This window comes from Oncorhynchus clarkii, chromosome 1, assembly GCF_045791955.1.
Source record: "Oncorhynchus clarkii lewisi isolate Uvic-CL-2024 chromosome 1, UVic_Ocla_1.0, whole genome shotgun sequence".
NCBI lineage: Eukaryota > Metazoa > Chordata > Actinopteri > Salmoniformes > Salmonidae > Oncorhynchus > Oncorhynchus clarkii.
The window spans coordinates 69,631,801-69,703,889 of record NC_092147.1 but is presented as its reverse complement, the minus strand read 5'-3'; the positions used below and the strand labels follow the sequence as shown (position 1 = coordinate 69,703,889).

The following is a 72,089-nucleotide window of genomic DNA, read 5'->3' as shown; positions in this document are numbered from 1 at the left end:
GGTTTTAGCCCATACCCAATACGCATTCCCACCACACTAGCTCAGCGTTTCCCAAACTCAGTACAAGGGACCACAAGGGGTGCATATTGTTTTTTGCCCTAGCACTATACAGCCGATTTAAATATTCAACTCATAATCAAGATTTTATTATTTGAATCAGCTGTGTAGTGCTAGGGCAAAAACCAAAACGTGCACCCCTTGTGGTATCGAGTTTGGGAAATGCTGTCCTACTGGACCCTACTGGATGATAACAGGCACTCGTGTTGCCTCTAGCGGACGGTTGGCAATTGCCTATGGAGATAAAACGCCAAGCCATCCCACAACTTCACCAGTCTTATAACGTCTGGACAGTGGTAAACTACTGCAGTGAAATGTCTGAAGGCTTTGAAACACTGACAATAAGCACACAAAGTCCTTGCAGTGATTGACACACACAGAGGCAAACACACAGACGTGCAAATGCACACACACATACACTCTTGCCTGTTCTCCTTGGCCGTGTGTGTGTTTGAGGGGTAACTCTGTTATGCATGAATTGGAGAGCAATGTGCACCTGAAGGCACACGTCAACACAGAGTCCCAAGAGCAGTCATCAGCCAAGGGCCTGAGTCACAACCAGCTGTTCTCACACAAACACACACACACAGGCAAATATATTCTCATTATGGTAAGTCTACCTACTGTCTAGGTCAAATATGCTGTTTTTAAAATAATTAAAATGTTTACTACAGATGTCGCTCTTCACTCATGAGCCTCGTGAGTGAAAAATCACCATTAGTCTGTTCAAAAAGGACTACATTTTTGAGATGACAATGCCAACCAGCGGGCGAACATATCTTGAAAGACTTTGATTGCAAGCAGGACACCGACATCATCTTTTTAGGGAGTGGTAATGAGGTGACTATTAATGGTTGCAATTCAGATCAACTATGCGGGTCAATTCATATTGATGGTTCAATGAAACATCAGCTGGCGATAACAAGGATGCCGCCTTTTGAGGAAGAATTTGTAGGCAGGAAGTCAAAATTTGCATGTCCCAACCCTGTGTATCCTTCACCTGGGAGGCTATCCCATATCAGCGGTGCAGCAAAAATGTTAATACTTTCTGAATTAATAGTGGACAGAATTCCCCACTTGGGACAATATTTTCCAAGAGAATAAGGAATAACGTTCCGAAATGTAAGTATAACTGTTATAACTTTAATGGGTTACAGGGTTAATGTTTACAGTTGATTCATTGACATGCATCTAAAGATGTTATTTACAGTGCATTCGCAATGTATTCAGACCCCTTCCCCTTTTCAAAATGTTGGTATGTTATAGCCTTATTCTAAAATGGATTAAATAAATGTGTTTCTTCATCAATCTACACACAATTACACCATAATGACAAGGTGAATACAAGGTTGAAGATCTGGGGAAGGGCACCAAAATCTTGCAACATTTAAGGAACTTGGATAAAAGAGAAGCATGGAGAGGCCAGAGATAGCCAGACTTGTAAATTTGGCTAAGGAGCACAAGTTGGCTTCTGGATAAACACTGCCAGTGTGTGCTCTGCAACCAATACAGCAGATGAAGGTATGGCAAGAGCGTGGTGAACAGATAGACGTGGTTATGGACAGTGATGAAGAAGGAGAAGAGCTGAGTGCATTGGGAAGATGAGTTGAGGAAGAATGTCGCCAAGTACAAACCGTATTCTGCTGTCTCTGATGGCTCAGAAATTGAACCTGAAGAGAGTGAGGATGAATTACCTGTGGTGGCATGTGTGGTGAAGACCCCCGAGTCCGAGCCATGTGACTTGCAGCAGTGTGTAGTAGGGAGATACCGAGATGTGAGATGTGTGCAGAAGGGCATGAGACAAAGGCATGTGTAAAGACAGGTTGAGGTTGCCAGTGTCAGAGTAGAACAGAAGGTTTCGTACGCCGAGGCAGTGGAGAGAGTAGAGGATGATGGCTCGGGTCAAGGGTGAGTAGTAGGCCCAGGCCAAAACAGTGTGATATGAATTTGTACTTCAGTAAGGTTGGCTTCTTAGCATTCATTGCCATGGTCATCAACTGTACCGCAGAAATGGAACGTAAATCACAGAAAATACATTTTGTGGTGGCAGCTGCAGAGAATTACTTGGGTGCACAAGGTTTTACTGCTGAAAAGGTACAAGATGTGTTAAACGAAATAGTAGGATCAGTTAGGGTCAAAGTAGTGGAATGGAGTTGTGGTTTTTAATTTTCATGAAAAACTGGTACAGTGCATTCGGAAAGAATTCAGACCCCTTGACCTTTTCCACATTTTGTTATCTTGCAGCTTTATTCTAAAATGGATTAAATACAAACAAAATACCACATAATGACAAAGCAAAAACAGGCTTTTAGACATTTTAGCAAATGTATTAAAAATAAAAAACAGAAATACCTTACTTAAATAAGTATTCAGACCCTTTGCTATGAGACTCGAAATTGAGCTCAGGCGCATCCTGTTTCCATGGATTATTCTTGAGATGTTTCTACAACTTGATTGAACTCCACCACAGTTAACAGTGCATGTCAGAGCAAAAACCAAGCCATGAGGTTGAAGGAATTGTCCGTAGAGCTCAGAGACAGGTTTGTGTCGAGGTATAGATCTGGGGAAGGGTACCAAAAAAGGTCTGCAGCATTGAAGGTCCCAAAGAACACAGTGAAATGAAAGAGGTTTGGAACCACCAAAACTCTTCCTAGAGCTGGTCGCCCAGCCAAACTGAGCAATCGGGGGAGAAGGGCCTAGGCCTGCACCTAAAGACTCTCAGACCATGAGAAACATTATTCTCTGGTCTGATGAAACCAAGATTGAACTCTTTGGCCGGAATGCCAAGCGTCACGTTGATGTGAGCCATTACCAACCTTTTAACAAGATTCTCTGGTCTGATGAAACCAAGATTGAATTCTTTGGCCTGAATGCCAAGCGTCACGTCTGGAGGAAACCTGGCACCATCCCGACACTGAAGCATTGTGGTGGCAGTATCATGCTGTGGGGGGTTTTCCAGCGGCAGGGACTGCGAGACTAGTCAGGATCAAGTGAAAAATGAACAGAGCATAACCTGTTTGGGAGGGGGCAGCATTTTCACGTTCGGATGAAAAGCGTGCCCAGAGTAAACCTCCTGCTACTCAGGTCCAGAAGCTAATATATGCATATTAGTAGTAGTATTGGATAGGAAACAATCTGAAGTTTCTAAAACTGTTTGAATGATGTCTGTGAGTATAACACAACTCATATGGCAGGCAAAAACCTGAGAAAAATCCAACCAGGGAGTGGGAAATCTTAGGTTTGTAGTTTTTCAACTCATTGCCTATCGAATATACAGTGTCTACGGAGTCACATTTCACTTCCTAAGGCTTCCACTAGATGTCAATAGTCTTTAGAACGTTGTTTGAGGCTTCTACAGTGAAGTGAGGGTGAATGAGAGCTGATTGAGTCAGGGGTCTGCCATAGTGGTATGAGCTGATCACGCGCGCACACGTGAGAACGACCTGCGTTCCATTGCAATTCTAAAGACAAAGGAATTCTCCGGTTGAAACATTATTGAAGATTTATGTTTAAAACATCCTAAAGATTGATTCTATACTTCGTATGACATGTTTCTAGTCCCTGCCGCTGAAAAACATCAACACAGCATGATACTGCCACCATCATGCTTCAGCGTAGGGATGGTGCCAGGTTTCCTCCAGACATGATGCTTGGCATTCAGGTCAAAGAATTCAATCAAGGTTTCATCAGACCAGAGAATCTTCTTTCTCATGGTCTGAGAGTCCTTTAGGTGCCTTTTGGCCTTTTACTGAGGAGTGGCTTCCGTCTGGCCAATCTACCATAAAGGCCTGATTGGTGGAGTACTGCAGAGATGGTTGTCCTTCTGGAAGTTTCTCCCATCTCCACAAAGGAACTCTGGAGTTCTGTCAGTGGCAAGGCCCTTCTCACTCGATTGCTCAGTTTGGCCAGGCAACCAGCTCTAGGAAGAGTTTTGTTGGTTACAAACTTCTTCCATTTATGAATGATGGAGGACACTGTGTTTTTGGGGACCTTCAATGCTGCAGACATTTTTTGGTACCCTTCCCCAGATCTGTGCCTTGACTTAATCCTGTCTTGGAGCTCTACAGACAATTTCTTCGACTTCATCGCTTGGTTTCTCCTCTGACTTGCACTGACAACTGTGGGACCTTATATAGACAGGTGTGTGCCTTTCCCTATCATGTCCAATCAATTGAATTTACTACAGGTGGACTCCAATCAAGTTGTAGAAACGTCTCAATGATGATCAATGGAAACTGGATGCACCTGAGCTCGATTTCGGGTCTCATAGCAAAGGGTCTGAATACTTATGTAAATAATGTATTTCTGTTTTCGCTGTTGTCATTACGGGGTATTGTGTGTAGATTGATGAGGAATTTATTTTACTTGGTCTATTTAAGAATAAGGCTGAAACATAACAAAATGTGGAAAAGGTCAAGGGGTCTGAATACTTTCCGAATGCCCTAGGCTGTACATAGGCTGTAGCGTTGTGCTATAACCAGTGTAATGTGTCATGCTAACGTCACTGTGACTTGATGGCCCATAGTCCACCAATAAGTAATGCAAATGAGACACTGTTTACTTGACTGGCCACGCTGGGTATTCATTCAGTTGTTCTGGTGGTAGTAATCAGTGCTGTATACAGGCAGACAATCTGCTGAACAGGCAAGCATAGCTAACTATATAGAGCAATAGTAATGGTTTCTTTTTGTAGGCTCTAACTCCACCATGGTTCGTCGGACAAAGCCTATGAGGAAAATGAATGGCGTTTTTGTAGGGTTTTTGGATAAACGGCGATGCAATAATTATTTTGCTGGTAATCGACCAAAATAGAGCTCACCAGCTTGTAGTCCTAAAACCCGGATATAAGTTACCTCTGGTTCATGCAGCCATCCTTATTGGAAAAATGAATGTGGAGAGAATAGGGTTTTGGAATAAATACTGAAAATAAGGTCTGTGGTAATCACAGGCTTGGAAGATCTTATTCGTTTGGTTCTGCTGTCACTAGCCGGCATCACCCGGTACCCTGCACCTTAAAGACTGCTGCCCTATGTACAAAGTCATTGAGCACTGGTCACTTTAATAATGTTTACATACTGTTTTACCCACTTCATATGTATATGTCTTCTATAGAACTACTGCTGTACACACCTTTTCTATTCATATCCTGTCCATACCGTCTATACACGCCATCATAAAGGTATTGTATATAGTTATATTCCGGATTCTGACTTGGCTTGTCCTGAGATTTCTTAATTCCTTTCTTTTTATTTTTGGGGATTTGTGTGTATTATTTTGTATTGTTAAGTATTACTGATCTGTTGGAGCTAGGAGCATTTCACTACACATGTGAACACCTGCAAAATATGTATTTGTCATCAATAGAGTTTGATTATGTGTTATCACGTGATGCTGCCTTCGAATCCTGTCCCGAATGGATGTAACCTAACTGGAAGAGTTCTTCTAAGGTAGGTGCCTTTGGAGGTAGGTAGGCAGCAGCCTTTGGTTTGGTTAAATAATAACAGTAGGCTACACCAACGTTCGTTTCAATTCATACAAAGTGTCAAAGCGATTGCCCAGCACGGGGTGCAAACTCTGGATGCTCAGAGCCAAAGTGTGCTGCCCAGATCACTGCACTATGGCAGTTTACAATGCTCTAGCAAGCTGTAAGAATACTTGATGATACTTGATGGTTGGTTGGCAGAGCCTTCCCCAAACTATAGCCCCCTAGGTACGGTACTGCATTGTATAGCCTACAAACAAACATCGCTTCCAGCTGCCTCTTGACAGCCATTTTAAATATTCAATATTCATTCAAATCCTCCTGCTGCAGAACTATTTTCCTCCTGCGATGAAATGGGGCATATTAAGATCTGACATCTGTGACTAGCAGGTAGCCTAGTGGTTAGAGCGTTGGGCCAGTAACCGACAGGTTGCTGGATCGAATCCCCTGAGCAAGGTAGTTAACCAACTGTTCCCCGGGCGCCGTGGATGTCGATTAAGGCCGCTCCCTGCACCTCTCTGATTCAGAGGGGTTGGGTTACATGCAGAAGACACATTTCAGTTGAAGGCATTCAGTTGTACAACTGACTAGGTATCCCCCCTTTCCCTTATTTGTCCAGTCTCCCTCATTACTCACTCTAAGTAGAGTAAAACTACATTTACTTTAGATTAACATTTATTGTTTTAATACAATTATTCTTACATTGCATTAATAAAAGCAACGCCACCAATTAAATGCATAGACTCATGTGTATGCACCAGAACAGTACATTTCATAACAGGAATAGAGCACATAAGTCTGTCCTTGTGGATGTGTACAAGCACATTCTCAATGTCAATGTGTCCCAAACCACACAGAACTCTCTCCTTTTTCCCCTGTTTTGAGTAGTGGGGTCATAGCGGGCCAGTGCTTTATGGTTTGTGTATTTTGGGATCAGAGGAAAATGGCTTCCCTGAATAAATAATCAGCATTTGCGAGCCATCACCATCGGCAGCACACACAGGGAGATGAGAACTGCATCGCCCAAGATATATTACCCACAATGCTTTTCAACAAGGCAACTAATTAGAAGAAGAAAGGTCAAGTAAAAGCAGAGTGTGATTAGAGAGAGAGAGAGAGAGAGAGAGAGTGTGGAAAAAGAGAGCGGAAAACATTTCACATACATAGTCGCTTTTGGACCGATGCCAAAAAGTATTTTTTCTGCCACTAGAACTGCTAGTAGCTTGTAAACGGTGGCTTCAATATTTAATGAAATGCTTATGTTGCAGCACCTGGACATATCCGCTCAGCCGCCCAACAGGGCGCTCCCAGGAGGGTCATTACCGCAGCCATTTTCAGAGAGGGCAGATCCTAGGCCTGGGTGCCAACCATGATGCCTGTCTTCTGGAATCTACGCTCACTAAAACAGCAGGGGAGGGGGATGCACTGCTGCTGGGACCAGCGCCTGAGAAGGTGTGTGTGTGTGAGAGAGAGGGTGAAGAGGAGAGAGTAGTAGAACACGGTGGTGTAGTGTGGGGCCAGTGTAGTGTGGGGCCAGTGTATTCCCAGTGAGTGCGGTAGGTAGTATAGCCTAGGGCTTCTCTCCTGGCATTTAAACACCACAGTGGTCCTGCAGGGGGACATTGAGCACTCGGTGAAAACAGACTGAAGTATGCTTTCCTGTCAACACAAAAACCCTTACAGTATGTGTGACGTTGCCTCGGCTGCAACCTGTCATGTAAACTGTACAAACACTAACACACACGTAAACACACTCTTTTGGGATCAGCAATGAAACATGGGAGATCATAGAGACTCTTGCACTCATGAGTCCTTCACACACAGACTCAGACACACACACACACACACGTGCCCTTTTCCCTAGGATGGACTGGCTGGGGATAATGCTGCTTTCATGCATTCTTCTACCTCCCAGCCGCCTGACTGTCCGGCACTGCCCTGGCGCACACGTGCACACACACACACACACACACACACACACACACACACACACACACACACACACACACACACACACACACACACACACACACACACACACACACACACACACACACACACACATCCCTGGGTAAGTGAAGTCCCATCCTAATGGAGTTTAATTACTCACACCACATCCATCACAGCTCCAGTAGGAGCCCACAGTATTTTATCACCACTTTTAGGGGTTATTAGTACAAATACACTGTCACACTGCATTACCAGAGGAGCGCTTTAGGTGCCATCTCTCCTGAACATTCATTAAAATCTCTATCAATATCTATCAGCGCCCGCTCTCCCTTCGCACTCTCTCTCGCTCCCATTACAGAAGGCCGGGCAACTCTTCCCCATCGCCCCGGCCGGCTGCCGACACTCTGCATACCTCTAAAAGTTTTCACTTCATCTATCTCCCCTCTCTTCCTCTGTTCCGCCCATCGCCGGGCGATTGATGGAGGCTGGCAAGGACACCGGTGGCAGGGGCTTTAAGAGACCGCGTCCTGAGAAACATGGATCAGATGACTACTTTTAGGGGAAGCAGAGGACATTATTCAATCTGCACCATTACCAACTGGACAAAGGTGAGGGGATTAAGAAAGACTAAGCTTTTGCAAAGTTTCGGAAGAAAGGGACAGTTTGCAGTTCTGGAGAATGAACTAAGTTGGGCATCCATCACATAGTATCAGACACCAATTCACAGTACATTACAGTATCAGAACTGACATTCTGACAGTCTAATGGATCATTATGGTTAAGGTCTTTGGACAATGTTGGCCGTGTAGCTACTGCCCATATCTGAATGAATGGTTGTACCCTAATAGCATTCATCAGATAGACAGAGAAGTTAAAAAAGCCTGACACCTCTAAGTGGCAGCTGTTGTGTTCGGGTGGTGGGTTGATGCCTCTAAATGTTATTTCCAGGTAAATGCACACAGCTTGGGGCCCTAAGTGGAACAATTAGCATCCTTACATGTCTGTTTAGGTATAGGACACAAACACCTGGTGCTGTTACCATGTGGATGTTCCCTTATCATTCCCCTATAGGAAATATTATCCCCCTTCCAGCTCCTATTCTCTGTTCATGTCTGTGCCACTCTCAACTCTCTGGGTCATCAGCTTGAGTGAGTTCCCTCACGTTAGAGACGAGAAAACTAAGACTCCAACTTGTCTTAAAGTTCACCCCCCCCCCCCCCCTCTGACCAGGTGCCTGTTTACTCAACTTTAATTATTTTGTATTTTTTTCCGGCCACGAAATAAAAATCTATAAGCGGATTCCCCCAAGCTCTCATTATCCTGTTGAACATATTTTATAGTGAAATAAAACGGCAGTGTAAAGAACGCTGGAATTTGAACCCTGCTGCTCGGGCGAAGCTAAGGTCAGGGAAATTCATTTTACTGACTGTTGAGGAGGGAAGACGAAGGCAAATAAAAAGAAAGAGGGATCGAGAGAGAAATATTGCAAACTCAATCAAAATCATGTAACTTGAACCTCTTTTTTTCAACTGCGAGTACAGTGTTTCACCAGTTATTGTATTTCATGTAATTCAAATACTCATCACTACACTAAATTTACTTTATTTAATTTGCTGTTCATACATTATTGAGATCTAAATCTATACACTGAGTGTACAAAACATTAGGAACATCTTTCTAATTGAGTTGCATCCCCTTTTGCCATCAGAACAGCCTCAATTCGTTGGGGCATGGACTCTACGAGGTGTCAAAAGCCTTCCACAGTGATGCTAGCACATGTTGACTCCAATGCTTCCCACAGTTGTGTCAAGTTGGCAGGCAGTGGATCTCTACTCCGAATTGCACGTTCCATCTCATCCCACAAATGCTCAATTGGATTGTGATCTGGTGACTGGGCAGGACACTGCAGTAAGCTGAATTCACTGTCATGTTTGTGGAACCATTCCTGGACAATCATGGCCTTATGCTGAAAAAAAATCAATTTGCAGATTGACAGACACTGCTGCCATGAAGGGATGCACCTGATTGGCAATGATGTTCAAATATCCTGTGGCATTCAAATGTTTCACCACTTTAATCAAGGGGCCCAATGTGTGCCATGAAAAACACGCCCCGCACCATCACCACCAGCCTGCAATGTTGACACGCAGCATGATGGATGCATATACTAATTTGGTTTTCTCCATACTCTAGTCGTCCCATCAGCGTGAAACAGCAGGAACCGGGATTCATCTGACCAGGCAATGTTTTTCCAATTCTTCAGTGTCCAGTGTTTTCGTTCCTTGGCCCACTGCAGCAGCATTGGAACTCTGTAAGGTCATCAGCTGCCACACCCCATTCATGTCAAGGTACGACGAGTTGTGCATTCCTTTATGTGTCTTTGGGCACCAATGTTGTACTGGACTGTCAGTTGACCAACTGAAGCCCGTCTGTTGCTTTGCACAATTCGTGTCAGCCTCCTTCGTCCCCTTTCGTCAATCACTGGCCTGCCGTTGGGTGGTGGAACATTTGTTGATACACATGGGAAACTGTTGAGTGTGAAAAACCCAGCAGCATTGTAGTTCTTGACACACTCAAACCAGTGCACCTGGCACCTACCACCATACTCAGTTAAAAGGCACTTAAAAATGTTGTCTTGCCCATTGACCCTATGAATGGCACACATACACAATCCATGTCTCAATTGTCTCAAGGCTTAAAAATCCTTCTTTAACGTGTCTCCTCCCCTTCATCTACACAGATTGAAGTGGATTGTGACATCAATAAGAAATCATAGCTTTCACCTGGATTTACTTGGTCAGTCTACACACATTGCTACACTTGCTATCCAAAATAGTTTAAATAAGTCTACACATTTCTGGTAGAAATAACAAATGTTGTGCTGTGTGTGTGTGTGTGTGTGTGTGTGTTTGTGTGTATCAGTGTGTGTGTGCGTGTGTCTACACATCTCCTCAGGTAGTGTCAAGCAGTTGGACTGCTTCTAAGCTGAGGATTCTGGATGTGAAAAAGACATGCGATGAGAGGAAGAGGAGGAGGAGGAGAGAGGAAGAGGAGAGAAAACCTCTGGCCGCCTGCCACTCATCTGGGCACCTTCCTAAGCAGGGCAGAAAATAAAACACGCTGGGAAAGAATTAAATAAAAGAGAGGAAGAAAAATGATTTCTTATAAATAGCAGGGCTCGCCAGAAGGCAGAGGAAATGAGAGCAGCGAGCTCTGGAAAGGAGCTTGAGCTTGACACGGGGCTTAAAATTGAGAGGGGGCGGAAAGAGGGACCTACTGTGCGAAAATGTCTCCAACCAAAGCGCAGATTAGTGTTCCAGCCTTCTCCACTGCCAAGATCCGCCAGAACAACTAATCACCTTCCAAATTTTTTCTCTTCTTCTCCTTCCCTTCTTTCTCCCCTTCTCTTTAAAGTATAATTTCCCCCTCACCGTCTGTATGCCTAAAATGAAGCATAGGATGTTCTGCCAGGGCCGGTCAGACACATCAGACTATCTGGGTGCAGTGAGGTGCTGCTGCTGCTGTGTGTGTTAGTCACTGACTATGGCTGTCTGTCTGTCTGTGTGTATGCTTTGTTAGAAAGCAACGGGACTGCAACTACAAAGGAATCTATATAGAGGTGTAGCAGATAAATTATCTCCCTCTGTCCCTTCATCCCTCATTTTATGATGACCTTTCATTCTCTTTCCTTCCATTTTGCCATCCATCTCCCTCTATCCCTTTCTCCCAATCTATTTCTCGTGAAAGGATTGCGGCGGCGACAAGAGATCCTGCAGAAACCACATAAACAAGTCAAAGTGATCACATAAAGATCATTCGGTGGATCAGAAAGACAGGAGCGATTAAGCCTTCGTTCTCCCGGGTCGTGGAAGAGCGTTCCGGAATGCTGGGAGTAAAAGAGCCACTTCATAAACAGATGCCTGGCGTATGATTTCACTGGGGGAGTGTGAATACATTTCAGTTATAAATACTCCCGTCTCTGTATAGGTGCGAGCATACGTAATTAGACACTGCAACAGAAAACCTACTTGTGTTCTTCTCTGTCTGCATATTTTGTCCACAAATAATGTACTACAAAGGCAGATCGTGCCTGTATATTCATTTACAAAATAACAGTTTGCTGATAAGACTGAGGCATGTGATAATCAATTAGCTAAATGTTAGACAAAAAAAACAAGCTGCTTTTTGGGCGTTTGGTGTTTGAGAAGACACAAAATGTCTACTTCAGCAAAACTCTCTCGTCTCTGAATATGAATTCCACATTAGCCCAGATAAGACCAAAGACAAAAGAGGGAAACAGGAGATATATTTGTAATGAGTTAGTTTCGAGGGTTGTTTGGCAGAACAAGGGGTTTGTTTTACAGAATGGAAACAGGGTGTCTAAATGCACCTGCTATTGCTGTTTCTAAACAGACATTGGTGAAAATGAGCTTGCCACATAAATTTGTCAGAAATCTATTGACAGTCAGAAAAATGTAAATAAAAATGTTATGACATTGAAGACGAAAACAGTAAATGGATAGACTTGGAAATCCTGTGTGCAATCTATTGTTGTGTGCAATCTATTGTTGTGTGCAATCTATTTTTTCAATACAGTAGAGTAAATTGTTACATATCACTTGAGCACAGCTTGACAAGAGAGATTAATGTTTTTAGTTCCACCTTGGTGATCCTGGAGAGCATGCATTGACCGACAAATGAAATGATCCCTGCATACTTGCAAATGTCTCACAAATATGCAAGTCATTTACTGTTAAATTCCATAACAGGAAAGTCTAATTGTACAGCATGTACAACTTAATTGAATTGTTCTACAATTACTGTACGGTAATGCATTTCCAGTGGTACCAGTATTAGTTTTTGTCTGAGCTAATACAGCAGTTATCTATCTATTAGTTTGTAATTAGGAGCACTACCTATTAACAGTATTAGTAATACTACTGAGTAGATATATTATAACTTACTCCTTCCCACTTATACCTTTAATAGTAATAATATGAAGAAAAAGAACAAAAGAATACTGAACATGTAGTCTGATGTTTTCTCTAGTCGGGACAACCCTGTGGTTTTTAAAATGCCATCCCACTACTGTACAATATCTCCTTCTCTCTCGAACTACGTCCCCATGCCAGGGCACCTTGCCCTCTGCTGGCCAGATATTGAACTACCACTGACCCTGCCACTGTATTTCCAGCAGGCTGTCCCTGACAGGGAACAAAGGCAGAACACTGTGCCAAAGAGGGCTATCATTCTCCACTTAGGGACATGGGTTGAGGGAGGACAGGAGTGCAGGGTAAGGGGCTTCGTGGTACAGAGGGTAGCAGTGGAGCTGAAGATGGTGGTCTCTTCAGCAGAATGGACTGGGGATACTACTTGACTGGGACAACTATGGGGGCGTGTTGATGTACACCCATAAAACTACTGTAAAAGCATTCTATAGCAATCAAAAATCAACTGTACGAATCAAAGATCACTTCAACTGGACACCTTTAATCTGAATGTCGGGTGTTTTGTAAATGCATAATTTTTAGAGATGTCTTGGAGATTTCTCAAATATTCCATTAACAGAGCTTCCATTAACAACAATGGTAAAGATAATGATACAAATCTTAAATATAAATATCATTAAAAGATAACTAAAACTCAGACTAGAATAGTAATACAAGTAAAGTAATATAAGAGGGTTTGTTTAACATCCAGACGTCCTTGGCTGAGGCCCAGCCAGGCAGCTGAGACGGTTTCAGGAGGAAGAGACTGGCACATTTAATTTTCCCCTTGTTTTGATTTGGCTTCCACGCCAAGGCAAGGTCTTTTATAATGGCACCTTGACTGTGAAGAACTTCATCCCAAGCCTCGCTGTCTTTACCATGTGACAAGGTGCTGCTTTGTAGCCAGGAGAGTGGAAGGCGCTTTGAACTGCAGACTGACAGCGCGAGGGAAGCCGTTCCAAGCGTAAATGTAAATTATTGTTACTTACGCGTTTAACCCGACACATACAATCTCATTCAGGACCCAGAACAGGAATTCTGACATCATGTTGCCCTCTTTTGGTCGGCATGTGCAACTGCAACTCTCTCCTCACTGCAACATGCTCCTTATCTCAACACTCAAGATTAAATTACTAGATGCCCAGAAAAAAATATTAAGTAAGTGACAGATATTGCTGAAAATTTAAATTGTACAAAAAAGTTAAACTTTCAATTCTTCAAGAATCTGATAATACAACAACAAATGATATAATTTTGGTTCAACTGAAAAGGGACACAAACAATGAGAAGCTTTCACAGACAATGAGAAGCATTCATACCAGTCACAGGAACTAAATAATTAATGTATTAACCTTGTTGTGGAAACACCTGCTAATATTTCCACATGTCTATTTATCTACTTGTGCTTGAGGACAGACTAGGTGTTAATGGACTGACAAGCAGCAATGACCCCATCCTGTAAACAATAAACTACACAGTCAGACCAGCCTAATTCTGGTCTGAGATCAGCAACAATTCACCAGCAGCAGTCACATTAGGAGACGGTTACCAAGGTGATCAAAGAAATCTCAGTCATCTAAGCTACGGCACTACAGAGACCGCATGCCCTCTTTCAGCAGCAATGCCAGCCTCACCAGGAACCGTTTCAAAGAAATACACCACTTTAGATAACAAACACTGTAGAAATTCCCAATTTCCTCCAGCTCTCTCTCTCTTTCTCTCTCTCCACTTTCCTACCCCCTCCCACCCGCTCTCCACACCACTTTCCCAACTCACCTCTCTCTCTCCTTTCCTCCAGCAGATCCCTCCGTCCAGGGCTCAGCTTCACTCCTTCACACACTCTCCAGCATTCAGCTCCTCTACATCTTCTGCAAAGAGAAAACATAAACCCGGACTTTAAGTCTCCCTGTATCCTTTCACACTGTCTTTACACCTGTCTGTTTGCCGTCCCTGTTTCCTTCCTCGTCTTCCCCCAGAGAGGAGAAGTGGAGAGGTGGGCAGTTTGTTTGGTAATCTCACCCAACTGCAGATCTAAATAAAGATGGTCTTCAAATTCCATTACATGTCAGATAGTCGGCTGCAGTGGAAGGATTATAAATGTGATTTCAGCACGGCACAATAGTGAGAAAGAGGAAAGAAGACAAATCGTGTTTGGTGACAAGGTTTCCTTGTTGAGTATTCCAGTGCCTCTGAAATGCTAAGATAATTTTCTGGCTGGTGCAATTCAACATACTAACACTGAATCGAAGTGAGTGGCAGAGATTGCCAATAGGCAAATTTGCAATTCATTTAGTCCAGGTGCATCATAAGCTGAATCAATAAGCCTCTCTCAGCATATCATTATTGGCAGAAGTATTATAATGACTTATGCTATAACATTTTTCTTAATATGAGGGTAATATGATATGTAATTCAACCCCTATTGAAGAGAGGGAAAATAAGATCATCATAAATGCATCTTTTTTTTTTAATCAATTCCAAGTGGATATTCCGATATCGCCCCACCACTGCCCTGTGGTTTTCTCATGCATATCAACCAATCATTTTCTGCATTCATCTGGAAAATATATAAATATATCAACATATTTCACAGTGCCCCTGTCCAAGGAAAACAATATGGATTTGTATTTCTTTGCAAACAATTTTAATAAAAAGCTATTGATCAGCGATCGAGTGGCTAGCCCGTGGGCTGGGTACACAGACCCCAGTGAGTCTGGATCATTATGTCCTCAACTGCTGGGCTCATTCACACAGATTTGGTCAATAATGGTCTGGCACGCTTCAGGCTCCATTACCGCAAAGACTCCACACTATTCTCAGCTCTGACTGAGGGCCCTGTTCATTTAAAACTGCCAGAGTATGACTTCCTAGGTAGCACAGAAATAACATTGCTTTTATGCAACAAGAGAGCATGTTCTGATTGTTGAGTTTCATTTTGTTTCAATGATAATATGATTACAATGAAACATACCTGGCATTATGAATGCATTTCTTACATTGGATTAACGGGATTCACTGTTTATAATTTTTTTGACTGAACAGGGCCCTTGTCTCAGGCCCCAAAAAATGAGTTAAAGAGGTGACTACATAGAGCCACAACTTTTCACTAGTCTATCAGGTCTATGGCAATACCTCAGCATACCACAGAGACAAAAGCCAATCAATCCACAAAACAGACACACAAGGTAAACTGAATGTACATCCCTATTCTGAAAGAATGGCCTCGAATTTAATATATCCTAGACTGTGAATGCTATTGGATGGTGTGCACACACAAACACACACCCGTGCGCACACACACACACACACACAGACACACACACACAGAGTCAGACAAACACACACAGACGTTTGAGTACGTATCAAAGCCCTGGCGCACCGAGACAGTTTTAATTATCAGGTACCGTCCTTATGCTATGATTTGAATTTTAGCAAAATGTGGTAATGATATTCCAAAAGCCTGCTGGCAATTCCAGCTCTTTCTCTCTCGCCTTTTATTTTCTTTCCATGAAAATGTGAATACTTCAGTTTATAGGCTTATTTAACGGCAAGTCACTATGTAAAATCTTTATTCTAGTGAACATATCTTTCGCTGGAGAAATGGCAATAAAGGTTTGGAGGGGGATCAATTCAGAATGTATTAGTCTGCACTACAGAGGCCGCCTTTAATAATAAAATAATTGATCCATTAAAGTGAACCTTAGTCTGTGCCAAAATAGGCGAGGTTAGTCCACTCTTCACTCTTCACATAAGGCCTATGTGGAGAATCGCTATATTTTACCGAGAGACAGAATTAAGGACAGCTTATTGGAAATGAAGAACACTCATTACTTCACTGAAATATACTATAGTCCGTATCTTTCCATGGATAACTTTAAGTTGATGTTTAAGAAAGAGAAAAACAAAGGGATAGCATGCAGAACTAACCTAAAATACATCTCTCACCAGTGCAGCTATTTACAAGACATTAGGAAAATGAAGTTGTAAATAACATATTTGATTGATGTGTTAGCCGACACTGTATAGTTCATATTTATACAATGGCTTTGTGAATATTTTGCTATATATTATTTAAAAATACAAAAGAACACTTCCAAGCTTCTTTCCTTAGTCAGTAGTGCTACTGAAGATAAGTGGATACATACTATAACACTACTGTATCACTGGGCATGGCAAACCTACCGTAGCCTACTGGTTAGATGACTGTAATCAACAGTATGGGGTGAAGAATACATCACAATAACACTCCACAGTGTGTATAACAAGCACACTTCACTAATCAAGTGGACTTTCTACATCCACAGCCTTTTCTCACCTTATCACATGGGAACCTCTTGATTATTAAATTGTCTTGATATGATTAGATATTGCACTGAACAAAAATATAAAACGCAACAATTTAAAGATTTTGAGTTACAGTTCATATAAGGAAATCAGTCAATTGAAATTAATTCATTAGGCACTAATCTACAGATTTCACACAATTGGGAATACAGATACGCATCTGTTGGACACAGAAACGTAAAAGAAAAAAGTTGGGGCATGGATCAGAAAACCAGTCAGTATCTGGTGTGACCACCATTTACATCATGCAGTGTGACACATTTTCTTCGCATAGAGTTGATCAGGCTATTGATTGTGGCCTGTAGAATATTGTCCAGCTGTGGAAGTTGCTGGATATTGGCGGGAATTGGAACAGGCTGTCATATAAGGCGATCCAGAGCATCCCAAACGTGCTCAATGGGTGGCATGTCTGGTGAGTATGAGGGACATTTTCAGTTTCCAGGAATTGTGTCCTTGCGAGATGGGGACGTGTCTTATCGTGCTGAAACATGAGGTGATGGTGGCAGATGAATGGCACAACAATGGGCCTCAGGATCTCGCCACAGTATCTCTGTGCATTCAAATGCCATTGATACAATACAATTATGTTCATTGTTCGTAGCGTATTCCTGCCAATACCATAACCCCATTATCATCATGGGGCACTCCGTTCACAATTTTGACATCAGCAAACTGCTTGTCCACATGTCTCCATGCACACTGTCTGTCATCTGCCCAATACAGTTGAAACCAGGATTCATCCATGAAGAGCACACTTCTCCAGCGTATCAGTGGCCATCGAAGGTGAGCATTTGCCCACTGAATCCGGTTACCACACCAAACTGCAGTCAGGTCAAGACCCTGGTGAGGACGACAAGCATGCAGATGAGCTTCCCTGAGACGGTTTTTGACAGTTTGAGAATAAATTATTTGGTTGTGCAAACTCACAGTTTCATCAGCTGTCTGGGTAGCTGGTCTCAGACGATCCTGCAGGTGAAGAAGTCAGATGTGGAGGTCCTGGGCTAGCGAGGTTGCATGTAGTCTGCGGTTGTGAGGCTGGTTAGACGTACTGCCAAATTCTCTTAAATGACGTTGGAGGCTGCTTATGGTCGAGAAATTAACATTAAACTCTCTGCCAACAGCTCTGGTGGACATTCCTGTAGTCAGCAAGTCAATTGCACGCTTCCTCAAAACCTGAAACATATATGGCATTGTTTTGTGTGACAAAAAAACTGCAAAGAGTGGCCTTTTATTATCCCCAGCACAAGGTGTACCTGTGTAATGATCATGCTGTTTAATTTTCTTGATATTCCACACCTGTCAGGTGGATGAACTATCTTGGCAAAGGAGAAATGCTCACTAACAGGGATGTAAACAGAGAAATAAGCTTATTTTCTCTTAAATGTTTTTGTAATTGTACCCCCTTTTCTCCCCAATTTCGATCTTGTCTCATCGCTCCAACTCCCCAATGGGCTCGGGAGAGACAAAGGTTGAGTCATGCTTCTTCCAAAACATGACCCGCCAAGCTTCACTTCATAACGCCTTGACACCCGCTCGCTTATCCCTGAAGTCGTTTAGCCCCCCACAAGTGCCTTAGACCGCTGCGCCACTTAGGAGGCCAGAAATAAGCTTTTTGAAATGCTTTCATGAAGGACAGGCTTGAATTGTGAGGATGGCCACACAATTTATTTTCATAATAAGACAGTTCTATTGGTTTTCTACACAAAGTTGCAAAGAAAATGTTGATCTATTTAATAAACACAAGAGACCAGCAAAATGGATTTTAAAAAGTGTTGTGGTATATCAGCAACAGTGTTATCTAGTAGTCAAAACCTGTTACTTTCACACTACTTTATGGTAAATAATGAAAGCAACATCAATGACAAATTTATCTGAACAGGGGAAAAAAACATCACCATATTAACAGGGAATACATGACAAAGAATGAAGAAGCAATACTCCAAGCCACAGCTTCATACTACTTGTCAAACATAGAGAACTAATACTGTTCACTGGTTGTTGGGGTGGGATTGGCATGGGATATGAGAGGTACGTGGGTGGCTTTTGAATATGTTTTGGATTCCCCAAGTCTTACTCATTGGTAGGAAAAAGTTTGTTGGGCACTATATTCGTGGAATATTATCTGAATCCTATAAATTAAAATGGCCAATTTGGGTGCAATCAATTTCTCTGAGATAAAAAAAAACAATTTTAACAAAATAATGTTTTCAGGAACTCTAATTTTTACCTGTCTCTAACTACAGAAACAATTTCAGAACAATCTGAGATGCTGGGTGTCGATATCCTCCTTTATTGTGCTTTCTGAGGTGGAAAGACCCCCCTACTGTTATTTAGGTAGGTTCCCTGCTGCAACTCAACACTGGTGATATCGATCTGTTCCTAAGCCTCCGCCAGGCTCCTAGGGATAACCCCCTCCCAGACAGACAGACCTCCCTAGCCCACAAGACATTCAGGGAGTAAAGTCAATTATACACAACCTGCTTGGTCTCCCCGTGGGGGAAAGGAACCCACACTTTCTAATCCGATCAATTCATGTCAGACAGCTGGCTGGATTCAGCCCTATCTCTGAGCCCTGTAATCCAGGCTAAGACTTCTCACTCTGCGCCGCTCCAACTCAGATCACCACACATCCGTGATACAGCAAATTAGAGTAAACACACCCACACTAACAGATATATATATATATGTGCATAGTCAAACAAACACACAAACAAAACCATAAATGTACTCAGTTCCTAAACTTCATGGTGAATGCCACGATACAGGCTAGAACAAACAACAGAAAAAGCATGAAACCACATAAAAAGTACTTATACTTATTTATCAAGAAGCTTGCCAGGTAAGAACTTAAACAGCAGTTTTAAAAATGGCCATGTCATTTGATGTCAGATAATCAGAGCTCATATTATAGTCTTTGGCAGCCCTCCTTCCTGCAGCACATTACATCTGACTCTTTGGCTCAGAGTTGGGTCCTGAGAGCAGTTTAGTGCTACTCAACACATTTCTCAGACTGTTGCCCAGTCCTGTCAGTGCTCACAGTGAATCAAGAGGTTTGAAGATGAAGATGGAGCTACAGTGTATAGCAGCCGTCTTAAAAGCTCCTGAACAATTTTGCTATTTTTTTGTGGGGTTTTAAAGCTGATCTAATAAAAATGTGTACATAATGCATCCACCATCATTTCCTATGCCCGAAAACAGCTTCTGGACATCAGAACAATGATCATGAACCTCGATTTGGATGAACATGTCTACCTCAACAAGTTGGCAGCTCTGGAGATTCTGCTTAATACGGACCAGACCCTATTCCCTGTGACTCTAAAGAGGAAGAGGCAGTGAAAAAGAGGCAGGCGAGGCGGCATCCTGACGAGACTACGTCGACAAACAAACAGACCGCCATTGGATTCTGTTCTGTTGGTGAACGTGCAGTCACTGGAGAACAAACTGGATGAGCTCTGTTCAAGACTATCCTATCAACAAACCTGAAAAACTGTGATATTCGAGAACATGAATATACATCTCACTGGTTTTTCTACGCATTGTCAACACCAGACGGCAGCCTTGGGTAAGACGAAGGGAGAATGGGTGTGTCTCTTTGTTAACAGCAGCTGGTGCGCAATCTTCATTGTTAACGAAGTCTCAAGTTTTTGCTTGACTGAGTTGAAATACCAGTCATGATAAGCTGCAGACCATACTATTTGACAAGATAGTTTTCTGTCTATTTACCACCACAAACCGATGCTGGCTCTAAGACCGCACTCAACGAGATATAACCAAACAAGAAAATGCACATTCAGATGCAGCATTTCTCGTGGCCGATGATTTTAATGCAGGAAAACTGAGATCTGTTTTACCTTTATTTTACCAGCATGTGACCTGTGCAACTAAAGGCAACAACATTTTAGATCACCTTTACTCCACCCACAGAAACACATACAAGGCCCTCCCTCGCCCTCCTGTTGACAAATCAGACCATAACTTTATCCTCCTGCTTCCTGCTTCCTACAAGCAAAAACCCAAAACAGGAAGTACCAGTGGAACACTCAATACGGAAATAGTCTGATTAAGCAGATGCTAAACTGCAGGATGGTTTTGCTAGCACAGACTCAAAAAAATTCTGGGATCGTCACCAAAGTGACCGTACGTACATACCCCAACAAAAGGCCATGGATTACAGGCAACACCCTCACTGAGCTGAAGTCTAGAGCTGCTGCTTTCAAGAAGCGGGACACTAATATGAATGCTTATAAGAAATCCCACTACGACCTCTGATGAGCCAACAAACAGGCAAAACGTCAATACCAGGACTAAGACTAAGATTGAATCCTACTATGCCAGCTCTGACACTCGGCAGATGAAGCAGGGCTTGCAAACTATTACGCATTGCAAAGGAAAACCCAGCTGTAAGTTGCCCACCGACGCAAGCCTACCAGAGGAGAGAAATATTTTTTTACGTTATAGCTTTATTCTAAAATTGATTACATTTTTTTTTTATTCATCAATCTACACACAATACCCCATAACGACAAAGCGAAAACAGGTTGTTCAAAATGTTTGCTAATTTATGCAAAATAAAAACAGAATAACATTATTTACGTTCGTGTTCAGAATCTTTGCTATGAGACTCGAAATTTAGCTCAGGTGCATCCTGTTTCCATTGATCATCCTTGAGATGTTTCCACAACTTGATTGGAGTCCACCTGTGGTAAATTCAATTGATTGGACATGATAGGGAAAGGCACACACCTGTCTACATAAGGTCCCACAGTTGACAGTGCATGTCAGAGCAAAAAACAAGCCTTGAGGTTGAAGGAATTGTCCGTAGAGCTCTGAGACAGGATTGTCTCAAGGAACAGATCTCAGAAAGGGTACATAGAAATGTTTGCAGTATTAAAGGTCCCCACAAGTACAGTGGCCTCTGTCATTCTTAAATGGAAGAAGTTTGTAACCACCAAGACTCTTCCTAGAGCTGGCCGCCCAACCAAACTGAGCAATCGGGGGAGAAGGGCCTTGGTCTGGGAGGTGACCAAGAACCCCATGGTCACTGACAGAGCTCCAGAGTTCCTCTGTGGAGATGGGAGAAACTTCCAGAAGTACCACCATGTCTGCAGCACTCCAGCAATCAGGCCTTTATGGTAGAGTGGCCAGACGGAAGCCACTCCTTAATAAAAGGCACATGACAGCACGATTGGAATTTGCCAAAAGGCACTTAAAGGACTTTCAGACGATGAGAAACATGATTCTCTGGTCTGATGAAACCAAGATTGAAGTCTTTGGCCTGAATGCCAAACGTCACGTCTGGAGAAAACATGGTGCCATCCCTTCGATGAAGAATGGTGGTGGCAGCATCATGCTGTGGGGATGTTTTTCAGAGGCAGGGACTGGGAGACTAGTCAGGATCGAGGGAAAGATGAACAGAGAAAAGTACAGAGAAATCCTTGATGAAAACCTGCTCCAGACTGGGGAAAAGGTTCACCTTCCAACCAGACAATAACCCTAAGCACACAGCCAAGACAACGCAGGAGTGGCTTTGGGACAAGTATCTGAATGTCCTTGAGTGGTGCAGCCAGAGCCCGGACTTGAACCCGATCAAACATCTCTGAAGAGACCTGAAAATAGCTGTGCAGTGATGCTCCCCATCCAAACTGACAGAGCTTGAGCGTATCTGCAGAGAGGAATGGGAGAAACTCCCCAATTACACGTGTGCCAAGCTTGTAGCATCATAGCCAAAAAAGGCTGTAATCATTGTCAAAGGTGCTTCAGCAAAGTACTGAGTAAAGGGTCTGAGTACTTATATAACTGTGATATTTCCGTTTTTATTTTATAAAAAAATAAAAATATATATATTTGTAATGATGGGGTATTGTGTGTAGAGTGATGAGGGTAAACAACAATTTAATCAATTTTAGAATACGGCTGTAATGTAACAACATGTGGAAAAAGTCAAAGGGTCTGAATACCTCCCGAATACACTGTTTATGCAGCGCTTGAATTGTGCCGGAGCTATCCAGAGCGCCATACCGGCATTTCAAATGTTTGGGTAATTGCGTACCAGCTCCTCTATAAAACAAAGTAGCCTATCACCGTCCCAGATTCATGCATAAAGCAAAAAAGGTTAATCAGTGCGGAATGAAGGCGGGATCTGCATTGAATAGCAATGGTGAGTGGGCATTCGTTTCCTGATTCCGCTTTGTTCAAATTTATTTGCCGCTACTCTGTAAATCTGTGCGTGACAGTAGGCTGTTCGAGATTGTGCAGATTGAAAATACACCAACCTGAATGCGCTTGATGCGCCGTTCCAAATTGTCAAATGAGTGTTTGTAAGATCATGAAAAGTAATGTAATTCATGAAGCCACGCTTTTAAATATGACCAATCACTTATAAATATACAAATCAACCACTATCGGAAAGAACCTTCTTTGTGTGTTGCATGCCAGTAGGCCGTTGCCCGAGGAGAGAGCGCGCGACAAATCAGCTGCATGTATAAAATAATGATAGACTAACTAGATAGCCAATTCAAAACATACCATTTAGCTATAGTTAACTAGCCAGATAACTGCTAACTAAGCATTGATATCGTCGTCGTCTTTCCACCGACACTAAATCTAGCCTAAATAAATCTGCACCGTTGGAAAACTGGGATTCCCGTCTATTAAACAGTAGCAATGTATTTGTTTTTTAAACAAGAGCTGTGTTTTTGTCTGTCTTGTTTGTCTGTGAGTCTATTTAATGGGCCTAAATAAGACATCCGGACCGGGGCCAGACTCTAGCACGCTGGGCTGGCCTGGTCAGTAGTGAGGCTGGGTCTGATTCCCTTCATTACTTCAAACCTTCATAGTGCACAGCACTGCCTAATCTGGTGTGGGACCACTCACATCCAGTCTCTTTTTTTCAAAGGTAAGGTACAAAAACACTTGATAGGTAACTCTTCATAGTCTTTGTTTTGTCTTTCATTATGTCTATCATATATTCGCTCTTGAAAATAACAGGTGCACACTGCAAATATTTTGTAACTCTGACTATAATGATGTAAATTTTAAAAATGTCTAGCGTGCATGTCTGAAGAGCCATTCGAGCAGAACAGATCTTGGCTCAAATAATATAATAAAGACCTGGGTAATGGGCAGGGGGTTCCCATAATATAATATATACCTTCAATTATTTCTAAACAGCTGACATAGAATGGCAACACATTTTATATGTGAGACAAAAGTGTAAATTAAGTATAAATCTGTGGTAAGTGGTAACATAAAATATAGGTCATATCAGCAATCCCACCAGCATTCAAAAGATAGCTAAAATAGTGTAACCTAAATACAACCTACATCTTTATCAATACAAACTATATTTACCGGTATGTCATTATTATTTTACTATTTAGTCTTTATGTCCATTTCAACTCTTGCACAACAATATGTCCTATATATTGTCATTTCAGATGAATGCAGAACACAGAGAGAGAGAGAGAAGTGCTTTGGACCAGACACCCCTGCTCATATCTTGTCTCAAAGGGATCTGTACGAACGAGCGAGAGAGAGAGAGCGAGGCAGAGAGAGGAAAAGAGAGGGAGGAGGAAAAAACACTGGGTGCAGGACCCACACGCTGTAGTTCCAGCCAATTGCATTTCAGAGAAGTGACCATGGCTAGCGATAAACAAAGCACAATAGATCATTTCTCTCAGAGCTGGAGCCCAGCGCTGGAGGCTGCGGAAGGAAGGACAGAGTGAGGGAAAGAGAGAGAGAGCACAATCTATGCACCGGCTTGGGCTATTCTCCAACACTCAATTCTTTAAGCCTTTTTTCTTTTTGAATGCTATTAAGCCAGCCGTGTTGCATGACTGCTGCACTTTGCACATGAAGAGAGACCGAGAGACAGAGAGAGAAGGAGAATATCACTCACCCGTTTCACTGAGACAGGAGCCGTGCAGCCATTTGAGCGCGATGTCAAAACACACAAGCCCAGATAGTCCTCCACACAGATGTGTAAACAGCACCAGTAAGGTCTCTCTTTGTTTGTTTTTTTCCGGGCTGGGTAGGTCTCTCCGTTTGCTGCTGCCTCCCGGGTTTTACAGCTTTGAAGCAGGTGGATGACAAAACATCAATCTCTCCAGGCACATTGTGGAGCATGCACGCTTGACACTCCTCTCACAGACCCATATATAATCACAAACTGCAATAAAGTCATCTTGGCTGGAGGGATAAATATTTGCTTAAAGGGAGCTAAGCCTCAAACCTGCATATAGGAGCACGGCAATATGGTGGCTTTTGTAGTAATCATGGTTTGATTGGATTTGAATAGGAATTGTAATGACATATTTGGCATTCGGGAGAGGGGATTCATGCCACATGTTGTGACAATGCGTATGTAAATTGAAACAGAGACAGATGTCTTATTGGATTTCATAATATATGGAATATGAATGATACTGGCAGAAAAATTACAGGACAGTGTGATTGTTTTGTTGTCTTATGGTCAAGGTAATCTAGACTAAAAATAGATGTAGATGTAATGTCAATACCTACCTCAAAGGAGGACACATTATCTGAGGTTGGCAATGTCACCTGTAGAATAGAATAGAACAGAATAAACTGAGAATCCTTTCACAAAATTATAAGCAATACTTTTATTTCTTAACATATCCCTGTCCCTTACATATTGTCTTTATAATGAATAAAAAAGGAATACCCACTATAAATATAACCACACATTTTGCTTAGCCTACATTTCAACACATTGACTAGGCCTATGCCTCCCAGAGACTCTTTAGCTACTGCTTTGGTACATTTTTCGACCATGAAATTCTGTTCATCAAAAGGTGTCCATTACCTGTGGGCTATTCATATAAAATGACCCGTTAGCTGAACATCCTAGAAGTGAGGTTAAGCCTATTTCCATGATTTAATCATGTATTTAATTTGAGGCCAAGCTAATATAGGGTTATGTCTAGTCAGCAACATTCATGAACCATTCAACATTTTTGTAAACAGGCTACAACAATCATTTACATGGAGAATGGCAATTGATAATGTGTAATAACTTATAATAACCATTTTTCTTAATCAATTAACTTTTTCAGTGAAAGTTGCATAAATACTTAAAATAATAGTAGCTTACCCGAAACACTGCTTAGTTGGTACTGGCTAATAAAGTTTTGTAATTCAAACCAAAGCCTGAGTGACGTATGTTACACTTTTTTATTGTTTTTTTTGCGGGAAAAACAGTTCGCTGGCTAGCTACTCAACCAAAAATAACGTATCCGTTTGTGTACAAAGGCAATACTTGTATTTCTGAAATACCTTTTTCTCAAACGCACTCTTAGTTAATGTTCAAGTGGCACGAACGTGAGTACTGTATGCAGCTGAAAACTTGAGATGTTTACATGCTAGCATGGTCAGCTAACCATGTTGTTATTTTAGCCCAGCACCACACAGCTGACTTCGAACTGTCAAGAATGGAGAGTTTACTTGTCAAAGAGAGTCCGCTGTTGTTACCACTCAACAAGGAGAAAACTGTCTATGATGGATTTATCACGGTTCAGGTGGGACAAACATGGTTTCTGAGCTAGGTAACTGTTACTTGCGCTACAATCAAGTCAAGATAATGTTGTATCTTAGATATAATTTGTAACGTTGTTAGCTGTGTAGTAGTCGCGCGCATGCATCGATTCTTGGACAGTCAGCTGTTTATTTAGAAGTTGCCAGAAGAATATTTATGGTTTGAACAAGATCTGATGGCCTACTTTATCTACTATTGTTGCTATTTTATTTTAGGAGAGAGACTTCAGAATAAGAATACTGCTTCCACCAGATCATCAACTTAAACTGGCTAAGTAACGTTACAAGTCCCTTGTATTCTATGTGTGTGTGTGTGTGTGTGTGTGTGTGTCAGAGTCCGAGAAAGACAGACACAAGAAATTGTCTGTCAATTCGTCTCTCTGTTCATCTGTTTCTTGCTTTCTCTACACTCACACAGACAGACTTATGCAGAGGATTGGTGGCCTCAAACTTAATGATACATGTTGCTTGCCCTCTTTCATACCCCAAATTAATTATATTTCACTCTAGTCCCCTGGATCAAATGGAATCAATGATTTACTAAATATCATTCTGCATTGCAGGCTTCAATGCTGCTGGCAGTTGAAACAGCTATTGTGTGGATATGGGCACATAGTAAAACAGGTAAGAAAAAAACAAAGCTAACCACACCAACACTTTAATAACTCTAATCAATTGAGAGGCCAACTCATTTCAGATGAAGATGTTTTCAAGGATAGGTAGACTGGACTGCTTAGTGAACTGTATGTTCACTTATGCATTCCATCACTTGCTGTGTTTCATTCGCTTGTTAAAAAAAAATATTTTCCACTGCATAATTAACATTGCCTTGGAAATGTCCCTATTTGTTATGTGGTCACCTCTGGGTTATTGGGATTAGATTTATATTTCACCCCAGGCTGTAAAGTTCATTATTTTCACAGGCTTTAAGCTATCATTAATTATTAAACCTAGTGGCAGGCTCCATTAATCAAAACATTGGCCTTGATTTGAACAGCTACTAAGTTGGTTTGAAAGAAGACACTACGGTAACACTTAATTTTCCAGCTAATCAGAGATCTCTCTTGTTATTTTGTCTTTTCGCAGAGATTACATCACTCTCCTGATCTAGTCAGCTTTGTTCTGGAGCTGAAGACTGTCCTGGTAAGAGCATCTGTTTTTACCTTTCAGATTGATATTGACATATTCCTTGATGTCATAATACATACAGTAAAATAATACCACACTGAAATGCTGGTGATTGAATGTAAACAGGAAGTGTTCTGTTCCAGGAAGTGGCCCTCAAGTGCAGGCCAGAGTGTCGCTCCATCCCCCCTCCACAGTACTACTCTCAGCTCATCATTGAGATGGAGGACCTGGGATGGGATAAGTATGTACTGGAGCAAGTAGGGATAGGGCCAGGAGCTTTACCATGTGACCTGACCAGGAAAAACTCTTGTCACTAGTCATAGAATATAACTATGACCTGCATTATTTCCTGTTGAGTTCTATTATACCAGCCAGTGACTAACTATTACCCTATAGCGGCCATACCATCAGCCTGAACCATAAAATAAAGGCTTAGGACAATATTATACTGCATTAATAACTGACTAATAATGACATCCTTATTTTTTTGTTGTTGAGTTATAGTTAAAGCCAGATCCCATTTAATAACACTGCCTAGCTATATGTCAGCCAGGGCAAATACCGTCTTCTCTTTGTGACTGGTGATGCATCTCAGCTACCATTTAGCTCGGCTACTCATTTTCCACTTTCCCTATTAATGACTACAGCTGCAATTATGATATTAGCAAATGCAAATTGGTCTAATTGAAGACCCTACTCTTAGGTTTAATGGGGGGGATGTTGAAGTTATGTGGAAATGAGGTGAACGTCATTTCAATACTGTATTACCTTTAGAGGCATTACACAGCAGGCCTCAATGCACTCGAGATTCGTTTAACGTCTTAATTGGCAGTGGCATTAATAGCCAGGGTTTTCACTCATTTTGTCTGCTGATGGGTGCAGGCAAGAGAGGCTTGCGTTGAGCCTGGTCATTTGAATGGGCTTGAGACTGCCTTGAGAAGTCATGAGTTAGTGAATGGGAATATGGAGTCAAGTATCTCCACTCCAGCCCCCTCTATGCCCAAAACACATGCTATAAAGTGTTTGGCATCAATAAATAGACACAACTTTATTCCATATTCACAACTCTTTGAGGCATATACATTTTTTTCTTCTCTGTTTGGAGTAAGAGGTGTGTGAATGTGTTTTTGCCTTGACCTTTTGTGTATTGCTCTTCAATCTGCCTTTAGGTTTCCCAAAGACCGTATACCACGTGTCAATCTCATTCCACGGAGGGCAGTGTCTGCAGGTTTTCGCTCCTGTCTTGTACTTGATCGATGAATTAAGGTCACTAATTAGTAAACAACTCCCCTCACCTGATGGTCTAGATCTTAATTGACAGGAAGAAGGGGGGAAAAACGCGGACACTAGGCCCTCCATGGATTGACTTTGACACCCCTGCCGTATACTTTGCCTTTACCCCTAATGGCCATACATCCATTTGGCTTTAATTGTAATCGATATAGGTGTCACATCTTCCTAACTTGGAGGAGTCTACTAGGCATCATTGAATATATATATTTTTTTGTGTGTTTACAAATGTATTACAAATAAGATAAATACCTTATTTACATAAGTATTCAGACCCTTTGCTATGAGACCTGAAATCGAGCACTGGTGCATCCTGTTTCCATTGATCATCCTTGAGATGTTTCTACAACTTTATTGTTGAGTCCACCTGTGGTAAATTCAATTGATTGGACATGATTTGGAAAGGCACACCCCTGTCTATTTAAGGTCCCACAGTTGACAGAGCAAAAACAAAGCATTGAAGTCGAAGGAATTGTCCGTAGAGCTCCGAGACAGGATTGTGTCGAAGCACAGATATGGGGAAGGGTACCAAAAAATGTCTGCAGCATTGAAGGTCCCCAAGAACACAGTGGCCTCCATAATTATTAAATGGAAGAAGTTTGGAACCACCAACATTCTTCCTAGAGCTGGCCGCCCAGCCAAACTGAGCACTCGAGGGAGAAGGGCCTTGGTCAGGGAGGTGACCAAGAACCCTATGGTCACTCTGACAGAGCTCTACAGCTGCTCTGTGGAGATGGGAGAACCTTCCAGAAGGACAACCATCTCTGCAGCTATCAGGCCTTTATGGTAGTGTGGCCAGACGCAAGCCACTCCTCAGTAAAAGGCACCTAAAGACTCTCAGACCATGAGAAACAAGATTCTCGGTTCTGATGAAACCAAGATTGAACTATTTGGCCTGAATTTCAAGTGTCACATCTGGAGGAAACCTGGTGCCATCCCTACGGTGAAGCATGGTGGTGGCAGCATCATGCTGTGTGGATGTTTTTCAGCAGCAGGGACTGAATGGAGTGAAGTACAGAGAGATCCTTGATGAAAACCTACTCCAGAGTGCTCAGACTGGGTTGAAGGCTCACCTTCCAACAGGACAACGATCATAAGCACACAGCCAAGACAACGCAGGAGTGGCTTCGGGACATGTCTCTGAATGTCCTTGAGTGGCCCAGCCAGAGTCCGGACTTTGAACCCGATCGAACATCTCTGGAGAGACCTGAAAATAGCTGTGCAGCAACGCTCCCCATCCAACCTTCCTCTGCATCTGAATCCTGGACTTACTGACAGGCTGCCCCTAGTTGGTAAGAGTAGGTAACAACACATCCACCACGCTGATCCTCAACACGGGGGCCCCTCCTGTAGTCCCTGTTCACTCATGACTGCACAGCCATGCACGACACAAACATTAAGTTTGCCGATGACACAACAGTGGTAGGCCTGATCACCGACAATGATGAGACAGCCTATAGGGAGAAAGTCAGAGACCTTACCCTGTGGCGCAAGGACAACAACCTCTCCCTCAACGTGATCAAGACAAATGAGAGGAGTGTGGACTTCAGGAAAAGGAGGACCTAGCATGCCCCCATTAACATCGACGGGGCAGTAGTGGAGAAGGTTGAGAGCTTCAAGTTCCTTGGCGTCCACATCACCAACAAACTAACATGGTCCAAACACACCAAGACAGTCGTGAAGAGGGCACAACAAAACATATTCCCCCAGCACCATCGAGAGCATCCTGACGGGTTGCATCACTGCCTGGTATAGCAACTGCTCAGCCTCCAACTACAAGGCACTACAGAGGGTAGTGCGTACAAGGGGGCAGTACATCACTGGGGCCACGCTTCCTGCTATCCGGGAGCTCTATACCAGGCGGTGTCAGAGGAATGCCCTAAAAATTATCAGACTCCAGCCACCCTAGTCATAGACTGTTCTCTCTGCTACCGCACAGTAAGCGGTACCAGAGCACCAAGTTTAGGTCCAAGAGGCTTCTAAACATCTTCTACCCCCAAGCCATAGGACTCCTGAACATCTAATCAAATAGCTAACCAGACTATTTGCATTGCCCCCCTCTTCTACGCTGCTGCTACTCTCTGTTATTATCTATGCATAGTCACTTTAATAATTCTACCTACACGTACATTACCTCAATACCGGTGCCCTCGCACATTGACTTTGTACCAGTACCCCCTGTATATAGCCCCGCTATTGTTATTTTTTTCTGCTGCTCTTTAATTATTTGTTATCCTTATCTCATAATTTTTTGGTATTTTCTTAAATCTCCATTGTTGGTTAAAGGCTTGTAAGTAAGCATTTCACCTGTTGTATTCAGCGCATGTGACAAATTTGATTTAAATTGAGCCAGACAAACCTTGAGAGGATCTGCAGAGAAGAATGGGAGAAACTCCCCAGATAGAGGTGTGCTAAGCTTGTAGCGCCATACCTAAGAAGACTCGATGCTGTAATCGCTGCCAAAGGTGCTTCAACAAAGTACTGAGTAAAGGGTCTGAATACTTATGTAAATATCATATTTCCATTTTTCTAAAAACCTGTTTTTGTCATTATGGTGTATTATGTGTATATTAATGAGGGGGGGGGGGGGACTATTTAACTATTTTAGAATAAGGCTGTAACATAACCAAATTTGGAAAAAGTCAAGGGGTCTGAATACTTTCCGAAGGCACTGTAATAGTGAATGGAATTTTACATGACTGTCTGGCTTTCTACACAGATCTCATACTTTTCATACTGATATCTGGAGTACCACAGTTCTCGTCATTACTTTAACAAATTACTTTTTCACCACTGTGTACAGCTAGCTCCATCCATATACTGCTCACTCAAACACACATGTGTCATCTGTTCCTGTTTTCTAAGCAGCTCCGTTCCTGTAGTTCCAATTGCACTGCTATCATCAGTCTTCACAGTGGGGCATCACACTGTCACGCTGTGTCCATCGCGCCAGCCAGCCCCTGCTATTGTGGGGCGGGAGGCCGCATGTGAATGCAGAGTAGAGGATATGGGACTGTGATTCAAGAATGGAGCTGTGATACTGATATGCAGAAATGTTTTTGCTAGATTGTCACTACAATGAAATGGGAAGGGGGAAAGAGGGAGATGAATTGAGTGAGTGAAACATTTTCTGTGTGTTACTAGATTAAAGGAGTGAGGTGCTGTGTTGGGTCACGGTGTGTGTGTTCGAGCATATTTCCACTCATTTCTGTGGTTTTGTCAGTTTTACGATCATCCTAGTCGGGTCCGTCAGAAACGCTGTCCTGCTCCATGCCTTCAGAAGTTGCACACTGACCACCACACCACATACATCTCCAGCAGAAATATGGCCATGTCAACCACAGCAGAGTTCCATTACTGCACTGGAAATCTAGTAGGAAGTTACCCCCCCAGAGTCTAGAAACTTGGGTCAGTTTGACATTTCCTCCGCTAAAGGTTAAGGTTAGGATTAGGGAAATGTAAGCTGGTCCTAGAGCTGTACCTACGGGGGATTTCTAACTGTTTAGACATCTTACTGCCTCTCAGAGGGTGTGATTAATGGGCTACGATGGGAGCAACCTGCTTTCCCTCTACTAAACACCTCTGAGTCTGTCTGTGTGTGAGAACGCATCACCTCTTTATGCAGTATGTGTCTGACCAGACTGACCAATGTCTGTGTGTTCCCAGGCTGGTGTCCATTGACACGGAGTTCCGCACACTGAGACTGAGGGCTGAGGACTCCTCAGGGCGACAGCACGTCGTCACCGTCGAACTGAAGCCCAAGGTAAGGGAGCACACACACTATGCAGGCTAATATGTTCACACATGTACACTTACAGCTAAGCTAACTAAAGCCTGAAGTGAGAACACACACATTGTAACAGTCAATGAAAAACCCCAAGTCATACTCTTACACAGTACGTTCAAATATCCATCTTGTGTTATAAAGACAGTACTTCTCTGAGCAGTCCCATATCTAGGACAAACATAGTTTGCTGAAGTCTGCGTGAGAGGTTCCAACACCCTGTGAGATGGGAGTGTAGAGATATCCACTTTAGATTCACAGTTGCATGATACAACCCTCCAGAAGCAGAGGAGAGGAGGGAGATAAGAGCATGTGGGCATAACTAGTAGAAATACATATGGTTGGTCCTTTTAAAAGGTAGAACATCTAGATCAGTTTTAGCACAGACCGTGCCTGCATCTTGGTTAGCGATAGCCGGCATATATCACTCTTTCCATGCCTGCCTGCCCCCTCCCTCTGAGTATTGCAGGGTGGCAGTGCTGGGTTCGGGAGTAGTGAGCAGGGTGGCCGCATGGCAGGTTGGTGGTAGCTGGCCCAGATGATATCCAGAGGAGGTGGTTGGTTTCACCCTGTGCCCACCCGCCTGTGTGCCCACCTGCCTGCCCCCGTCGCTGTGTAAAAATAGCCTGGATTCCCCCTGTGGCCCAGCTGCCTCGCCCGCCCTTCTCCCCTACCCAGGTCACCCCACATAGGCACAGTCAGAGGGTGGAAGGTAGGGGTTGGCATGCAGAGATAGGCGGGGGGGCAGGGAGAGAGTGATATGTGGAAAGAAGGAGAGGAATTATAAAAAGAGATGTAAGGAAAGGGTGTGGGTTAACTTCCTGAAAAACACATTTACCAGTAGGCTATAGCCTGTTTAGTGTACATACAGTATTGGTAACAGTCAAGCACCCAGGGACATTGATATGCATGTTTGCCAACTCTAGGGTGTTAAGGCAAGTTTCCCTCCTATTCACAGCACCCTGTAGAGGCCCCATGGTGCTCCGCAGACCTACCTGTTCCACTGGCCATGACTTGGACACCACAGGTACTGTACACACACACATCACACTGTTTCAGTCCAACTGTATCACACTCGTACATGGGAGTGGAAATTGCCAGGGACCAATATTATCACGATACTTAGGTGCCGATTCTATATGTATTGTGATTCGATACTGGGATTTTATTGCGATTTGAAATTCCAAACATATTGCTCACTATGTCTGCTGCAGAGAGACAAGAGAGCCATGAGAAAACAAATGTTGATCAGTCATGGAATGAAAGTGCTGAAAACATGTTGGCTCACTATTTAAAAAGATGGATAACAAGCTATAGGATGAAAAATACCAGAGTTTTAGCGCAAGTATAGCCGACTAGCACTAGCTAACGCAACCTAACAACAAAGAAATTGTCAAAAATAGTATTGCGATATGTAACTATATTCATTTTTGATTTTATTTTTCTTTACTACTTATACACACTAACACACTTTTTCAGTTGCAATTCACACACTTGCTGTCTGTCTCAGTACAACCTTTAAAGGATAGCCTTTTAACTCCTATTTTATTCTCAGTTACAGTCAGTAATATTGAGCCCTAGACACTGACAGCTGTTCTCTTGCTATGTGCTGGGTGTGTCCCTCTACACGTGTGTGTGTGTGTGTGTGTGTGTGTGTGTGTGTGTGTGTGTGTGTGTGTGTGTGTGTGTGTGTGTGTGTGTGTGTGTGTGTGTGTGTGTGTGGTACATGGCAGCCGTACAGAGAAGACGAGCTAAGTACAGCGCTGCCGTATGGAGCCTGTCTGCCTGCTGGGCAGCTGATGGATCTCTCCTGTGCTGTGAGAGGAGTGTGTGTGTTGTGGGGGAAGGGCTTGTCTGTCGGCTGTCCTGACATGTTCATTTGAATGAGTAATTATTGCCTGCTCTGTTGCAGGGCCAAGATGTGCCACACTGTGTTTGTGTGAGAGAATGAGAGGGACAGAGAGACACTGTAGTTTGTGTGCACATTAGAGAGGAAAAACAAGACAATGCGTCATATACACTCAGTGGCCAGTTTATCAAGTACACGTTCCCATTGAAAATGGTTCACTCCTACAAGACAGTGAGTCACGTGGCTGTGGTTTGCTATATAAAGCAGGCAGACAGGCATCGAGGCATTCAGTTACTTTTCGATTGAACGTAAGAATGGGCAAAACGAGTGACCTCAGCGACTGTGCGTGGTATGATCGTCGGTGCCAGGCGCGCCATATCCAGTATCTCAGAAACAGTCAGCCTCCTGGGCTTTTTAGTCATGATAGTGTCTAAGGTTTACAGAGAATGGTGCTACACACTAAACAACATCCAGTCAGCTGCATTCCTGTGGGCTGAAACAGCTATTTGATGAGAGGTCGAAGGAGAATGGGAAGAATTGTGCAAACCAACAAGCGGGCCACAAAAGGGCAAGTAACGGTGCAGTACAACAGTGATGTGCAGAACGGCATCTCGAAATGCACAACTCGTCGTTCCTTGTCACCGATGGGCAGACGACCACACCGGGCTCCACTCCTATCAGGTAAAAACAAGAAGTGGCTCCAGTGGGCACGCCATCACCAACACTGGACAATTGAGAATTGGAAAAACATTGCCTGGTCAGACAAATCCTGGTTCCTGTTGCATCATGCTGATGGCAGTCATGATTTGGCGTAAACAACATGACACCTTGGCCCCATCCTGCCTATTGTCAACGGTACAGGCTGGTGGCAGTGGTGTAACGTTGTGGGGAATGTTTTCTTGGCACACGTTAGGTCCCTTGATACAAATTGAGCAATGTTTTCCAACCCAAAGAATTCAGGATGTTCTGGGGGCGACGGTGGGGTCTGACCTGGCACAAGATGGGTGTACCTAATAAACTGGCAAATGAGTGTATGTTCATACAGTAATACATACCTGTTTTGTGTCTTTTAAAATCAGTGTGTGGTGATTGACGTATGAATCAGATTGTGGCTGGGCAGGACCATTGGTGGGCACCAGACCCACCAATGCAGGTGTGGCACAGCATGAGCAACCTCTGCCAGCAGTCTGTGTGTTTGTGAGTCCGTGCGTGTACAACTGTATGTACCGGACCTACAGTAATAGATAATTAGAGCACGGGGTTAGAATCCTATCTGTCATCAGCCAGGAGAAGAGGGCCCAGGCAGATGCATCACAGTTCCCTCAATGTCTACACAAGCCACCATTATAAAGGCTTTAGGTGTATCCATTCATACATCATTACTCCATTTGAACCACACTAGATGATTGCTTTTATTAGCAGTGTTTTAGTATGTACGGTTAGGCTCTCATTTCCTCAGGAGTTAAGCCTGTAGCGAGGATAGATCTGTTTTTACTCAGTGCTAGATGAAGAGGCCTAATTGAGGCACTCAAGGAGTACTGAGCGGATCTTAGCTTTCCACAGACACACACTCTTACATCCTGCCACTCAAATCCAGCAGGAATTCAATTACCAAGCCCCCTTTTACTGGGTCCACTGTATTTCTATGGAGCCATAACCATAATCACGCCACTGGCATTAATTGGCCAGTAATTGCGGAGTCTCTGCACCTGTGCGATGCTAAATTGTGTGCACTGTGCTGGCACAATGACCCATAATTTTTGGTTCATTTCTCTATTTTTTTTGTAAGTTTTTTTTTTTTCTCCCTCATGTCAGATTTCCCGGGACAAAGCTAGTCTAATAAAATAGTTAAAGGGAATTTGTTTTTTTGAGCCTGTGCCTGCATTAAATGCTAAATAAAGAGTCAAATAATTTTCTAAATCATGTTTGTATATAATGTTTCATCTTCACCTCACAAATCTAGGCAAAAATATTTCCCTAACCGTTAGATGGGTGTAAATTGTGGTCATTTTAATACAAATAAACTTATTAGGTTACACGGGTCATTCTCTCCAAGGTCAGACCTTTTATAGATGCCAATTTTTCTGCAAATCCTTACCATTTAATGTACATGGGTATAATGATACAGTGTCTTCAGAAAATATTCATATCCCTTGACTTTTTCCACATTTTGTGTTACAGCCTGAATTGAAAATTGTTTAAACTGAGATTTTTGTTACTGGCCTACACACAATATCAAAGTGGAATTTTGTATTTAGACATTTTTACAAATTAATTAAATATGAAATGTCTTGAGTCAATAAGTATTCAACCCCTTTGTTATGGCAAGCCTAAATAAGTTCAGAACTAATCTTTTTAAAGACTGAGCTATAATCGCTGCCAAAGGTGATTTTTAACATGTATTGACTCGGGGTTGAATACTTATCTAATCAAGATATATTAGTGTTTTTAGTTTTTATAAATATTTTACAAATGTTAGAATTGTTCTTCTACTTTGACATTAAGAGTATTTTGTGTCAATCATTTTTTTAAATAAAATATAATTAAATCAATTTTAATCTCACTTTGGAACAACAAAATGTGGGAAAAGTGGTGTGAATACTTTGAAGGGACTGTTAACTACCGGTAATTATAATTTCTCAGTTAAGAGAATTCATTTCTTTATTCAAAAAGTATCCACCCACACATTTGAACCCTAGTTTAGGTTGTCATACCGGTGTTCTGTTCCCCACAGAGTTCTCTGGGTCATGTTCACACTCAGTTCCTGCTGCTTCTAGAGTCTCTGGCTGAGTTTTGGGCGGTTCTAGATGAGATCGATGAAAAGACCTGGGTTCTAGAGCCAGAGAAACCCAGCAGAGCCGACACCATGAGGAGGATTGCCATCGGTAACGAACACACAGACATGCAAACTCACCAACTAGAGACCTCTATAGGCCATAATTAACCCTCATGCACACTGAACTAAACAACAGACCACTACTGCTACTACCTATCACTTTTATCTTTGTGTTGTGGTCAGCTATTCCTCGTCTCCAATCACTGATTAACTATGTCTGCAGCAAATAACGTGTCCATAAAAGTGGAGGTTGACACACAACACCCAAAGATGTTGCCAGAGTGCTGCCTGCTTGGAGCTGAGCATGGTAGGTGAAAGACTATACTTATGGTTGTTCCTTTTTTTTAAATGTTTTTTTAATCGATAATGTATATGAAATGTGTACCCTATATTAAATGACGGCACACTGCCATGTTTAAATGTATTTTATTTTATGCATCCTCCTGTTTATTAACTGATCTGACTCAATTTGATAAGCACATGTAGTATTGAGGAAACCTGGCTTCCACCTACCCTTATTCTATCATATCTGTGATCACAGACAAAGGAACGCTGTATTAAAAAGGAAAGCTGATGAATGTGTACTACCCAACAAAGTTTTTTACAACATAATCATGCTTTTGATTTGGTACGAGTAGGAGCGGACCAACCAAGGTCGAGTTTGTTCTATTTAAGTCCTAACAATTGTTGCCAATTGTTTCTTTAAATCCAAGGTCATGCTTGGCCAACAGTGCCACACAGAACTCATTGTTGGTTGCCTAGCAATGCTATTAAACACACACTGCTGTCGCCAAGACTGAGGCAGGCAGCGACCCTCAAATAGATGGGGTCACGCAGAAATATTGCTTTTTGCATTTAAGAATAACAAACAACAGAATGCAATGATGGCTGTACACAAAGACGAGGCTCATGGGGTGGAACGGACTAGAGCAGAGCGTTTATGTGGAAGTTATTGGAATATTTCCTCTTTGCCTGACTCTCTGTCATCAAATATGAAGAGCTGTTTGTAAGAGCCTGTGTGCTGCATCCAGGAAAACACTTGACATCACCCCAAATTAGATGTGGGGCGATGTTTTCTGAAATGCATTGAAATGCACAAAAACGACTGTTAAATCCCCCTGCAAGTGTTGTGTATCTCTAAACCTCTCTTTTTACAATGTCCATTTGGAATTCACAACTTGTGTGGGTTATTTTCCCCTGCAGTGGTAACACCTTTGAGGAACAAGCTGAATGCCAACATGCATTTATGGTAAGTTAGGTAGTCAGTCATTTGGATACAGTCTACTTTTTGGTATTATATGTTCCATACAATGTGATTCTAAATTAACAGTCTTCTATGCCATTTCAACGTGATAGCATTGGTCAACATTTCCTAGCTGGGAGAGAAAGACATATTGGTCATAATTGCAAACTTCTCTTCCCTCTGTCTCGCCCTCATTTGCATGTGTTTAATTAGTGTGTGAAGGAGCTGTTTTGTGTCTTTCAGGAACCCGGACTGCAGCATCTTGCAAAACCTCCGGGATGTTTTGGAGATAGAATTCCCATCACCTGCCACCCACGAAAAATCTGTACGTTGCATTTCCCTGTTTCAAACACCAAGCCCTCACAATTACCTCTGCCGAGGAATCGTGTGTATAGAAATATATTTTTATTTCTGGTCTTTTTTGTTTGCTGGAGGTGGGTGTGCATCCCCTTTAATTGGGTTGTTTACAGATAAGATCATTAGAATAACAAAGATGGCAGAATCGAGATCGCTTTAATCACACCCCCATTTATCTCTTTTTTGCCGCCGAATGGGTTGAAAGGGCGCCGTGTTTATCCACTGTCGCCACGGTGATTAATGCCTCAGCATCATTAACATTCCGAAGAGCAAAGTTTACTTTACCAGATGTTGAAATTGTACCTGCCATCCTCTTTTTAATGGATCGCTAGGAGAGAAAAAGGGCTTCTCGTTACATGAAAAGAAATATGCAAACAGAGAGAGGGAAGGGGGACACTGGTAGAGAGGGGATATTCAGGAGGAGAGCTACTAAGAATGTCTCCTGTAGAGTTTCAGTGCGGAGTGTGGGATCTGTTACGCCTACCGTCTGGAGTCGGCCATTCCTGATCAGGTGTGCAACGACCCTCGCTGCGGCCAACCCTTCCACCAGGCCTGTCTGTACGAGGTAAGGGACACGAACACAACTATCCTACCCAATCAGTAGGCATGTCTGTTTTACAAAACACTACACACTATCCAGGATAAGACATGCATGAATTTAAAATAATTTGTTATAAATTCATACAAAAATGGGATGTGAATTTTTTTTTTTTTACGTCAAATTCATTTCAGGTGTTTGGCTTCTTTGCATTTCTCTAATCTTGCCACTACAGGCACAAGGAATTGGTCAACTTCAATTTGACTAGTTCCTGTTAGTTAGTTTGACTAGTTCCTGTTCGGTTTCTCTCCAGTGGTTGCGTGGACTACCTTCCAGTCGCCAGAGCTTCAACATAGTGTTTGGAGAGTGTCCCTACTGCAGCAAGGTATTTCAAGCCGCCATATGGCATTAAGACTCACTTTACAGTCGATGTCCTTCATAAAAAGGTCATATAACATACCTTATATAGTCTTCATATAATGTGTCATTCAAAAAAGGTAATATAGAGCGCTGTTCATGCACAATAATAAGTACATTGAATATAGCAGATCACATTTAGTAGTGTGGAGGTACCATGTCCTTGGTTAGTATATTATACAACAGTCACACATAAATCACACTAAGACTATAGAAAATCCCCAGAGGTACAGTTGCAAATCACAATAGGTTTTTTTTTTTGTAATTGATACAGCGAGCCTGTTTTGACATTTGCAAATAACAATGTAGTCCATGTTAAATTACATTTTTACTTTTGTTGTTTACAGCCCATCACAGTGAAGATGTCCACCCAGAAACCCTGAGAGCTGACTGAAGCCTGGGCATAGAGCTATATGGTTTAACATGAGCCTCAGCAAATCCATAATACATCTCATCTAATGTATATTGTCTCACTCACGTCATGACACTATAGCGAACTGGAGTAAGAGTTGGGGATGATGCAAACCTAAAATAGGCATGATGAATAGGAAACAACAAAAAAGCTCAAAGAGTTGCAGGGAAACAGCACCAAGTCATCATTCAGGACTGTCAGTCAGAGTGAATAGAAAGGCCAGGGACAGGAATAAGACCACCAAGGCACTACAGTACAGTGTGACATTACAGCCACTCTTCTGTTTGGGAGAAGGCTCTGCTCTCTGGCCGTGGTCTTTGTGGCTGTATTCCTCCCACTCACCACAGTCATATATGTGGATGGGACTTTCCCAGTGGTCAGATTCTGGGGGATTGTGCTTATTACTCTTACCCCCACACCGGTGGTCATGGTTGAAGATTTCCGAACCATCCTCTTTGTACAGATGTTTTTCCCAGTTTGTCTGACTGTGGTCCTCCCACTGGTCATCATGTGTTTGACCCAATTTGCTTTTTGTAGGGGTTGTACTTTCTCTGGGTTGGAACAGTCTATGGTTGACTTGTGGTCTTGAGGTTACAGCAACGCCGTCATCAGCAACTATTTTCCTGACGCGACGTTTGGTTTGTGTTGATGTTTTCTGTTAGGGGATAATTCACACATTTGCTTGGGTTTCTTCCATTGACGTGAACTTTTGTAACAGCCGTTAATGTGAAATTACAACAAAGGCAATTAAAAAAAATTATCACAATTTAAAAAAGTGATTTATTTTGGGTTTGAACTTGCTCTGATAAAACGTATTTCATTATCAGTTGGGCGTCAATGTAAAGTAGCTGGTCATTTTGTCCATTCTTGTAAAACCAGTTTGACAACATTCTAGTAGAATCCTGTCAATATTGCAGGACTTAGTGCCTTGGCCTCACCGCCTGTTCTGGCTGGGGCTTGGATTTGGGTGGTCCTCTGATGTATTGAGACGGCACAGGTCTGGGTCTCTCCATCTCCTCCTCACTCTCGTCATCCTCTACATATACAGACTTTGGTTTGGACGACCCTCTAGCTCGTCCTGCTTTCTGTGGGGAAAAGATACAAAAAGACCGGATTGAGATTTCACGTGAAGCTAGCATGCACTAGTTTATGACAACATACTCCTGGACATTTCCTGCTTGTGAATTCACTAACACCTTACCCCATGTTCTGACTGGGGGTTGGATACTGGTGGTCCCCTAATGTAGCGAGATGGTACAGGCTTGGGTCTCCCCTCTTCAATCTCCATCTTTTCTTCATCACTGTCATCCTCCACATATATAGGCTTTGGTTTGGAGGCCCCTCTAGTTGCAGGTTTAGCCCTGCCCGCTTTCTGTGGGGAAAGGACACCGGAATAATTATTTCATGTGACGCAAACGAACAACTGAATGAAAACATACTTTTACTCCTGTTGTCAACACTTCAGAATAAAAGGGCATTTCTCCATGTGTGTCCACTACTGTACATTCCAATACATTTATTTTTGGGTCATATTGTTCTAAAACCAGTTGCAAACAGCTCAGTAGTAAAGTTTAGTGAATCCCGTTTATAGCCAACACCTTTACGCCCTTGGGTGGTACAGGTTTGGGCCTCGCTTCATCCAACTCCATCTTCTCATCCTCTTCATCACTCTCCTCATCCACCACAACTACGGGCTTTAGTTTGGATGAGCCTCTACCTCGGCCTGCTTTCTGTGGGGAAAGGATACAGGAAGAGAGGGTGAGGGGCTTAGTAAGAGGCTAGCATGCAACTGTTTCTGATAGTAGAAACTTGCTTGATTCTCCATTGACCAGGAGAAGGCCACCTACTGTGTTGAAGACGAAGCATTGTTCACTGAATTATTCATTTGTCTTTGAATGATGAAGATAAATAATAATACGGGAGTCCGTACAGGACAAATGATGGGACAACAACTAACTACCTATTGGATATCATGAAATCGGGGAGGAAAAAGGAGTAAATAACAATAGAGTAGGACAGACACTGAAAGCAGCCTTTCCATGACCCCTATTAATTCGACTGACATTTACTCACTTTCCAAACCTCCAAAAATTGACTTCTATTTGACTACAGATCCAACTGCCCAGCAGTTCAGCATGGAAATTAGAGAAAATTAGAACAATTATGGCTGCTGATCCTCTGCCCCTGTAAAGTGTGTGTAAAGTGTGTGTCATCAATCGCCTCAAATTGGGCTGTTTTGGCCATCTGCAGGTCAAGTTAGTCACCATTGGAGGCTCAAGTGATTCTGGTAAATTCCAGAAAATCACCACCTCTCCGCTCCAGAGCCTCTTGAGGGGGACGAGGTGTGCCTCCGTGGGGGTCAGGGGCAAGTTGACCCCCTTTACTGCGGTCAAGATCCCCGCCAGGCATTTAGAGAAGAAAATGTGATTCACCGCTATGCAAAGAGCCAGAGAGATGACATATTTGGTACAGTCCAATTGAAATGCACATATTTGATGAGAAATACTTTCTGGAGTGTATGTGTGTTGTAAATAAAGACCTGGATTTGTGGCTGAGGCTATCAGTGTGTGTAGATCTCCCACACTGCACTGGGGCTCCCAACAGACCCACACACAGACACCTCACCTCTCCCAGAGGGTTATAAATCAGAGTATAAACAATGAACATGAAGTGAGTAGCCATCTGGTCTCCATTACACTCCCCTGACCTGCACTTTACCCTATCCAGCTATATTAGATACTGAACAAAAATATCAACAACATGTTGGTCCCATGTTTCATGAGCTGAAATGAAATGTTACACACACACACGACTTATTTCTCTCAAAATTGTTTACATTCCGGTTAGTGAGGCTTTCTCATTTGCCAAGACAATCCATCCTGACAGGTGTGGCATATCAAGAAGCTCATTAAAACAGCATGACACACACAATTATGACATCCCTTCAAATTAGTGGATGCAACTATTTGAGCCACACCCATTGCTGACAGCTGTATAATTTATTTTTTATTTTTAAATCGAGCAAAGTGGCAACGTCTAGGAACAACAATGGCTCAGCTGTGAAGTGGTAGGCCACACAAGCCAACAGAACGGGACCACTGAGTGCTGAAGCACATATCACGTAAGAATCGGCTGCAACACTCACTACCGAGTTCCAAACCACCTCTGGAAGCAACGTCAGCACAAGACCTGTTTGTCGGGAGCTTCATGAAATGGGTCTCCATGGCCAAGCATCCACACACAAGCCCGAGATCACCATGCGCAATGCCAAGTGTCGGCTAGAGTGGTGTAAATTGGATTCTGGAGTAGTGGAAACGCATTCTCTGGAGTGATGAATCACGTTTCACCATCTGGCAGTCCGACGGACGAATCTGGGATTGGCAGATGCCAGGAGAACGCTACCTGCCCGAATGCAGTGGCAACTGTAAAGTTTGGTGGATGAGCAATAATAGTCTGGGGCTGTTTTTCAAGGTTTGGGTTCCAGTGAGGAGAAATCTTAATGCTACAGCATACAATGACATTCTAGACGATTCTGTGCTCCCAACATTGTGGCAACAGTTTGGAGAAGGCCCTTGTTCCTGTTTCTGCATGAAAATGTCCCCATGCACAAAGCGAGGTCCATACAGAAAAAGTTTGTTGAGATTGGTGTGGAAGAACTTGACTGGCCTCCAGAGCCCTGACCTCAACCCCATTGAACACCTTCAGGATGAATTGGAACGCTGACTGTGAGCCAGACCTAATTGCCCAACATCAGTGCCCGACCTACTAATGCTCGTGGCTGAATGGAAGCAAGTCCCCGCAGAAATGTTCCTTCATCTAGTGGAAAGCTTTCCCAGAAGAGCCTATTTAGCCTACATTTGTGAGTAGATCTGGATGTGTGCGATTGATTAATTGACGGATTGATTAATAGGTGTACATTAGGGGTCCCAATAGGCAGTTTTCTGAGCAAGGTAATCTCTCAGCTACTCTCACCTTGCCCCTGTCTGGCCAATCAGACCCTCTGGTGGAGGAACCCCCTGACATTGCTCCTCGTGGCACAGACAGGTCCAGCCTTCCCTGGCCTCCGCTCGCTCTCGGTCCCGCCTCAGACAGCAGCTCTCTCAGCCTCTGGTAGTCCGGACGTTCCTCATACTCCAGAGCTTTGACACTGAGCAGGAAACTGGCCAACTCATCTGGGAGAGGAAGAGGGACAAAAGAGAGAATGCGCAATAGTCCCACTCCGACGTATCTGTGATGTTTTAACACTGGCTATGTGCCGTGTGGTCTGCGTGTTTCAGTACACAGAAACCGTCACCCCTTACTGCAACTAACATGTCCAGCTACCTAGTGTACCCACACACACTGTGGTTGAGTGTGTATCACACTCATATACAATAGGGTTGATGCATGTCCTGGGCCTTATCTGTGGCGACCAGCCCGGCCCTGCCTCTGGAGGAGGTGCAGAGAATCATCCCAGTCAGTCACCACCATACATCACATAGCCATAACCTCACAGAGACGTGACCTCTGTTTACAGTACCAGAGATCACAACAATGGAGTCTAAGACATCTCTCTGGGATGGATAATGGAGTTGTGGGAACATATTTCAAAAAACCCTCTTAAAAATGTTTCATTCCCTTCTGGGACAAAGTGGTGACTCTGGAGTCTGACTACTGGACAAGTACTGACTGGTACGGAGGCTCTCTCACTCACCTGTGCAAGCTCCACCCACTGACAGCTCCTGCACCGAACCAGGTAGATTACCTATGAGTCTGGAAAGAGAAACAGGCATGAAATAAAGGGGGAGAGAGAAACAAGGGTTTAACTTAAAGACAGACATACTGTAAGGACAAAGTTTTGAAGGGTCTGTCCTATATCCGAGAGATATACTTTGTCAATTAGTGTGGACACAGGTTCGAACATCTCATTCTAAAATCATGGGCATTAACATGGAGTTGGTCCCCCCTTTGCTGCTATAACAGCCTCCACTCTTCTGGGAAGGCTTTTCACTAGATGTTGGAACATTGCTGTGGGGACTTGCTTCCATTCAGCCACAAGAGCATTAGTGAGGTCGGGCACAGATGTTGGCCAGTCAAGTTCTTCCACACCGATCTCGACAAACCATTTCTGTATGGACCTTGCTTTGTGCACAGGGGCATTGTCATGCTGAAACAGAAAATGTCCTTCCCCAAACTGTTGCCACAAAGTTGGAAACCCAGAATCGTCGAGAATGTCATTGTTTGCTGTAGTGTTAAGATTTCCCTTCACTGGAACTAAGGGGCTTAGCCCAAACCTTGAAAAACAGCCCCAGATCATTATTCCTCCAGTTGGCACTATGCATTTGGGCAGGTAATATTCTCCTGGCATCTGCCAAACCCAGATACGTCCGCCAGACGGCGAAGGGTGATTCATCAGTCCAGAGAATGCGTTTCCACTGCTCCAGAGTCCAATGGGGGCGAGCTTTACACCACTCCGGCCGACACTTAGCATTACGCATGGTCATCTTAGGCTTAGGCCGTGAAAACCCATTTCACGAAGCTCCCGATGAACAGTTCTTGTGCTGACGTTGCTTCCAGAGGCAGTTTGAAACTCGGTAGTGAGTGTTGCAACCGGGGACATCATTTTTACGTGCTATGCGCTTCAGCACTCGGCGGTCCTGTTCTGTGAGCTTGTGTGACATACCACTTCACGGCTGAGCCGTTGTTGCTCCTAGACATTTCTACTTCACAAGAACTGCACTTACAGTTGACCAGGACAGACATTTTACGAACTGACTTGTTATAAAAAAGGTGGCATCCTATGACGGTGCCACGTTGAAAGTCACTGAGCTCTTCAGTAAGGCCATTCTGTTTGTCTATGGAAATTGCATGGCGGTGTGCTCGATTTTGATACTCTATATACACACAAGTATGTGGACAGGTGTATAACAAAACTCAGGAAATATATATTTTGACACATTTAACCCCTTATTTTCGACACAAAACTACCTCCATATTTTATTTTTAACTGGTACCGGGTTACCTTCAGACAAGTCACGTGACAAACACCACTGTAGCTCGGCCACCGACATATTCTAGGTGGGTGTGGTGAATTGAAACGCGGTCCATGCAAAAAACAACATCCCACTAGCTTAAAACTGACGTATTTTGAGGGGGATTTAACACTAAGGATCAATAGGAAGATGGAGAGGGATCCAGAGAGAGGGTGGTCTTTACCTGGTCTTGGCCTCTTGGACCTGTATAGGGTTCTTGAGCACAGAGTCCCAGGGCAGCGCCCCACACAGCCAGTGGAGCAGACAGAAGCCCAACACCTCCAGGTCTCCACGTCTCGATGGAGCTACACAGAGACAGAAGATGATCAGAACCTGGTTTGGGAGGATAGAAACAGCTTTGTTTGAGGGGCTGTGTTTAGAGGGAAAACAGTATGCAAAGAGAGGGTAAAGAGGATGACAATTATGGAGGGAGTGTTAGTCTTTCAACTTTTCCTGTGCTCTGCAGACAGACAGGGCTTTGAGGGGAGGGCCGACATTTTATGTCAGTTTTCCTTCTTCTTTGGCCTGTTCCAGGAAACTGGATCCTTGTGGCCTCTGACATGATTCAGACGCCCGCTGCACAGCCTAAACACACACACACTCGATTGCTCAAACACCCCCTCTCTAAGGCAGTAAAACACACAGATATCTACGCCCAAATCAATACCACAGGTTACAGAAGTCGACAGGGTGCTGTGCACTGGGGAGATATCTAAATACTAAATACTGATGATGGCTAGACATTAACCTCTAGACTTGCCTCGTTGTAAACAATGCCTTCCATCTAGTTTTAATACAAGGAAGTGAACAAACCCTGCACTGAGAAAGTGTCTTTATGAAAAACTGTGGGGAGTTCATCAATACGTCTGGATTGAGTGCATGTGAGGGGTCGAGCCCGAGGAGTTCTAGCAGCTCAATACTGTAACGGCCGTGCATCTCCGGAGAAATTACCCATCGACTGACTAGCTTCGTCAGAAGGAGAAATCTCGAGCCAGATCCATGGCTAGCATTGATCCCAGACAGTGTTCCCAATTAAATAGGCTGCTGCCACAGTGGCTGCCAGGCAGCGGCACCCAACAGGACAGCACTACTGGCTAGCCTAGAGACGGACAACAGGGGTTGGTTGGTTGTAGTTAGATGTGGGTTGCCACTGCGTCTGCCTCTGTTGTTGCCTTCAACATTTTTGTGATTAAGCCGCTTGTTTAAGTAATTTACTGAATCAATTATCTCAAGAGTGGAAGGTGTAAAGTACTTAAGTGTATAGGTCAGCATTACAGTATATTTGTTGCTGCCACTTCTAATTAAGCCATTGTTGTAAACAATTATATAAAGCCTCATTGATACTGAGAGGCAGATAAGAGGGAATAAAGATGAAAAACACAAGTGACACCAGCACTCAAAAACTACGCCAACTCCCACAGCCACAAAATAGATTAACAATTAAAAAGATCAACAACTACGTTAAGCACCAGTGGCGTGCTTTGACCATATTGTCCCTGTTCACAATAGCTTTTCCTTTGCTGTTTGGTCGTGCATTTATGAATCTTTCCCTAATGAGAAGGCAGCACACACACATACAGCGCTCTCTAACGCACCCACACATTCATGCATATGCTTGCGTGTACGCACACGCATTCATGCACGCGCACACACGCTCATGCGTGCGTAGGCACGCGGGTTTCTCTCTCCTATTGATATTCAGATTTTCACTCTTAACCCGCTCTTTCGGAATCTCCGTGTTCCAAAGCATCCTGCTCCAATAGGTGATAATTAGCTCAGAGTTCAGTGATGCATCACTCTGTTCTATCTCCACCCTTGTCATGGCAACATCTACCCAGCGAGGGTGATGATATAGGTAAGATGGGAGTGTGGGATCTTGAGCAAAAAAGTAGTCTTATAGCTCGTCAATCTGCATGCATCTCGATTTCCATTAGACCCAAAGAAACTTACAACGTGGAGGTCAAGTAAGACCAGCCATCATATTTAGCCACCTGGAATATAATTCTGGTTTGTTTATCAACTGTAGACAAAAAGGGAAACGTTACCTGATTGACTCATTCCAATAGTAGAGTACTGTAGGCCTAACAGAAGTTATTACATCAAAGGACTGATGATTATAAGCATAAACACATACCAGACAGTTTACAAAAAAAAATTGATCGCTCCTAGACAGTGAGTCACGTGGCCGTGGCTTGCTATATAAAGCACGCACAGGCATTGAGGCATTCAGTTACTGTTGGGTTGAATGTTAGAGTGGGCAAAACGAGTGACCCAAGCAACTGAACGTGTTACGATCTTTGGTGCCAGGTGTGCCAGATCAAGTATCTCAGATAAGGCCGGCCTCCTGGGCTTTTCACGCGAGACAGTGTCTCTGTAAACCATAGACTGGTACGACAAACATCCATTCATTCATTAAATATATTGGTCACATTCACATATTTAGCATTTGTTATTGCGGGTGTAGCAAAATGCTTGTGTTTCTAGCTCCAACAGTGCAGTAGCATCTAACAATTAACAACAATACACAAATCTAAAAAGAATGGAATTAAGAAAAACATAAATATTAAGACAATCAATGTCGGAGTGGCATTGACTAAATACAGTAGAATACAGTATACACATATGATATGAATAAAGCAGTATGTAAACATTAAAGTGACTAGTGTTCCATTATTAAAGTGGCCAGTGATTTCACATCTATGTATATAGGGCAGCAGCCTTTAAGGTGCAGGGTTATGTAGCCGGGTGGTAGCTGGCTATTTAACAGTCTGACGGCCTTGAGGGAGGCAGTGTGCCCCCGGTGATGTGTTGGGCAGACCATACCACCCTCTGGAGAGTTCTGCGGTTGCGGGCTGTGCAGTTGCCGTACACTGTCTGTGTAGGTGGACCATTTCAGCATCTGTGATGTGTACCAGGCGGTGATACAGCCCGGCAGGATGTTGCATCTCCCCCACACTGTCTGTGTGGGTGGAACATTTCAGTGTCAGTGATGTGTAGGCCAAGGAACTTGAAGCTTTCCACCTTCTCCACTACTGTCCCGTCACTGTGGATGGGCATGCTCCCTCTGCGGTTTCCTGAAATCCACCATCAGCTCCTTTGTTTTGTTTACGTTGAGGGAGAGGTTATTTTCCTGGCACCACTCCGCCAGGGCCCTCACCTCCTCCCTGTAGGCTGTCTCGTCATTGTTGGTAATCAGGCCAACGACTGTTGTGTTGTCTGAAAACTTTGATGGAGTTGGAGGTGTGCGTGGCCACACAGTCATGGGTGAACAGGGAGTACAGGAGGGGGCTGAGCATGCATCCTTGTGGGGCCCCAGTGTTGAGGATCAGCTAAGTGGAGGTGTTGTTTCCTACTTTTACCACCTGGGGGGCAGCCCGTCAGGAAGTCCAGGACCCAATTGCACAGGGCGGGGTTCAGACCCAGGGCCTCAAGCTTAATGATGAGATTGGAGGGTACTACGGTGTTGAATGCTGAGCTGTAGTCAATGAACAGCATTCTTACATAGGTATTCCTCTTGTCCAGATGGGATAGGGCAGTGTGCAGGCAATTCCATCGTCTGTGGACCTATTGGGGCAGTAAGCGAATTGAAGTGGATCTAGGGCGACAGGTAAGGTGGAGGTGATATGATCCTTGACTCGTCTCTCAAAGCACTTCATGATGACAGAAGTGAGTGCTATGGGGTGAGTCATTTAGTTCAGATACCTTTGCTTTCTTGGGTACCAGAACGGTAGTGGACATCTTGAAGCAAGTGGGGACAGCAGACTGGGATAGAGAGAGATTAAATATGTCTTTAAACACTCCAGCCAGCTGGTCTGCGCGTGCTCTGAGGATGTGGCTAGGGATGCTGTCTGGGCCGGCAGCCTTGCAAGGGTTAACACGCTTAAATGTCTTACTCAGTAATCTGTGATTGTCTGTAGAGCCTGCCACATACTTTGTCAGTCCACTTTGTACTGAAGAATGCTGCCTGTTTGATTGCCTTACATAGGGAATAACTAAACTGTATTTGACCATATTCCTAGTCACCTTGCCATGGTTAAATGTGGTGGTTCGCGCTTTCAGTTGAGCGAATGCTGCCATCTATCCACGGTTTCTGTTTTGGGTAGGTTTAAGTCATGGTAGGAAAAATATCTCCTACACACTTCCTGATGAACTAGGTCACCGAAGGGAGGGCCTTATAGGTATTTCGAAAAGGTGAATAGCAGTGATCTAGTGTTTCCCTAAGCGAGTACTACAGTCAATGTGTTGATAGAACTTCGGTAGCGTTTGCCTCAAATTTGCTTTGTTAAAATCCCCAGCTACAATAAATGCGCCTCAGAATATGTGGTTACCAGTTTGCATAAAGTCCAGTGTAGTTTCTTGAGGGCTGTGACTATAACCAAAGGTAATTCTCTTGGGAGGTAATACGGTCAGCATTTGATTGTATTCTAGGTCGGGTGAACAAAAGGACTTTAGTTTCTATATATTATCACAATCACACCATGAAGCACACACCCACACCTTTCTTCTTTCCGGAGAGTTCTTTATTCCTGTCTGCGCCATGAACTGAGAACAGAGCTGGTTGTATGGACGGGGACAGCATATCCCGAGAGTGCCATGATTCTGTGAAACAGAGTATGATGTATGATGTCTTTCTGGAAGGAGATCCTCACCCTGAGCTCATCTACTTTATTGTCCAAAGACTGAACATTCTAAAGTAAAATACTCGGAAGTGGTGGATTGACTACAAGTCCACTCCAAATACCTCTTCTCTGCCGGCGCCGACATGGAGCAGCCTCTGGGATAAGTTTAATTGCCCAGGGGGTACGAACAAAGGATTCAATTCGGGAAAGTCATATTCCTGGTTGTATTGCTGGTGAGATACCGCCGCTCTGATATCCAAAAGTTATTTCCGACTGTATGTAATAACACAAAAACATTCTGGGCTAATAATGCAAGAAATAACACCCCAAAAACAAAATACTGCAAAGAAGCAGAGCGGCCATGTCTGTTGGCATCATTACATTGACAGTCCAGTGGGCAAAAACAGCTCGTTGATGAAAGGTTGAAGGAGAACGGCAATCGTGCAAGTTAACAGGCAGGCCAAACAGACAAATAACGGCACAGCACAACAGCGGTGAGCAGAATGGCATCTCGGAACACACAACTCGTTGATTCTTGTCACGGATGGGCTATTGCAGCAAATGACCACACTGGATTCCACTCCAATCAGCTCCAGTGGGCACGCAAATCACCAACACTGGACAATTGAGGAATGGAAAAACATTGCCTGGAACAGGAAGTTCAGTTTACTTGAGTGACCAGCACAGTCCCCAGACCTCAACCCAATAGAACATCTTAGGGATGAAACTTGCTGTACCACCATCCAATCTGCAGCAATTGCAATTGAATAATTCAGGCTGTTCTGGAGGCAAAATGCGGGGGGGGGGGGCAACCCGATACTAGATGTGTGTATGTAATAAACTGGCCAGTGAGTGTATTTTTTCATCTTATACCTACTTTAGTTTGTAGAAGATTCATGACCCCTGGGCTATAGAAGCAAAGGAATGATTCACCTATACAAGAGCTTCTACTGTTAAGCGAAGACCAAAAAGTTGGAATGAGGACCATATGCAACGACATACAGTATATGTGACATGAGAACAAATTGCACTAGATGACAGTGTGTGTGTGTACTTCTATGTAGGTCTGTAAAAGAACAGACCGGTATTTAAACCAGTCCTGTGATTTAAATGTCATTCCTATCCAACCTCTTGTTAAATTAAATTCACAGCCATAGATCAACGACTCGGAACATGTTGAAGCATGTTCCACCTGCCACATTTTAGCTTGTATGCAACTGTGAATTACATGGGCCCAACATACACCTCTTGATTCAGAGAACCGAACATAAAAACACAAGCTCAGCATGTTAACCCCCACCACCCTCTTCACTCTAAAAAAGATTAAAATTGACAGGTTTGCCTTTATCAATAACGCTGACTAAGCATCTTGTCTGTTTTCCTTCATATGGACAGCATTGATTGAAACAGTTGCATGGCGATTAGGGAGTCTTCGCCACACTCGTTCAGCATATCGAACTCGGCACCGTCCTCCGCTCTTAGCAAACAGAGGTTATCAGTGGCCAGTCCCGCTCTAACCAAACATCAAAGCCTTAATTAATGGGGGATGAATACACGATGCAGGTTATGACTTTAGCTAATTAGGGGATTTTTTTAATGGAGTCTGTGTCGGGGAATACGAGGCCGAGCGAATCAATGTCCAATAAAAAAGGACCATGTACGCAATTTGCCAGCTAATGTGTTCCCTACTGAGGGCGGTTTTATAGCAAGGAACGAAGGGGGGGGGGTTCACTTTATGCATTGATAAACAAGTACACTGCCAACTGAAAGATACAGTAACGCAGTTAGTATACATCCATACGAGATCATTGACCACACAGTCAAGACAAGTGAGCTATTGTCCACCAATTCTTGTATGTTTACCCAGAAACCTTGCCCTTTCACTACACAATAGTTGTTGCCACCTGAAACTATGAGTGTTCATATCAATGAAATCCCACTTTACCGACTCCATTGTGGGCATCTATGCTGGTGTACTCTATGGTTCCGTTGTGTCCCTTTTTTGGGTTCTTTTTGTACTCTTTGTGTACGCCGTCTGGGCTGTACCTGTAGGACAGGCCGTAGTCAGCCAGGTACACCTGCAGTACAGGGAATAAACAGACAGTATGTGTAGATAACAGTCAGCCCACCTACAAGTAAAAAGCTTAACATATACATTGCTCAATGTTAATATAGCTAGTAACGGTCTTCTACGTATGTTTTATACACAGTACAAGAAATGCCTTGAATACGCATGCCTACTGTTCTGAGACAGTGCTAGCGCTTACCTTGTCAGGGTCTGTGTGACCAAGCATCAGGTTGGCAGCCTTTATGTCTGCGTGGACATACTCGTTGTCATGGATATACTCAAGCACATCCAGCTGTAGGAAGACAAAGAGAAGGTGAAATCTTTACATTCCATCTTGGAAGAGGATGTTTTACTAATATTATTTTATTGTGTTTATTTTTTTATTTTTTATGTTTACTTTAGTTTATTTAGTAAATATTTTCTTAACTCGTATTTTCTTAACTTCATTGTTGGCTTGTAAGTAAGCATTTCACTGTATTCGGCGCATGTGACGAATACAATTTGATTTGAACAGAGGGAGGGACTCACCAGGACACGTCCTAGCTGTAGTACTGTGTGCTTCTTCAGCTTGCCACCGTTTCTCTCACACACCTTCTGCAGGTCACTGCCCAGGCGGTCCATCACCATGAACCTGTACCTGAATTGTAAATTTGTTCTTAAATCGAGTCACCTGGATAAAAACTGTACATGGTACAGGGCAAATGTCAAGGATAAGAGGTAAAATCATCTCTGACACACTTCCCAACCACAAAGCAAGGGATTATTAATGCCTTCACCATGACCATCACTACACCAGTCAGTGTAGTGGCTCCAGTAGTACCTGGTTCCGTTGTGTTCTGCCAGTCCTGATCCCCAGTATGCAGGGATCCCCAGAAAATCCAGCGTCTTGCTCCTCATCCACCTCTGCACTGAATCAACAGCAGAACAGAATTACAAGGGCCAAAAATGGTATCTTACATACTATATTTAGGGAAAGGGAGATACCTAATCAGTTGTCCAACTGGAATGTATTCAACTGAAACCTGTCTTCCACATTTAACCCAACCCCTCTGAATCAGAGAGGTGTGTCTTCAGCACCCTGCCCCGCTCAGGGACAGAACAACCGGTTTCTACGTTGTCAGCTCGGGGATTCGATCCAGCAACCTTCCGGTTACTGGCCCAACGCTCTAACCACTAGGCTACCTTTTCACAATGTATTTTCACCAGTGCAACAATTGCACCTATTGTTTTTCTATAGAAATAATGGACACAATAAGAGTGCAAAAACAGATATTTGCTCTTTAGCATTTTTGTTTTATGAATTACTTGTTGCTCTCAGTATTTACCTTCATGCCATTTTGTTTCATTCCCTCTGAAAGGTAGCAGGTGCACAACTGGTGCTGAGCAAATATGGCCAAGTGCCCAAGATACGATCCTAGAGGACCTAAGCCTTTGGTCTTAAAAGTGGTGCAACAAATTAGGACGCGATGTGGTTTTAATGACTGTGGATTCAGGTTGGACTGTCTGAACTGTTCACAAAAACACATATGACCACTTAAAGACAGAGGAAATAATCATGCACTTCTAAATCACAGACACAGAAATACACAAAGTGAACAGGAAGCCTGTCTTGGAGTGCTGGCTGGCTCTCCACCAGACTGGCAGGTGGTCAGGGGCCCAGCAGAGGAGCAGGCATCATTATGTGGGATTGGGTCCCTCTCTATGAATTAAGAGCTCAAACAAGCAGGGAAGGGGCTAACTGCCACTGAGGTGCATGTTTGCTTTGGCTTATTAATTACACCAGGCAGCAGTCTTGGGCACTTCATCAGCCAAGTACACTCCCGCTGCACTGGGCCTGGCCACTCAAATAAGATGTAGCCTAAAATAGGTTTGGTTGTAACCACACAGTATGTAGCCTATATTGGACATAGGCTATGAACTCTTGGTCATATTTCTGCTACATCATGATGTTGACTGATTGAATTTGTTGATACTCACTGTTCTCAGGTTTAGCTGCCCTCTGATAGAACTTGAGCTCAGAAAACAGAGGCCCATTCTCATGGTACTCCTGCAGACAATGAAATAAGAGGGTGAAATATGAGGAAATGTGGAAATAGAAATGCTGAGAACTGTTGCATGTGACTGTCGTACAATTATAGGTTTATTTATTAGCATATTAACACGGCAGTTCCTTATTATACCTTCCCATATCCACGAAAAACCCAGTAAGCAGAGAGCAAGCGAGAGAGAAAGAAAGTGAAAGAGTTTCACAGCAAATTATTGTGGTTAAGTCAAACTGTCGATCACATCTGGAGTTCTCTCTGAACAAACGGCAAAGCGTATACAGTGATAGAAATGCCCTGACTCACAACACAGCCATCCCCGTACTCACCACTTTAATCACAAAATGAGAGTCCTCCCCAACAGGCATTTCCATGTCCTGCGAAGCTGAAGGAAAAAAAGGGAGAGAGAGAAAGGTAGGAGATGGGAAAAAAGGAGGGAGGGAGATATGGTGTGTGAGAGAGAAAAAGAGGGGAGAGAAAAAAAACAGAAAAAAACAGGGACACAGATAAATAAACCGTGATAAACATGACAGTAATTTGGCATCAATCAGATATACTCCAGTTATAATGCTCCGTTGGTAATGCTTTACACCCAAATCTGTGATTCCTGGTAAAATAAATTGGGATGCGTGTGTTTATTTGAGAATCTGTGATACCTTGACGGATTGACATACTCGTCTGGTTACTTACCTAGGTAGATCAATCCAAAACCTCCTTGGCCAATAATTCTGCCCAGTTTCCATTGCTTCTTCTCAGTGTCGATCAGTGTAAACCCGTCTGGTAGGGGTGCAGGCAATGCTCGTTTCCTAGGAGGGGCCATGGGGCTAGCCAGCAATATGAACCTATTTGGGCGTAAAAGAGAGTCAAGTTAGTTGGCTGGCAATAGTAACTTATGGTACAGACAGACTATTGACATGTGATCAACAGATGCAACTACAGCCACCCAGCTAGCTTGCAAAGTAGAGAGATGCTATATAGTCCCGTAATAAATCCAGAAACAAAACTGAAAGTCAGTTAAATCTGGAAACTGGCCAGCATATTAGCTAGCGAACGTTACCTAGATAGCTACAGCAAGCTAACAGACTATATCGAATAAACTAGTTAGCTCTCCCTACATATAACTAATTTAGCTAGCTAGCAAAACAATATATTCGATTCATTTGGCTCGGTGGCATTGCACAGTTGTGTCAACGTGTTCTTAGCAAGATACCTAACTAGAAATCTACTATAAAAATGAAACATCTGGCGATACATTACCATTAGAGTTTGGATAATTTTCCGTGAAATGTCTCAAAGATCTAGGAAGCGATAGATCTGGATATTCAACCGCCAATTAATGCTATCTAGAGGCGGAACGATGACACAGCATGTGCCGTACAGGTTCACACTGCTGTCAGTCACCTTTAAAACGTCTGACCTGGGATGCGTTAAGTGGAGTGTAACGTTACAGAACGTTCTGGTAAGACTGTATAGAACAGAAACGCTATGTCATTTAGATTAGGCCAGGGAGTCGTATCAATTTAATTGATATATTTGTAAGAAAGACACGTAGGCAGGCGGCCAAATTACGAACGTGCATAAAGATAAAGATGGCAGAACGCAGATATGACGTCAATGTTTTAGCACCATCCACTGAGTTGTTAAACTACAGGTTGCGATATGGTTCAATGTGCTAATAAATCAGCACAAACTACTTTTTCTGTATTTCAAATTCCCAGCATCTTGAAGCTGAAATTGGGATCATGTATATCCTCCTAATGACCAGACAAAAAAAGAGTAATGGAAAGCAATGTACAATATATTGGGAATTTAGTAAAAGGGGGCATTTGTGGTAAGCGCATGGGGGCAGCTAGCCCAAGAGGGACGCTAAGGAGCCTACAGTGACTCCTTAAGGTCCAAGGATCTTATGTTATTTTCAGAGGTGGATTGACTCTGGCTGCCAAAATAGCCAAATAGGCCATCTAAACGCGAATCGAATGTCAATTGCGGTATGATTATAAAAACATAAAGCCCTTAACTTTCATGTCATAACACAATAAATCAAATCAAATTTTATTTGTCACATACACATGGTTAGCAGATGTTAATGCGAGTGTAGCGAAATGCTTGTGCTTCTAGTTCCGACAATGCAGTAATAACAAGTAATCTAACTAACAATTCCAAACTACTGTCTTGTACACAGTGTAAGGGGATAAAGAATATGTACATAAGGATATATGAATGAGTGATGGTACAGAGCAGCATAGGCAAGATACAGTAGATGGTATCGGGTACAGTATGTACAAATGAGATGAGTATGTAAACAAAGTGGCATAGTATAGTATAAAGTGGCTAGTGATACATGTATTACATAAGGATACCGTCGATGATATAGAGTACAAAGTGGCATAGTATAGTATAAAGTGGCTAGTGATACATGTATTACATAAGGATACCGTCGATGATATAGAGTACAGTATATACGTATGCGTATGAGATGAATAATGTAGGGTAAGTAACATTTATATAAGGTAGCATTGTTTAAAGTGGCTAGTGATATATTTACATCATTTCCCATCAATTCCCATTATTAAAGTGGCTGGAGTTGAGTCAGTGTCAGTGTGTTGGCAGCAGCCACTCAGTGTTAGTGGTGGCTGTTTAACAGTCTGATGGCCTTGAGATAGAAGCTGTTTTTCAGTCTCTCGGTCCCAGCTTTGATGCACCTGTACTGACCTCGCCTTCTGGATGATAGCGGGGTGAACAGGCAGTGGCTCGGGTGGTTGATGTCCTTGATGATCTTTATGGCCTTCCTGTGACATCGGGTGGTGTAGGTGTCCTGGAGGGCAGGTAGTTTGCCCCCGGTGATGCGTTGTGCAGACCTCACTACCCTCTGGAGAGCCTTACGGTTGAGGGCGGTGCAGTTGCCATACCAGGCGGTGATACAGCCCGCCAGGATGCTCTCGATTGTGCATCTGTAGAAGTTTGTGAGTGCTTTTGGTGACAAGCCGAATTTCTTCAGCCTCCTGAGGTTGAAGAGGCGCTGCTGCGCCTTCTTCACGATGCTGTCTGTGTGAGTGGACCAATTCAGTTTGTCTGTGATGTGTATGCCGAGGAACTTAAAACTTGCTACCCTCTCCACTACTGTTCCATCGATGTGGATAGGGGGGTGTTCCCTCTGCTGTTTCCTGAAGTCCACAATCATCTCCTTAGTTTTGTTGACGTTGAGTGTGAGGTTGTTTTCCTGACACCACACTCCGAGGGCCCTCACCTCCTCCCTGTAGGCCGTCTCATCGTTGTTGGTAATCAAGCCTACCACTGTTGTGTCGTCCGCAAACTTGATGATTGAGTTGGAGGCGTGCGTGGCCACGCAGTCGTGGGTGAACAGGGAGTACAGGAGAGGGCTCAGAACGCAACCTTGTGGGGCCCCAGTGTTGAGGATCAGCGGGGAGGAGATGTTGTTGCCTACCCTCACCACCTGGGGGCGGCCCGTCAGGAAGTCCAGTACCCAGTTGCACAGGGCGGGGTCGAGACCCAGGGTCTCGAGCTTGATGACGAGCTTGGAGGGTACTATGGTGTTGAATGCCGAGCTGTAGTCGATGAACAGCATTCTCACATAGGTATTCCTCTTGTCCAGATGGGTTATACCAATCAAAATATACACTATTTTAACCGTCTTTATCACAGATGCAGCCAACAGTATTTTTCAGTGACAAGTGTCTGGCGTCCTTCCATTACGCACAAGTGTTCGGATCATGCTAAATAGCTCATTAGCACAGGTGGTGCTTCGGTCTTCCATAAACACGCGCTGTGATATGGCCATCTGGGAACACTAACCATAACCTTATAAAAGGTGAGTATTAATTTAACATATTGTTTTTTGAAAATGATTTCTCACTGATATGAAAGATTAGGTCCTAATGCTTCCAAAACCATACTGCAAGTGATGCATAGTAACGTTCAGACCGAACATTGGGGATCTTAAAACTCCCCCCTAAGAATGACGCCTTCGTCCAATGATTTATGTGTAATGGACCTGAGAGTCATCACGATCAAAGGATAAGGGGCCGCGATCTTTATCCACCTCCGCTATTTTGATGTTTTTTTTCCCAAGATCTTTTTCAGGGTTAATCTGATTGGTCAAAATACCAATTAGTTAAAACAACTATCAGAATTGGACTGCCTGTCTAAAAGCATTAGTGTCTGTCTTTCTGATTGATGGCACTGATGGAGTGGAAGGAGGGAGTCGTGGCACCAGGAATCCAAGTCTAGGGTTTTCCTTTTCTTGGAGGGCTCAAAAGGTAAAAATCTTGCAGAAACTTTGTAGAAAAATAGTGTGACCCAGCCCTTGATCATGACTCCGTTCCATTACATTACACATAAGTCATTGGACAAAGGCGTCTTTTGTAGAGGAGAGTTTTGTAGAAGGGAGGGCTGGAACAGTAGCCTGATGTTTGGGAAAGATTGAGCCGCGAAGCTCGGTTGGCTTGCGGTATGGTTTTGGAAGCATAAGAACCTTGTCTTTCATATCAGTGAGAACCAATTTTCAAAAAATGTAAAGGTTAAATTGATACACACCTTTATGGGGTTAGGGTTCCCACACAGCCACATGTCCATGTTGCAGCGTTAAATTGATACACACCTTTATGGGGTTAGGGTTCCCACACAGCCACATGTCCATGTTGCAGCGTTAAATTGATACACACCTTTATGGGGTTAGGGTTCCCACACAGCCACATTTCCATGTTGCAGCGTTTGTTTACGGAAAACAGACGGAAGACAGAGTGGACTACCTGTGCTTATTAGCTATTTTCGTCACCGAACACGTGTGACATGTATAAATGGAAGACAGACACCACAAATGTGTTGTCACTGAAAAATATATATATATTTTGATGTGATATGAAAGAGGGATTTATGTTTCTAGATCTGTACAGCAATTGAGAATCAATTCACATTAAGATGGAGTATTTGACTATTTTGGCTTCTAGAGCCAATGCGCCCTTTACACAGAACACATAAGGTCCTTGGACTAAGGAGTAACGTTAGCCCAATATTGGACTAAAGGGGCCTAAGTGTGACCTAGCTTTCTACGGGCTAGAAGGTTGACGGTTACCCATGCAGGCCACCTTGCACAAGCTCTGGTTGATTGGCCACTTTCCTCGCAATATCGCAAAGAGTTTGCATAAAGTTCAGCTTTCCCCAATGCTCCTTTCGCCCATGCTCCTTTCGCTCAACGATCCCTGCCCACTCCGCTTGAATTTGAATGGCTTCCGATGTTTCACTGCACAATGCCGCATTATATTAGCACAGGCTGTAAAAGTGGCTTCACATGCTCATGGGAAATGGTCAACTGGGAAGTCCGACATGATTGTGTTCAAGTGCTTTTGAACATTCCCAGCGCCTGTACAATCTTTCTTGGGCACACTACCTGCAGCTTGCTACTCCCCACCACTCTGTCCTGGAGAGAGAAACTAAAATAACAAAGACAAGATTCAGGTTAATGCTAATGTTAAGACGAGTTGATCAAGCTCCGTGTATTTCATTTACTGATATGTTTTCAACTTTTGACCAAAAAAACAAAACATTGCCTCATTGCGTTCACCGGCCTGTGCCATGGCTAGTGCTAATGGAACAATCAAATGTGAAATGTGTAGAGTCAGTGGAATTAACACTATTCACCACAATAGTATTAATATACTTTGCCTGAATAATAGGTTACATGAAGCAGATATACAGGTAGGCTGATAAATCAGACTATGATACCAGAAAGTTTCCTTACAAGCCAAAATGTTGAATACAATTACATTTCTACTTACTCTGCACGCGGGCAACATTTGAGACAGAATATCCACAGGAAAGTATTGTTTACCCAACTTTTTAGAGCGTCGGTACTGCCTCAGTTGTCTAAACCAAAGCTTTCTGGATGATTGTAGAAGTAGGCACTAAAACTATTGCCAAGATCTCTTCAGCTCATGGGATGAGGCCAGGGGAGAACAACTGCCCCCTCTCATTGAAGCCACGGTGTTCAAGGCCAATCAACAGTAATGCAGGCATTGTTTGCAGAAAACAGGACCCCCCATTTTAGTGAATGGGAAAATGGCCATTTTTGTGTTCCGTCTTTGTGTAAAAAAAAAAATACATGTTTAGAAGACACTCATGTTACCAATAATTACTTCTAATACACCAGATGTATGTCCTTGAACCGATTATTTGAAAAATCACACATCGAAGACGTTATAAGGATAATTTAGTTGCTAATTGCAGACTACAGTACCCCGGTAGGCCATCAACTTTAGTTACTCATTGAGAGAGCCTGCAACGTTGCTTCCTGGAGTAGGTCAAACTGCACATATTAAGTATCTATGAGACGCCATCTTAACCAACTTAATTTGGCTTCAATGGGTTATTGAGTTTTCACATAGGAATTAATGGTGTCACGTGATCAATGGCATTGTCTATTCATGGGCCTAGGCTATAGAGACTTTGAACACAAGCTAAACTTTCGACACGTAAAAGATGCACAAAGATGTGTAAAACGTAAAGCTGCCAGTTGTCTCTGTCCTAGTCAAGACGACCCAGTGGAAGGAAATCGGCTCAATCAGTTTTTATCAGCTTAAACCTTTATGTCATGACATTGGCTCTAACCTTGCTCCAAACCTGTCGGATCCCATAATGCCCTAGGCTTTATCTTAGAGACCTTGATGTTGCTCCAGCATGGTTTGTGTAACAGCCAACGCAGCACATTATCATTATAGCTGTTCTTGATACAGTGAAACTTCCATTTCAGTCTATTTATAAAGAGATTGAAGAAACCACAACAGAGAGACACTAACAACAATTATTTACCAGAATAACAACCTCCCAGTTCTTGCTGGTTTAGTTCACACACAGATCAATAGGCAGTTGTTTTTTGGACAGCAGTCTGGTGGTCTCTGAGATGTATCACAGCTTGATCCTAGTGTTGCTTTACAGCATGTATTGGTCAATATGATCCTTCCATAATGTACCCAGAGTGGTTTAACAAACGGAGTGCTCAAACTGATGGCGAAGGCGCTCTCTGCTCTCACCCCAGGTTGTTTTATTTAGAGCAGAGCAAAACTGCAGTTTTTTCCCATTGGCACGCACCTGCAGCGAAGCTATCGATCGGTGGGCACCCGTAGGGCCTAATTTAAGACTCAAGGACTCTGCTAAAGTACATTAAGGGCTGAGCACAAAGAGAGGGGAAGGAAAAAATCGGAAGAATGTTAATTTAGAGAAAAAAAGTGAAGTCTAACCAATGCATGTGTTGCTGCATATGAAAGATCAATGGATAACATTGGGTTTATATCCAACTAGAACATAATGAATTTGGCCTAATTGCGTGTAGGCCTTCTGTATATGAATGACCAGGTAATGATTAGGTTCTATATAATTGGCATGAAGCCCTTGGTGTTGCATAATCTCTCACATATTTTGCATTCACCCATCTTCAATTCCAAGTAAGTCTCTGTTGTGTTATTGCAAAGCAAGTTACGTTTTTACTACATTCGCTAATATGGAACTACAGGAAACATCCACAGCCTACTCATCTGCACTCTCATCTCTGATGGCCTGCCGTTTCCCTAATGTTATTCTATCTAGGTCGCCTTATTCATGCGGAACAGTGGAGTTCACAGTAACATCACTTTGGTTCTGACTTTGTCGAGATGTAGAGAAGGCGATTCATCTCTAAAAGTCACCTACATTAACGCAGAGGATCCCCTAATCTCTGACTAGCCTGGTGTAGCTGTCTCCCTCCTCTGCCCTCTCTCCGTCTCCTCTCCCTTCACCCAGGGTAATTGCTCTGTGAGCTCCAAGAGGCCTTCCGAGTGCCACCGGGCACCTCTCCCCAGCTCTCATAGTCTGGGCACAGTGACACCAATCTCGGGAAGGCCGTGACACCATTTTGTGTAACTGGCCCTCGTGATGGAGATGGCATAATTGTTATAATTAGGCGGAGCAGAGCAGGGTGGCGCTGTGGTGACCCACCCCAGCCCAAGTCCATATGGTGGGAAATAGATAATGAGCCAGTTAATGTGCTGTGTCCATCAGGAAGAGATACTCAATATGGAACCGCGGCCATCAGTCTGGCTGGAGAGTTTTCTGTTCCTTTTGTTCGTCTGTCGTGATACGAGTTTGCACTGTAGAGTGAGCATCGCTGCCACCGTGTGACAGTGAGGTCTGAATTGTAGTCATCTACCTATAACTCTTCAACTCTCTAGAAGTCTCCCGATATTTAATCAACAGGAATGTGTTTCTGAGACTGTGTGTGTTTGTCTTTTTCTTTTGAATTCCATCATGCATCACATGTAACTGTTCTGCTTTGTGGCTCTCTCAATTTTTTTTAAATATGAGATTGCCATTTCAAATGAACATACATTATACATCTAATGGCCAGTAATGTGAAGCAGTGTCTCTATAATAGACAGTGGCACTGTGTGAGTGCAGGTCTGTGTGTGTGATGTGAGGATGATAAAGTCTGCTTTCTGCTCCAGCGAGCAGGCACTGACCAGGATTCAGATTAGGCCATAATGGCTCTTAGGCCTGGGGCTAAATTGAAATGTAAAACCACAAACCAAACATAATTTAGTCCTATACGTCTACCCTGTTGATGTGGCCCTGCATGTGGATATTGGCGACGCTGTTGGAGTTATTGAACTATAATTTGTTGGACTGTAGTTGTTGGATTGTAATTTAATTTGTTCTAAAGAGCCACTCTGAGCTAAAGAGCTCATTGGTTATCTCCAGGAGAACTATGAGACTGAAATTAGTTAGTTAGGCATCTGAGAATGTATGTTCAGGTGATGCTATATCATTTGACAGGCATGATTGTGCAACCTTACATTACTGTACTGTTAATGATTGCATTGATGTTTTCATAAGAATGAGAGGACAAAAGGAGTGCTGCTAACTGTCAGACCATGGTGTATAAAATCAAATAAAGTACCTCTATGTATTTAGTAACTACCATTCAATGTCAGTTTCCTTTGTCAAACACTGATCAATATAATAACGTATTATATTTTCAATCAAACAGCATGAGCAAAGAGGAAATTAATGATTGAGAAGTTGCACAGAGCATAAGAAATACATGTTTTTGAGAAGTTTGACAAAGAGAAAATCAAGTTTGTCTCTTTCCTCGAGTATCTCTGACTCTCCACACATACAAGCAACACATCCACAACACACAGAGAGAGAGCTTGGCCAATTCAGGCTAGAGCCCTATGGAAAAGAAGAAGAGGGGGGGGGGGGGGAGATCTTGGTTGATGTCCTAAAATACCAATGGACATTTGTAAATTCACTCTGGATATCTACTCCCATTTCAGAGCACTCTCGTCTGAGTGTGCCAGAGTGAATTTACGAACACACCCCAAATGTCGTTGGTATTTTGCAGTGGTCACTGTATCCCATCAATTGTTCTCAATCTTTAACATTTATTTTCAATTCAATTTTCTTGATGTTCACCATTATGCGTTCTTGTGGTTCAAGGAGAAAGCAGAAGTCTTGAAATGAGAAATTAAATGAAAACACACGAACATGTATGTCATCTTGTTGTCATTGTTGATTCCAGGGTCAGTGTGTGTGTGTGTGTGTGTGTGGGGTGGGGGGCTGATTGAACAGACACATGCACTCAGAAGTCTCTTTGGAGACAGATATGCACACACACACAGTGACAGGAAAGGACTCGTAAAGTAAGCATTTCATGGTAAAGTCTACATTTGTATTCGCCGCATGTTTCAAATACAATTTGATTTGATTTGACACTACCTGGCCCCATAGGACAACCAATTAGAGACCAGCACACCATGGGAGACGAGACAAAGTATTCCCAGTACTCCCAGTGCTCTTATAAAGATAACTTTTCTAAAATACACTGTCCTTGAAATGTATATAGTACTGTATGTATAAGCTGTAAGTAGAAGCATAAGTGTTGTTGTCTGTTAGTTTACTCAAATTAGGGGAGGGGTGGTAGGGTTAGGGGAAAATAATAAAGGAAAATATATTTTAAAAATATTTTTTTTTTTTTATACTTACAAAAAACTATATATATGGGGGATTGGAAATGATGCACACAATTACACTGATGGAAGCCTACAACCTATCTGTGATATTAACACTGATCTACCCCCTAAAAATGGTAAATGAAAAAGACTGGACGGTCTGATCAGAGAACTCTACACACAGACAGAGGTCTGACCCTGACCTTTTGTAGCATAAAATGAGGAAAGTGAACGGTCTGCCCTGTATCTGTAAAGGATGGACTGCATTCCTTATGGCCTGCAAGGTGTTAAGGCTTGTACAGCACAGAGGCTGGGAAATGTACTTTTTGAAGTTATTCTGGCAAATATGGAACCACCTGTAGTCTCACCTTCCAGAGATCATGTGCAGACTACAGCAGAGAAGAGATGGCAGAGAGAGAGCGGGGGGGGGGGGGGGGGGGGGGGGATAGCGAGAGGAGGAAGAGGGTGAAAGGCAGAGAAGAATTGATGGCCTGGTTGTCAGATATGAGCAGAGGAACATTCCTAACACCTGGTAGATTACTGCTCTCCATGAGGCTCTGTTTGTTCCAACAGGCCACTTCCTAAAGGGAGAGGACGAGAGAGAGGGGTGGAGAGGGCCAGCAAATAAGATAGGTAGAGCGTACAGTAAGTATGAAATAGGTGGAGGAAGAGTGCTCAGAGAACGAGAGAAAGTTGAAAAGAGAGGTAGAGGACATACGGGGAGAAAGAGGAGACAGTGATTTAACAGAGAGGAGGGGTGGAGGATACAGCTGCTGAGTAGTCGTTTACTGGATTAGAGTTGATTGACAAGGCTGTGTAAGTTAACAGTCGAGTTTGAAGTCGAACACGAACACAATAACCGTGGTGCTTTTCGTTTCGCCCCAAATCATTCTCCAAATCACTCTGACCTTGATAAACAATGGAGACTTTTCAAATACAAAAGCACTTCAGATGCTGATTTGAAAGTTTACATTTAATTTGTGTGTTTGTCTGTACTTGTGCTTGTTTAATGTGGTGTGAGGGGAGACTGGGGGATGTAGGGGAGCCAACCCCACTGTTATCTTCTCTGGTCTCACCTGGGACTTCTAACTAGCTCAGAGAATATCTCCACAATACTCCCAGGTATGGCAATTACAGGCCTATCATTTGCTCAAGATTCCATTTCCCTTTCATGTTGTTCCTAAACAACAATGGAATCATATTCCTATCACCGAGGTGCCCACTCTGGCATTGTTAATTACAAAGGCTATTATCATCAGCATCTAAATAAATCCTCCACACACACACACGGACACACACACGCAGACACCAGAACACACATACACACACATACTCTCAGTACCTGCAGTACTGTCCACGCCCATATGCATTATTTGGCCAACACACATGAACAGCAATGAAGCGCACAGATACAGAGAGTGAAAATGTACATGAACTGCACACTGCACACTGTAATTAAGAAAACTCTCACATGCACATACACTTTTGCCTTGTACTAAGATAAAAATGGTGAGTTAACAGCAGTTGGGTTGTTTTATGTTTAGAGATCTCTTCCTTACAGTAAATGCTTGTTTAAAAGTGTGTACATATATACAAGCATGCTATATGGCAGGTTAATATGTGTGCCTGTTTAAACAGTTACTGGACATCAAGCCTAGGCTAGATAGGCACACTCTCTTTCAGATGAGAATTTATTATGCAGAAGCATCTGTTTTTCTTAGTTTCTTTTTCTTCTCGGACGACTGTGGCATAATCATCCATGAAATAAGTTAGGTGTATAAATTTGTGTTTGTTTTTTTTCAGGTCTTTCAGGTGCGCCTTTTGTATTCATGACGGTTTCCCTGCACCAAAAATCTATCTCAATCAAAGGTGCTGTGAGTTTATCATAAATTATCATGAAAAGGGTTCCCACTCAGTAGATCCTTAATTACAATCTCATTTGAATAAGTTTGCATATTAATGAGTTTGGAATGAAAATGGTTTGGGGGGGATTCTGACGGGGGCCGGGGTAACCCACGGCGATAATGGCAGCGCTTTAAAATGATCTTATTACCAGCAGAGGCTCAGCCATCACACATGCAAGAGCACACACACACACACACAGACACACACAGTCACACACACTCACAGGGGTGTTATAACGTGATTAATCGCAGTGTCTCTGACATTAATATACTATAACCAAATGAAAGACTTCATTAGTTTCAACTTGGATGCCGTGTTTGGTCACATCGTGAATCAGCACTGTGTGATATTTGCCTCTTGTGACTTTTTAAACTTTGGATAAAAGTTTGCTTCAAAGTTTCACTTCAAGAATCTGGAATGAGTAGTTTATTGTGCTAGAGTGTGACTTTAATACATATCTCTGAATAAAGGTATTTTAATTTGCCTCAGTTTACTTAATTTCCATGATATTGTTTTTACAGGTAGGTCTAAGTTTAAATTCTGACAGTTAGACTTATAGCGTTGGATGATTTGAGTGTTGTAACAAACAGTCTGGCACCCAGGCTAGAAATAGCTGCTGCTTGTGACACGTGCCTTACAAAATTGTGAAACGCTTAGTCATTGACGAGCAAAGCCTTCTAATACAGCAGATGTAGAGTGAGTGACTATAGTTACTCAGTGTGTTATTTTCAGTGAAGCTACAGTACATAGAAGTGGAGGCAAAAGTGATGCAACAGCAGAGACATGTGGTGAGTGGGAGATGTGCGGGGAACTTTCTGTTTTCCTCTCTCTCTCTCTCTCTCTCTCTCTCTCTCTCTCTCTCTCTCTCTTTCCTTCTTACCTCCCTCCATCTTCCCCTCACAGCCCTGACCTTTTCCTCTGTTTGCAGGATTATTACGGCTACAATTATTACAGATTACACTGAGAAGAAGCTCTTCAGTGTTGAGTTGAGAAACCTCTTTATTAAAGGCTTCTAATAGATCTTATTGACTTGATTTCATAAAGGGCAATCACAAGCACTGTAATAAAGGGGCTTTAGATATCACTGTCATTTTGTTCATGAATATGCAGATGCATATTTCTATCTTATACACGCACCAGTGTGGGCTAATACTGTATGTTTAAGTGGGCTTACACCTCCCAGAGGTTTGTGAGGGTCTTGAAAGTATCCCCTACTTCCTGGTTTTCCTGTGTTTCCTAGATCTGTTCCTGTGTTGTTGTTCCTGGTGAGTATGACTAGGCTGGGGAGGCCTGAAGAAGACTGGTGGAGTGATCATGAAGTATCTGAGTTTAATCAGAGCTGAGGAGCAGCTTATTAATTACAGCGGGAGTCATAGTCACGATACCTAAGAACACACACACACACAATGGCCGCCCTCTAGCAATCACACTGCACCCACATTCTCCAGTTCAGACATACGGGCACACACAGACACACACACACAAAGGATGGGTCAAAGACACCGGCTGCTCCGGCTAATAAAGGCAGCATGCTAATGAGCTAGCTGAGGCTGGAAAAATAGACCCAGGCCAGATAATTAATAAAGTATATTGATCTCCCAGTAAAGACGTTAAGCCCCGATTTAAGGGCCACAAAAGGAAAGGCATCGCACTTCATCAAGTGGTGGAGCTGAAGGAAGAAATGTGAGAGCGCAGACAGATTGTCATTAAGAAAGTCACTTGCCAAACGCACAGGCACACACACAGACACAACAAAACTACCACATACGTTCTTCACAACGCAAAATAGAGGGAGGGAGAGAAACGATAATGAAGAGAGAGGAGGTGGTCGGGTTTCTCAAAAGAATCAGAGTGCAGACGAGTGTTGTGTGTTTTGTTTGTTTGGTAATGAACTCTAACAAGACTTTATGGCAGCCGTGTGGTCCAGCTCTACGCATCTCACCTGACAAATAATGTGGCATGTACAGTGCCTTCAGAAAGTATTCATACCCCTTGACTTATGCCACATTTGTTGGGTTACAGCCTGAATTCAAAATGGATTAAATATATATATTTTTAAATCTCACCCATCTACACATAATACCCCATAATAATAAAGTTAAAACATATTTTAATACATTTTTGCACATTTATTGAAATTAAATGCAAAAAAATATAATTTACGTAAGTATTCTCACCCCTGAGTCAAATCTTTGTAGAAGGACCTTTGGCAGCGATTACAGCTGTGAGTATTTCTGGGTAAGTCTCTAAGAGCTTTCCACACCTGGATGTGCAACATTTGCCCATTATACTTTCCAAGATTCTTAAAGCTCTGTCAAATTGGTTGTTGATCATTTAAGTGATAATGCCCAAGAAGCTGGTGTTTGGAGGATATATTGGCACGGGTGTTAGCCCCGAGACGAAGTCGAGGCCGGGCAAACTGTGACAACATATCCTCCAAACACCGGCTTTAAAGTCATTATCACTTTTACATATTCATGATGATTGACATATTTATTAAAATCCTAATTGTTTGTATTTTTTTTGTGTGAATTTTACCCCTTTTCTCCCCAATTTCGTGTTATCCAATTGTTAGTAGCTACTATCTTGTCTCATCGCTACAACCAATTGTGCGTCGCCCCACAGACCTCCCTGTCGCGGCCGGTTACGACAGAGCCTGGGCGCGAACCCAGAGTCTCTGGTGGCACAGTTGGCGCTGCAGTACAGCGCCCTTAACCACTACGCCACCCAGGAGGCCCTTTAAAATCATAATTTAATGAATTTATTCATACTATTTCATCCTTCCACAAGATATAGTCCCGACGCAAATCTAGGGTTGCTTCCCAAGCCAGCTGGTCATTCGTTCTATCGGTTCGGTTGCCAGAGACGCGACCCAGTCGTTCAGTTTTTTTGTTCTATATCTGTGGATGCTACCCAGTCATTCGTTCTAAATGTTTCAATGCCATACCAGCTTGCAACGTTCTTATTCCTTGCTTGCTAGCTAGCCAACTATGGCTAACTTACAGTGATGTCAAACAGTGCACCCAGAATAACAGCAAAGTAGCTGTATTTGCATTTGTTTAAGCTGTTTTCTAGTGACATGTATTTGGATACATCCATAACAATGACCTAATGAGGTGCAATATCACCTGGCATAGAAAATTTGCTCACTCTTCAAGACACTGTTGTTCAGAGCAGCTAGCCAACAACACAGCTAACACAATCACTTCAAACTGAAGCTGGAAAGACTGCAAACTAGCTGAACTTCGTTTCATTTGACCTTTTTCAACTGACATTTCTTTGTATATATCCATAAAAATGATGAGAGGATTCATGATTTCAAGTGGTTGAGAAACCAGCCTGTCAGTCTCATCCAGACTCCTGACACGTTCATTACTATGGGACAGCTGGAAATTGAATTTGAATATTGAAACAATTTTGCAAATGTCAGAGAGACAAACAGCAAGGTTTATACAAATCTCAGCTTTTTAAAGCGAAATATTAGTCTAAAAGAAATGTGAGATAATGTGTAGATGCTTTTTATAGTGGAGATCAAGTTTATAAATTGCTTGGCTGGGCTGATGAGACAGGGGATTGCGCAGTCAGATGTAACAGAGTAAATAGGCATTTTAACGTCATAGATTTAGCCGGTGGAAACTTGTGGAATGGTCACCAGCTGGAATGCAGTTTTAAGCAATCAGCATTCAGTATTAGTCCCACCCGTTGTACAGTATAATGCTAGACATTAGACAACCATTTTCAGGTCTTGTCATTTTAAAGTAGATTTAAGTCAACACTGTAACTTGGCCACTCAGGAACATTCACCATCTTTTTGATAAGGTTTTAGGTTATTGTCTTGCTGAAGGGTGAATTCATATTCCAGTGTCCTCTAGGATTTTGCCTGAACCATTCCGTTTATATTTTATCCCCAAAAAACCTCCCCAGTCCTTAACGATTAAAGCATAAGCATGGAACAGTTTCCGATGGAAAGCTAACATATGGAATTGTTTTAAGATGGTCATACCAAGGATAATTTAGCTATTTGATTTAGAATTGTATGAACCCTGTAGGTACCAAAAAATATATGAATAAATAGTTTGATAAAATATAGAATTTGGCCTTTACTACCCATAGAAATGCATTAAATAACACAGTCATAAATGGAAAAACAGACTGTCCAAAAATGTATCCTAAGGAATAAGATTTTGAAGTGTGTCGTGTATCTCTGAGATATAAGAAAGGGCATTAAATATATATATTTTTTTGGACACATATTTAACCCCTCTTTTTGGTCGGCACAAAACTACCTCCATACTTCCTTCATGGTAGCTACTAACATAGTAGCTACTAACAAAGGCATGGTACCTACAGACGAGTCCTGTGACACTTGTGGGGGCCGTCCTTCATATTAGTTTGTAGCCCAAACGGTTCGGACTCTACAGACAGAAGTTGCCACATCAGCAGTATTGACTTCAGACGAGTCCCGTCGGGCTTGCGGGGGTCGTTCAGACGCTACAGACATTTTCATGAGAATATCAATTTTTGGGATGTCTCATGGTCATACAAACACTGCTGTAGCTCGGCCACCTTCCACCAGAAGCGTAAGGCCGACATAAGGGGATGCGGTAGATATCTCTGGCTTAAACCATCCATAGTGTAATTAATAACTGCACCATGCTCAAAGGGATATTGAATGTCTGTTTGTTTTTTTTACCCATCTACCAATAGGTGCCCTTTGCGAGGCATTGGAATTCCTCCCTGATCTTTGTTGTTGAATTGGTATTTGAAATCCACTGCTTGACTGAGGGACCTTACAGATAATTGTATGGGTGGGGTACAGACATACATGAGGTAGTCATAAAAAAAGAATGTTAAACGCTATGCAACTTATTATGTGACGTGTTAGGCACATTTTAACTCCTGAACTTATTTAGGCTTGACATAACAAAGGGGTTGAATATTTATTGACTGAAGACATTTCAGCTTTTCATTTTTAATACATTTGTAAAATTTTTGAAAAACAAAATTCCACTTTGACATTATGGGTTATTGTGTGTAGACCAGTGACATTTTATTTTTTTAACATTCAGGTTGTAACACAACAAAATGTGGAAAAATGTAAAGGGGTGTCAATACTTTCTAATGTCACTGTACATGCAGATCAGTTAATTACTTCAGTGTAGCAAATACTATTGCAATAGAATCCTAGCTAGACAACTTCGGTATTGAGCAGGGTTGGT

At 42.9% G+C, this 72,089-nt stretch overlaps 2 protein-coding genes across 3 annotated transcripts; one reads left to right on the top strand and one right to left on the bottom strand.

Moving 5' to 3' along the window:
* The first annotated feature begins 26,005 nt into the window (after positions 1-26,005).
* Positions 26,006-40,359, top strand: LOC139411495 (FA complementation group L). 2 transcript variants are annotated; one of them, XM_071157960.1, is made up of 15 exons: positions 26,006-26,160; positions 26,236-26,357; positions 26,590-26,648; positions 26,937-26,997; positions 27,460-27,516; positions 27,645-27,742; positions 32,458-32,554; positions 33,534-33,602; positions 37,159-37,309; positions 37,484-37,567; positions 38,464-38,509; positions 38,747-38,828; positions 39,309-39,425; positions 39,712-39,783; positions 40,163-40,359. In XM_071157960.1, the coding sequence occupies exons 1-15, from the start codon at positions 26,142-26,144 to the stop codon at positions 40,196-40,198; spliced, it is 1,170 nt and encodes a 389-aa protein (XP_071014061.1). In that variant the 5' UTR covers positions 26,006-26,141; the 3' UTR covers positions 40,199-40,359. The 2 variants fall into 2 exon arrangements, with proteins under 2 accessions (XP_071014061.1, XP_071014052.1); XM_071157951.1 differs by having other exon boundaries at positions 26,050-26,357.
* LOC139411489 (VRK serine/threonine kinase 2) lies at positions 39,605-56,322 on the bottom strand. Its single transcript, XM_071157938.1, has 15 exons — positions 56,225-56,322; positions 55,658-55,809; positions 55,297-55,352; positions 54,903-54,972; positions 53,746-53,833; positions 53,454-53,562; positions 53,125-53,217; positions 52,803-52,935; positions 46,423-46,543; positions 44,921-44,979; positions 44,200-44,399; positions 41,826-41,957; positions 41,429-41,599; positions 41,166-41,312; positions 39,605-40,882 (listed from the first exon to the last, which is right to left on the bottom strand). The coding sequence occupies exons 2-15, from the start codon at positions 55,785-55,787 to the stop codon at positions 40,412-40,414; spliced, it is 1,980 nt and encodes a 659-aa protein (XP_071014039.1). The 5' UTR covers positions 55,788-55,809; positions 56,225-56,322; the 3' UTR covers positions 39,605-40,411.
* Between the last annotated feature and the right edge of the window lie 15,767 nt (positions 56,323-72,089).

Coding starts and splice junctions, on each gene's coding strand:
- LOC139411495 (XM_071157951.1), top strand. CDS start 26,199: ATGCTAGCATGGTCAGCTAACCATGTTGTTATTTTAGCCCAGCACCAC. Junction 26,649..26,936: donor CATCAACTTAAACTGGCTAA/GTAACGTTACAA, acceptor TCTGCATTGCAG/GCTTCAATGCTGCTGGCAGT. Junction 27,743..32,457: donor GAGGACCTGGGATGGGATAA/GTATGTACTGGA, acceptor GTGTGTTCCCAG/GCTGGTGTCCATTGACACGG.
- LOC139411489 (XM_071157938.1), bottom strand. CDS start 55,787: ATGGCCCCTCCTAGGAAACGAGCATTGCCTGCACCCCTACCAGACGGG. Junction 52,936..53,124: donor GTCACACAGACCCTGACAAG/GTAAGCGCTAGC, acceptor CCTGTACTGCAG/GTGTACCTGGCTGACTACGG. Junction 46,544..52,802: donor AGATGCCCACAATGGAGTCG/GTAAAGTGGGAT, acceptor GTCTCTGTGTAG/CTCCATCGAGACGTGGAGAC.